Here is a 72089-nt window from a genome sequence, read left to right as displayed (position 1 = left end):
TCATGTGAGTCGATTCAAAAGCTTTTATTCGAGGCCCAGAACAGAACTGCTCAAGATAGTCTTAATTTCTAATATAGTGTTTCCAATTCTACCCTTGATATCAATAGTGAATATTTGCCCAATCTAGAGGACGAGGTTAGAATAAAAGACACTACTTTAGATGAGGTTCATGATGATTATGATGAAGATAATATTGATGAAGAATCATACATTTGTAGGCATAGTAATCCGGAACTAGTTACTCCATTTGAGCTTCATAATGATAATATTATTTCTGGTTCAGATCCCAATAATTTTAATGATTATTCACCTATTCAAAAGGATGTGGATCTGACTAGAGATACCACCGTTTTAGACGATGTAGTTCATGATCCTTTAGCCTACAGAGTATTGGACAATCCATTATTTGATGAACTTATTAATGGATCGGAGGAAGTAACTTTGATTAACACCTTAGTTAATGAGCCTTTATATGAAACTTTCTCTGATAATCCTTTATATGATTGTGATGATGGTTTATAGGAAAGAGTTTACCCTGAGAATACTGTTTTAGAATCTAGCGATTTAGAAACACTAGTCTTAGAAGATGATAAACTCGTAGAAATGAGTGAGGATGAACCCAACTTAGAAGAATCTATTGACCATTTCCAGGAATCTGATGACCTAGAAATTAGGGAAATTGTGACTAGTCTTCCTAGAGACACAGAAAACTCTAAGTTTGGGGGTGATTATCATTCTCCGTGTGCTTTAACTCTTAGAAAGTACCCTCCTGTAGGACTTGACATTTGTGCCTCAACCATATTACAAGATTATCTTCGTACACGTTTTCCCGAACCTAATGATGTCCAGAAAGAAGCTCAGTTGTTAGAAACCCATCCTCTGGTTGATGTGGTTAACCCAGGCTATGATACCAAGATTTACTTTGTTTTCCCACCAAAAACTTTTCAACCAATTGTGGGAACTTTTGATTTTAAGATGTGTCGGTTATTAAGTTTTGAGACTAAACCTAATCACTTTAGGATATTAGGGTCGACACATTTTCTTAAGGAAGACCACCTCTTTCATTGTGGTCAGCTGTGTGAGTCAAATCTGATTGACTTAGAGGATCCCCAGTTATTCAGGTTGTTGTTATGTGCTTATAAGTTCTTAGTTGAGTTTTTTCAGACTCTAATACCTGAACCGGATCTTAGCTTTGAGGAAATCCAACCGATGAAAACCTGTTATCTAGACCCAGTTATAGAACCTGAACCTGAGCCACAACTAGATGTAGTTGTCTTAAACAAGGGTATGTTCGGCATCTTTTTGGTCCGTTGCAGTTTCCTCTTCTTGTGGGTAATACTTTTTGATCCAGATGACCCACAGTTATTCCGACTACTTCTATATGATTCTATGAGGTGACTAATTCCTTCCGATGTCTGGCTGAAGACTTTAAACTTAGCACTTCTTGGGAGGTAACCCAATCTCATGCAACATGGTAATATCTTTCCTTAACTCTTTTTCTTCAAGTGGTAACAGTTTCTCCTTGTTCATGCTTTTAATTTTATCTTTAGAACATCGAGGACAATGTTAGATTTAAGTTTGGGGGTGGGGAAGAAACTTTTTGTTAGTTTTAAGTTGCAATAAATAAACTCCAGAGCCTAGAAATTTACGCCTATTAAGGATAGCACTAACCAATCTAAGTGGATGGAAACATTTTTGTTTTAGGAGCTGAGGAACCAATATGACTAGATGGAAACATCTATAGAGTCTATTCATAAAAGCACAGAGCTCAGGTGTTAGAATTAACATGATAGTTTCGCCATATCTCGTCGAGTCCTTTTCACTTTCTATTTTTAGTTTTCTTTTATTTCAAGTGATTTGGTGGGGCACACGATTCAAGTTGTTACCTTTGCTAGGGTGAAATAGATTGACTGAGTTACCTTTTCAAAAAAAAAAAAAAAAAAAAAAAATCAGACCAGTAGACCAATCGGAATAAATACTAACACTTGGATAGCAATATGTGTGTGTTCTCCCTGTTTCCGTCGCCTAAGCAAGCGTGGAATGCAGGACCCGTGGGAACTATCGTGTAATCTGCTGACAAGAAGCATGCGCTTGGATCAAAAAGATCTATTCATGCCGTTAAGTTAAAAAAAAAAATGGTTATTGTTATGTGTAGTCAACTGCTGGTTCCCTTGTATTTGCCAGTTTGTTGATCTAGATTTAAGTTATTGACCACTGGTTCCCTTGTATATGCCAGTTGTGTTGATATTAGTCAGACCGATATCTCAGTCCATTAGGATAGGTTCATCTTGGCAGAGGCCTTCAGACAGATATGGGAAACACCGTTCACTTTTCAACCATCTACATTTTTCTTTTTCCATCTTCTTAATCTTTTCATGTGATTAGTCTGACTCCGAGTATGATGTCCATTGTGAAACTATCTTAGTAGAGCTCTGTCACTTATATGAATTTTAGTATGCTTGAGTGCAAACTCGTGTACATCAATTGGAATTTCGCATCAGGGTTCTTCCTCTTAGAGTCAATATTTGTATGCCAACCAAGGAGGTTCTTTAGTGCTTTCCAAGGTTCTGCGTAGATAGATAGGGTCTGGAGTATTGGTTTTTGTGGGTACACCTCTGATAAACCCACCCGAGAATAACTCGGTCACTTTTCAAGAATAAATTTTGCTCGAGGACTAGCAAATAATAAGTTTGGGGGTATTTGATAGACACATTTTTGTGTCTAATTTGATCTCAATACTATATATTGTTGGCACTCGATTTTGTACTAATTTTGTTATTTTATGTATTTGTAGGTATTTTTTTGGAAATAAATATTTTTGAAAAATTCGGCTCGAAAAGTTGATTTTGTCACCCGGAGGACAAGTGTTATTCGGACTCTCGCTTTTGGATAAGGGGTAACCTAATTACTAAGGGGCACCCCCAGGTCACCCCCAAGGAAGCTTCTATTCACACCCCAGTTCTGGTTAGGGGAAGGACATCTTCTTCCCAAATTCAAAAACCAAAAATTGGCGGGAAAAAAATATATCAACTGGCAGATGTTTGTTGGAATTTTTGAACGTGTTCTAGGGCGATTCAATGGCTGATTTTTGGTAGGAAGTTGTGTTATGTCCTATCAAACACGTTTTGGGATTTTGGTTCGATCAAATTTGGCCATAATTAGCTGGACAATTCACGGAAGCAAAACAGGGAAACACGGGATTGGAGAAGATTTGAGCGTGTTCTGATCATGCATGAGGGCTCTAGCAACGTTGTGGGTCGTGTGTAAACACTTCTAGAGTGACCAGGATGGAAATCTATGCGTACCAGAGCAAGAATGGAAAGAAAATATTCCCAAGAATATTTTTCTTTACTGCCGAGTTAAAGAGAATTATATGGAGTGAATGAGCGAGATTCGATGGGTATGTTGGCTATAAATATGTTTCTATGGTTGCCTAGAAGGGTTGTCGAGAGTTTGGGGGCTTGAGGAGAACTGAGGAGCAAGAAATCACCATGAACAGCAAGCTTCCTGCTGCTGTTTTATGCTGCTGATGAAGATGAAGAACACGAAGAACAGACTCTCAGAAACCGTCGTTCTTCAACAGTGACAACGACAGCGGCCCGTGGGTCGTAGGTGTGGGTCTTAGGACCGTAGAGACAACAACAATTAGGTTTTATCGTTTATTCTGGACGCCTTTTGTGCGTCGCAGATTACAGTTTCACACCATTTTCTCTTCTTCTCTTTATTGTAAACACCAATTGAGCTTAATAAAATATTTTGGGAGGTTTTCACAATGATGAGCTAAACCCAACATTGGGACAATGGAGGAGGCGATTTTCGTCATTCTGGTAAATTTAATTTATTCTTTTTATGACTTTTGCATTGATTTAAAATTGAAAAATGATTTTGATTAATTAGTTATCATTTTATTTGATGCGGCATGCTTGCTTAAATGTTTGATGTCCCATGCTTACGATTTATAAATAATATTCTGAGAATCTATATTGGCAAAATAAGAGTCCTTACATTTTATGTTTTGAGCGATAATTGTTAAGGATAAATAAAATGTACCATATGCATGAGAATTGGCCAAGTACTTAGTCCCAGTAACTCTCTACCAATTTGTCAATATTTGTATATATATTTATTTTCTAAAAAAATTATCCTTCACAAGTCCGAGAGTTTGAACCTTATTACTACAACCCACGAAAAATCTTTAATCAAACAGGAACCAATTGATAAACCGGACTTATATTCCCGAAGAACGGCCTAGTATTATCAATCACCTCACAATAATCTTAATCGTATGGTAGCAAAACAAGATATTGTGGAATCACAAACGATGAGACGAAGATGTTTGTGACTACTTTTTATTTTGCCAATCGGAGAATCAATCTCGAGAAAATCTTATAAAAGATAGTACTCAATACGATAGAACAGGGAAAGATCAGAACACGCAACTACAGAGAAAATAGTTGGGCCTGGCTTCACAATACCAATGAAGTCTTTAAGTCGTTAACCTACAGGGTTTCGTGAAAAACCTAAGGTTAAAGGAGAATCGACTCTATCTTATACAACTAGTATCACACAGGAGGTGTGGGGATTAGGTTTCCCAGTTGCTAGAGTTCTCCTTTATATAGTTTTCAAATTAGGGTTTGCAACATAAGTTACCTTGGTAACAAAGCATTTAATATTCATCGTTGGATGAAAACCTGATTAGGTTCAAGCTAATATATTTCAACCGTTAGGTCGAACTTAGCTTGTTATACACAAATGAAATGTACCCTCATTTAGGTTTGAGTAACCATACCTAAACGTGTACACCATGTTGGCTCAACAGTAGTTAACCAAGGTTAGCTATATGAACACTTTCATATCAACCTTATTCATCTTAACCATAACTAGTTCAAATGACTCAAATGAAACTAGTTAAAGAGTTGTTCAGTTGCTATATTCTCATAGAAGTATACAAGAACAAAATTGAAGCAAAATCGGTTTGATTCACTCGAATTAATTCATGAACATTACAGCCACGGTTTGCAAAGAATGCATTCCTTAATATATAAATGTATTAGTTCATGAGCCAGCCGATTTTAGAACTTTAACCACTCAAGTATGCATAAGGGTGCGCATACCTAAGTAGCCGGTCTGAGTTTGGGTTCGCCAGTATGCGAACAGGTACGCATACTTAAATACACTTCTAAAACCCAGCAAAAAATCCCGGACCTATACCTTACGCAAGTACGCGTACCGGTATGTGTACTTGGTACACGGAATTTCACAACTACAAGTACGCATACGGGTATGCATACTTTAGTTCCGGTCATGGATCACATACATGCAAGGATGCACACTATGTTTATAATCCAATGATGGTTAAGTATTCTAAACTCTATTTCAATCATTGAAACTTTCTTAGAGGATGACAATATCCGTTTTCACACACTATTAGCATCAAAGCAATTTCAAGTTATTCAAATAATCATAACGAAACATTCTAAGTCTACACCAAATGATTGTATCACACAAACCATGTAAGATGTTACTCGGTGATTTTCACATGATCATATTTTGACTATCGTCAAGAATATAAGATGAACTTGGTTGAAGCGAAAGCTTACCAACACATATTTCGAGAAATATGTAAGCGAGTTAAACTCAGCTCGAAATCTCAAATGTGCGTAACCTACAACTATATAGTAATACGACTTTTATCTCAATATAGGAGATGGAGTAGAAATAGACTTTCCAAGTGATAGATGAGTTTCAGTCTCCACGTACCTTTTGTTGATGAAGTTCCACAAGCTCTCCTTAGTAGTTATTCGTCTTCAATTGATGAACGCCGTGAAGCCTAATGCTCAAATACACAATCTATCCTAGTCCAAGACATCACTATAAGTATACTAGAAATCAAGACTTATAGTTTTGATCACTAATATTGACAAACAATCTTGAGATAGAAACGCTTGCGAACAGTGCTCTAACATTTACGTTAACTCCGCATTACTTGATAGTGATCCTATAGAGTTTGGTTAAGTCCGAACATATTATCAAGTAACATACTTTGTTTTCGTATTGTCTCGATCTTGTATCCATAGTCAATCACACAAGTTATCTTGTTGTTGTATTTTCTCGATCTCGTATCCATAGACAATCACACGAAGTGTGAACCGATTAGTTGTATTATCTCGACTCTGTCCATTACAACATTCCTTTACCTGGTAACTAATAAGTAGCATTTGGGTAGAATTAGTTTTCCTAATTTAATTTGGAGAGATAAAAAATAAGTAGGATTAAACTAAAATAAATAATAAAATAAATATCTTTATTAATAGAAAAATAAAAGACAAATAAAAAGAAGTAAAAAAAATAATAGATATGATGTATCATAATCAATAGTGGTAGTATTAATATGGGCATTAGTGTATGGTTTATAAAGGAAAGCGGGAGAACAATAGGTGGTTACAAACATAAACTAGGGAGAAAGAGAAAGAGAACGAGATTTATTTACTTTTGGTAGATGATAGATTAGACAACAAAAGAAAACAAAAAAAAATAAAAAAACAAGCAGTCTGTAAAGTCTAGAAGACTCAATGAGACAAGACGAAAGAGAGATATGTATTTGAGAAGAAGTCCAACTGCCTCGGACTTTATGCTCCACGACATAAGAAGCGAGGTTATGAGCCATGGAATTGACTCTTCTAAAAGGAGAAGGAGATAGACTTAAGTTTCTTGAGAGAAAGATTTGTTGTATAAAATAAGTAGAGGATCAATATAATTGAGTTAGAATGTTAGATCCCTTTCTCTTTGAACGATTTGCTTGATTTCAATTTCGTATCATTTTGTATTGTTGGAGTTCACTAATTTATATATAAATTTATATCTAAAATTGATTATCGATCTTATTTTACAATTATATATCATTCTTAGGTATCCCTAATTAAAATTTTAGGATAATTCACCATATATTCGCCGTTAAATGTTTGTTTGAACTTGGATGTTGATTTCTGAAATTTCTGGACAGTTTCTCTTTGTTTGTTCTTGATTGTGTTTCGGCAATCTTGATGATGTTAGAATGATTTGAGGTACTAATAAAAGTATATTTATGTCTTTTCTTTCTTTATGATTTGGATTTTTTTGATTTCATATTAGTATGAATTTTTCACGAATATTTTGGCAATATGGTGCAATTTTTCCAGTTTTTAGGATGATATTGTAAATTCAATATATATTGTCTGAACCATTGGTTTGTCGTGAATTTTGGATATGTAGTACTTGATAGAGTCATATAAGTCGCTATAAATGTTTAGGAAGATCAGACCAATCTGTCACCCAAAAACATATGATGTAAGAAGTATGCAGTTTATAGAGCTTATTCTTATTTGCATAAATGCTGAATGAAAATCATCACTGCTTCTTTGTCGTGTGACTCTATATAATGGTTTGCTAGTACTGTGAGAATCAATTATAATTTAATAGATAATTTTGTTTGAATGGCGGGACAAGAACCGAGGAAACACGTGCAACTTTTTATAATGACTCCGATAAGAGGATTGGCAGAGCACGAACTGAGGAAACTCGTGCAACTTGTAGGAATGACCGCAATAAGAGAATTGAAATGGCTCGAACTAAGGAAACTCGTTCAACTTTGTTGGAGTGACCAGTAAGTGCTTTCTTCCACATGATTAGGTTTTATCACCTAAGGCTCATACGAGTATTATTTTAATAAATGATTAAACCATCATTTAATCATCCTTTCACCAACTGGTCTTCAAGAGACTTTGGTATTTGCTCACTCGAGCATCTGGGCTCTACATGGCCGGTCCATCATCCCATGTAGATGGTCCCTCCTTCACTCCGCGGTTGATTTTCAATAAATCATCAATTAGTCAGTAATTAATCAAAATTAGGGTTTTGAATCCAAGGCTCATAATTCTAAGCAGGTTCAAACACTGATAATTTTAAGTTGATCCCGTGATCAGCATTTTAATTATTATACTCTCCCAGTCGTCAGTATCTTAAATTAATATTTCATTTGGTCTCGTTACCAATAATTCATCAAACAAGCAACATTTTCTCAGATGATCAATATTTACTCAGACTAAGGAATATTGGTTCAACTACCAATATTCAACAATTCATCAAATAAACAATATTTGTGCACCTTAACTATCAACTACCTCTGTCTCAATAGACACGTTCAATTCATGAGTCCCAGAACGTTTGTTCGACTCAGCAATACAAAGACTCATCGTCTCATCAAGTCAGCAGACTAACTAAAATCACGAGACATCGATCGTGTCACATGGGGGATATCAACTAGGGTTTTGGTCTGGCGGTCTACAACACGTGTTCAAACACGATGAGAATGTGAGCAAGTCGTGCAAGCAGTTATAGTAGTTAGCAAAGTAGTGGGTAGAAAATCAACCAAGTCTCCGCACGATAAGCAACTGGTTTCAACACGATTTTCACTTCCCCACTCTTTGATTCTAGCAACTGTCACACTTTATGGGATCAAGGTGTCTACAATTCTTGCAATATAAATAAGTCTCTGAATCATGATTGAAACAACAAACAATCTCTCGTCCACAGACAACAACGGATTAAGAACTCAACCTCTGAGATCTCAACAGAGCAAAAGTCAATCAATCAGAACTTATCTTATTTCTTTACGCAAAATACACAACATACCTACAATCTTCGATCACCATTGATCTCACACATTTCTCAGCTTCCCTCCTACAGATCGACCCATCGTCTCTTGTGACCGAATTGACTCTGGAACGGCCACTGTCTTGGTTTAGGCCAAAGTCCTACAGATTGATCTCTCGAATTCAAAGCACTCCCTTTTTGAAGAGAATCTGTGTGAGGTTAGACATTTCGCTCGGTTCAAGGAGTTTCCTCCGCACGGTCGTCTCCTCAATTCCTTAAAAACCAGCAACTCGTTTTACCCCATCTACAAAGGGAAACTCCAAGCAACTTGGATCTTTGAATCCCGAAAATAGTTATTGGTGTGTCCTAGTTGTATCTAGAGTCTTCCTCTCCAAAAACCCTTTTAGGGTTTAGCGACTACAAAGAGTTCACATGGATTCGTGAATCCAGGTACAATTATCTTTCATCTTGATAACTCAAGTATCAAGATCTTGTTCGATTGTTGATTTATCACTTGAACAAAATAGATAGAAAATCACAAAGTTCTCTTCGTCTCAAACTTTGTGATTTCACAAGTTTTATACTTGTGAGGTGAATAATAATCTAGGCTACAGGGTTGCATAAGTCCGGATTTTTAGGTTAGCAAGACTTTGTTCATTGCTATCGATTTTCAAACCACCTTGATCAAAATATGTGTTGATCGTAAAGGAAATCACTTATATAGGCTTAATCTGTGGGATACCGATTTGGTTTAAAGTCTTCAGTTGAGTTAAAGCAATTATTAGTTGGTGTGTCGTCATCTAAGGAATCAATTGCGCGGAGTCCTGCTGGGATTCAAGAGGCGTAAGGAGCGCGACTGTACCTGAATCGGTGTGAAACTAAGTGCGGGATCAACTAAATTCCAGACTGAAGTTATTTGGTAGTAGACTAGTGTCTTAGCGGCTTAATACAGTTTGGTGTTCAATTTGGACTAGGTCCCGAGGTTTTTTTTCATTTGCAGTTTCCTCGTTAACAAAACTTATGGTGTCTGTGTTATTTCTTTTCCGCATTATATTGTTTATCTTTATAATTGAATTATCACAGGTTGTGCGTCGATCAATCAAGTAGATACATCCGACCTAGTTTGTTGGATACGACTTGATTGATTCTTGGACATTGGTCTTTGGTACCGTCCAAGTAATCTCTTTGTGATTTGGTTCACGGATTTGTTTCTGTAAATGTTATAATTACAAAAGAGAGATAGATATAATTGTAGATACTATTCCTTGATTGAGTTTAACTCTCAGAGTTATATTGAGTTTGTCCATACAGATTTCCTATGAAAAAAGTGATGGTGTATTTGGTACCCCTAGTATTTTCAATTGGTGTCAGAGCAGGCAAACACGTTAAAACCTGATAAGTCTTGTTTGGAAATCTCGTGTAATCTGTAGTCACGTAGAAAAATCTGCCGATTTTGATTACACCAAGTGTCTGGGACTTACCTCAAAGGATAACTCCTCGGTTCATTCTTCCGAATCCAGAGGAAAAGAACACATGTTGTCAATTTCTGATAATATGCTTCCCTTAATTAGCAATGGTTTAATATCAGAATCTGAATTGGAACTTACCAGAAGTTTTAAAAAAATCCACTGAGATCATTGACTTTCAAGCCTCTAAAATTAGAGATCTTGAGGAAAACTGTTATCAGTATTTTGATGAGCTTGATAAGTCCCTTGATAGGGAACGTGAAATCTCTGGTTATATTAAGACTTTCTCTGATGATATGCGAAAATGTGTTCAAGAAATTACTATTCGGGATGAAAAGATTAGTTTTCTTGAAGATACTGTCAGAGAAAGTACAATAAGAGAAGAACGTTTACTCAAATATCAAACTAGCTGCAGATCTCTTACTAGCTTAGGAACAGTATATGTCATTGAAAGAAGAAAACTCTGTTTTAAGAAGTAAGAATTCCTCACGGTCTGATGTTACTGTCCCTATGACATTACCCAACATTGAAAAAGTTACTTCCGAGAAGATGTCTGGTAAGAAACGCTTACGCTGCTTCCCATCATCTGCAGAAGCTATTAATAGAGATAACACAACAAAAGTTTATGTTCCACGAATCTGCTCGCACTGCGGAAAGAAAAATCATATTGTTGTAAATTGTTATTCTAGAAATAAACAGATTGTTGATCTTCAAAAACTGCTTAACTGTGCAATTAAAGAATTGAAAAATCTAACTGCAATAGATTTTAACTGTGCATAAAACCAGAAGACTTATGGAAGAAATAATCAGGGGTGACTCCTCATGAAAATTCTATAAACACAAAAACATTCATAATAAAGTGTCTAATAACACTCTGAATATCAGCTCTTCTACTGATAATGGAAGTAATTCTAGGAGATCTAAGTTCATAAAATGGAATGCAAGTGATTTTGACTCTCTAAAACGTATCTCGAGAGGTCTTCGTCTTGGTCCTCGGGGAAACCTTTCTTCAGAAAAACGTTCAGTTAAAGAGGAATTTTTGAACCTTCTTGTATCAAAGGAAATTAGATCAAAACCTCACAAAAAACGAAATAGAAGAAATGAAAGAAAACAAAGACAAGGTCACAAGAAAGTTAATCTAGATGTATCACCCTTTGATACTAGTGGTGAGACTTTGTCTCATTCTGTTGCTTAACCTCGACAGTTGAATCCTTGAAACTAACTTGAAAGTTACAAGGACTTTACTTATATCAAAGATTTATTAGATATCGAGATTACTCGAGTATGGCACTTGATTTACTGTTTCTAGTTGTATCTCTTCGGAAAAGGATTAAGTAATTGGCAGATTTGTTCAATTAGTCTATTCCTTCCACAACAGTATCCATCTATGTGCTCTAATTTGTGGTGTGTCTGGTACACTAAGTTTACTGAGCTGAGAATATATTATTATGAGAAGATGAAACTTGTCTTTGGTTAGCTGTCAACCCAGTAACCTCCTCTTGTTTAGGACCATAATCGGTAAACTAGGGTTATGAACCGGTTCACGTATCCTAACTTGAAGGAGATAAATCCTTAGGGTATCCTTATATAAGGAGGTAGAGTGTTCCCATTGTAAATAAACCTCTAGTTGAAAGAATAATTAGTTGAGTTCTAGTTTTCATCTCTGCAAAATAATGGAAAGCTCAAAAAGACCTCATGAGACCATCGTTCTTGATGAAGATGACTCGGAGGAAAAAAGTTCTTGCCATGAAAGAATGCTGAAAAGGATTGCTTTAAGGAAAGAACATAACTCCTGGATTGTTGATTCCTTTAAGGATATAACACACGCTCAAAATGACTCTAAGATTGAAATTACTAACCTCCAGTTGCAATTAAATTAGCTCATTGATGGTCAGTTCAAGATGATCGAAAAGCAAAAATTCATGATTAGAAACCAGAAAAACCTCATCTCAGAATATAGAAAACTTAGACTGCATATTCTTATTGTGAATCGGAAGGTTTGCGTTCTACGTCAGGAACACAACACATCAACCATTCAATGGGTGAAATATGTTGGTGAGTCATTCTTCGATGGAGTTGCAGAAAGGTATGAAGAATAGATGAAGTCTAAGATTTTGAAATACATGTTATTTTCTTTTATTTCTTTTGTTATCTAGGAAACTTCCTGTGAGAATTTATTCTTACTTTTAAGAAGGATAACTAGAGTTTGGTATAGCAAAAATTGTGATTCCACAAGCTATTTCCAATGATTTTCCGTCTTGCATGTTTTTCGATTTATTTATTTAAATTCTAGAGTTGTTGGAAGATGAAGTTGCAATATGTAATCATTATTGGTTTAATTATTGTAAAAGTCTTATGAAATATATGTACCTTTCCGATTTTCATGAATCGAGCTGATATTTTGTTGTGTTTCCACAACAAATTAACACACAGGGTCAAGGAATTGAAGAAATCTGGTTCAAGAACCATCCCAAGGAAGAAAAGATGAACTAAAAATTATTACTCATTAGAACTTAGTCGCCTTAGGTGGTTTTCCTTACACATTTATTGGTCGCAGCCCTAATCCATTCCGACTAACAAAAAGTAGACGTGTGTATTGATCCTAGCGGCTAATCTCTAACTATCACAAAGTACTAGTACACCACAAGAGAATTACTAGCGGCAGACTCCAGAATCGTAAATACATAACAGACATATGACAATGCCTCCCTGACGAAACAATCTTTGTCCTCAAGGATTGAAGTGTGGAAAGTAGGCAGTGATGTGAGCAGAATCCTCCCAAGTGGCTTCATCTGGAGTCGTGTTAGACCAATGGATCAAAAGCTGGTGTACTACATGAATTCCTCGAGTGATGATTCTCTTGTCCAGAACTGTAATGGGGGTAACCAAAACCTGACCATCAGTGTCGACCAAAGGAAGAGTTGGTGAAGGAATGTGAGCAGCTCTAATGCACTTTTTTAACTGAGAAACATGGAAAACGGGGTGGATGTGTGCTTCTGGTGGTAGTAGTAATTTGTAAGCCACTACTCCAATTCCCTCTATAATCTGAAAAGGGCCATAGTATTTAGCTGACAGTTTGAAGTTGCGCCGGAGAGAAACAGAGGTTTGTCTGTAGGGCTGTAATTTCAGATAAACCATATCACCCACTCAAAAAATCTGTCTGTTCTATGTTGGTCTGCAAAATACTTCATGCGCTCTTGAGCTTTGGATAATGCCTCTTTGAGAAAATGTAACATGTCAGCTCTTTGTTTTAAGTATTGCTTAACAGATGCCAAAGGAGATAGTGGAAGATGGAAAAGCCAAGTGTGGTGCTTCATAGCCATATAAAGCCTTGAAGGGAGACATATTCAAGCTAGTGTGGAAGTTATTATTATACCACCATTCAGCCAAATCCAACCATTGCACCCAATGTTTAGGCTGATTGCTAATCATACATCTGAGATAATTTTCAAGGCAAGCGTTAACCCTCTCAGTCTGCCCATCAGTCTGAGGGTGGTAAGATGTACTCAGCTTCAGTTGGGAGCCCAATTTTTTGAATAATTCTTGCCAGAAAGAGCTGGTGAAAATCTTATCTCTGTCTGAAACTATAGAAGCTGGCAATCCATGCAATCTGAATATGTTGTGTAGAAAAGCTTTTGCTACAGTGGAAGCAGTGAAAGGATGTTGAAGTGGAATGAAATGTATGTATTTGGTGAGCCTATCAACCACCACTAGAAAGACATCTATTCTCTCACTTTTTGGTAAGCCTTCAACGAAATCTAGACTGATATGCTGCCAGGCTTGTTCAGGTAAATGAAGACGTTGTATCAAACTAGCAGGTAATGTATGTTCCCCTTTTTGTCTTTGACAAACATCACAAGTAGAGACTAGAGAGAAGACAACTTGTTTCATTTTTGGCCAGAAAAATGTGTTCTAGCTCTAATATAAATAGCTTGCATACCAGAGTGACGACCCACAACTGATGCATGAATCGAATGGAGTATAGTTTCTCTTACCTTATTGCTTCTCCCAATATACAGTAATTTGTATCTGATGACTTCCTCCTTATAAGTATAGCGCTGAATAGATGAAGGAGAGATAAGTAACTGAGATATTAGTTGTTGAGCTTTATGGTCATCTGCATAGCTAGATATGACTTCCTGCATCCAAATTGGCTTATAAAGAGTAATAGTGTGGATTGTAGCTTCATGATGAGGCTTTCTTGAAAGAGCATCAACCACCTTGTTTTCCTCCCTTTTTGTATTGGATATCATAATCAAATCCAAGCAGCTTCATTAACCAATTCTGTTGCAAGCATGTATTTATTTTTTGTTCCAAAAAGTATTTCATACTCTCATGGTCAGTTTTAATAGTGAAATGGTGGCCTTGCAAATAGTGCCTCCATCTGGTAACAACTGAACCAACTGCGATGAGCTCCTTTTCATAGGTGGAGAGACCCATTGCTCTAGGGTCCAAGGGCTTGCTGAAAAAATCAATTGGTTGACCATCTTGCATGAGCACATCTCCAAGTCCTGTAGCACAAGCATTTGTCTCCAAGACAAATGGTTTAGAGAAATCTGGGAGAGCTAGTACTGGAGTTTTTGTCATAGCAGTCTTGAGTGTGTTGAAAGCCCGTGTAGCTGCCCCATTCCATAACAAGGAGTCTTATTTCAGTAAATCAGTAAGAGGCTTACTAATAATACCATAGTGTCTCAAAAACTTTCTGTAATACCTTGTGAGTCCTAAAAATCCCCTGAGTTCTTTGATAGTAGTTGGTGTTGGCCAAGTAGTCATTGCAGCAACTTTAGAAGGGTCAGCAACTACTCCTTGTGCAGTAATTTTTATATGCCCCAAATATTCCAATTCAGACTGAGTAGAATAGCATTTTGAGATTTTTGCATATAGCTGATGTTGTCTTAAAAGAGAAAAAGTAATCTTTAAATGTTGTGCATGAGTTTCCAGATCAGGGCTGTAGACTAAGATATCATCAAAGAAAACCAGAATAAACTTCCAAATATGAGGTTGAAAAATATCATTCATTAGGGCCTGAAAAGTTGCAGGTGCATTGGTGAGGCCAAATGGCATGACAGTGAATTCATAGTGACCCTGATGAGTTCTAAAAGCAGCTTTGTATATGTCTTCAAGAGTTACTCTGATCTGATGATAACCAGATCTTAAATCAATTTTTGTAAAGACACAAGAACCATGTAATTCATCCAGGAGCTCATCAATGATTGGTATAGGGAACTTATCTTTAGTGGTGATATTGTTGAGCTTTCTGTAGTCTACACAAAACCTCCAACTGTTGTCCTTCTTCTTGGCTAAGAGAATTGGAGAGGCAAATGTACTATCGCTTGGTTGAATAACTCCGGTATGTAACATCTCTTTCACCAATTTTTCTACATTTGAATTTTGAATATAAGGGCATTTGTAGGGTCTTTGGTTAATAGGGGTGGAATTTGGTTGTAGTGGAATTGAATGATCCAAAGACCTATGGGGTGATAATTGAGTAGGTTCTGAAAAAATATCTTGAAAATCTTGGAGTACCTCATCAATTATTGGGGGAACTGGTGTTGGAGTTTTGTCAGCAGAAACAGAGAATAATTGGCCTACAATGCCATGTGAATGGGTTTTGAAAAATTCTTGTACTCCCTTAGTGCTTACCTTTTTCAGTGAATAGTTCTTGTGAGCTCCAATCAATGTAATATGTTCTCCCTGATGAAATAAGGAGATACTCAATTTGGACAAGTTGAAAGTAATATCCCCAAAGCATCTGAGCCAGTCAGCACCAAGGACCATGTCACAGCCACCTAGTGCAAGTAACCTTAAATATCCCACAAATTGATAATCCCGCATCCTCCACTGTAAGGATTTACAAACACCAGAACTAACTGTTTGTTCTCCATTAGCTATTGTAACTAGCAAATTAGCAGTTGGTTGAATGCAACAACCCAAAGCTTTGGCCAGATCAGAATCAAGAAAATTGTGTGTGCTTTCAGATCAATAAGAATAGAGATTTTTTGATTATTAATAAATCCTGGAATTCTAATGGTTTCTCCAATGTGGTTACCTGTAAGAGCATTGAGAGAAATTTCCATATCACTGTCCACTGCTGGTGTGTCTTCAGTGTCAGTGACCTCCTCAACTGGTTCATGAGGCTCAACTTCAGCCTCTGTAGCTACCATGAGGAACAACAGCTGTTTTTTACAAAAATGACCCGGGTGATAAACTTCATCACAATTAAAGCAAAGGCCCTGAGATTTCCTTTTTTGCAGTTGTTTAGGAGTGAGTCTTCTAATTGTAAGTGGAGTGGTAGTGGAAGACTGAGGTGATGTTGGTAGTAAGGGGAATAAGGGTGGGTGGGTTACATTTTTAGGAGAAAGAGTTGAGGGGTTGTATGGTCTATGGTTTGGAAAAAATTTATTTGTTCCCCTCATAAGTTTCCGTTGGGTATTGAGAGTTTGCTCTTACATTCTAGCAAGTGAAAAAGCTTGCATTAGTGTGGTGGGATAGAACATACTGACAACATGCTTTATATCTTACTTTCAGTCCTCCAATAAAACTCATCACATAATAATATTCAGTAAGCATAGGAAATTGTCGAAACAAAAGAGCTTTTAAAATTTCGAATTGCTCAAAGTATTCATCAACAGTAGTAGTTTGAGACAACTTACGGAATATACCAAGAATATTTTCATTTGCAGGATTCTCAAATATGATACAAGATTGCTTAGCTAACTCAAACCATGAAGTGATATATCTGGTTGTTTGAAGATTTGTTAACCATCTATCAGCTTTCCCATCTAGGTGCATAGCCGTCATGGTAACTTTTTGGTGTTCATCTCTGATGTTGTTGAGTAGAAAGTATCCGTCACATTTTTGAATCCACCTTTTTGGGTTTTCTCCAGTAAATCTTGGAAAATCCAGTTTAGGCATACGAAGGGTGTTGATGGTTTCACGACCTACTTGTGGACCATTGTACATCATACCATTATGGTGGAAATGGTTTGAGTGAGAACTTTCTGTCTCTGGTTCTCGTTGCTCCTCCATCCTCTTTCCTGCATAACTGTCCATGTATTTGATGAAATCGTCTTTAGATAGCATAGCTCCTTTGATTTCTTTGTTTTGCGCAGCGAGTTCAAGGTATTGCGAGGAGAGATCTTCAATCTGTTTGGTGAATTTTCAGAGAATTTGTGAAGATCTTTATTTACTTCTTTTATGGTGGGATGATTAGCTCCACCCATGGTGAGGTTAGACAGCTCTGATGCCAATTGTTGTGTTTCCACTACAAATTAGCACACAAGGTCAAGGAATTGAAGAAATCTGGTTCAAGAACCAGCCCAAGGAAGAAGAAGATGAACTAAAAATTATTACTCATTAAAACTTAGCCGCCTCAGGTGGCCGCGGACCTAATCCATTTCCACTAACAAAAAGTAGACGCGTGTATTGATCCTAGCGGCTAATCTCTAAACTATCACAAAGTACTAGTACACCCCAAGAAAATTACTAGCGGCAGACTCCAGAATTGTAAATACATAACATACATATGACATATTTCATATATGCTCAGAAGTTAAATCTATTATGTTTTTTATAAACTGAAATTAGAACAAACTTTTTGATAATTTTCTAGCAGTACTGATCTATTTGTGATACACTTTTGTATTTCTACTGCTTGACACTCCGTAAGATTTTCTTATGTTGAGTTATACCGATCAAAATTATCTTGTTGTCCGTAACTGGCGTTGAGATTATTTTATCGAGTTTCCGGATACAAATCCCTGTGATTTTTTAATATCCGACAAAATCCTTTTATTTTTATAAAAAAAGGTCACTCATGTTGTTCTCTTGGGAATGACATCAAATGGGGGAGAGTTCTTAAATGAACTTGTGCTTAATTGCTATATCTTCGTGGGGAGTGTGGATGTGGAATTTAGAGGGGATGCTTGTATCTTTTTAATCTCCTAGATGAGCGCTAAGTATTATTATTATGTGATATCATCTAAATAAGTTGATATGAGGAGTTGTATTTTAACTATGTTATAATGTAGAATCTCAAATCTTCCTTAAAACTTGACATATGTTTTGGTTGTATTCATTACGATCCCCCGATTTTCGTACCTTTGCCAATTTTGTTGACAAAAATGGGGAGATTTATTTAGTAGTTTCATACTACATATGGTTTACAGATCATTGTGTAAGGGGGAGTGAATCAATAATCTATAGGTTTCACCTATTATATGCAAAAGATGTAAGTATTGATTAAGGGGGAGAAACATGTCACCGTAGTATTACTTCAGAGCTGAGATACAATTGAACTTTGGAGAAGACAATAATAATATGTTTCTGTATAACGACGATTGAGATTATATGTTTTCAAAAGATGTTATAGCCATGGATACTGATCTTCAACAACAGCGATGCTGAGTTGAACACGTTCAGAATCATTGCAACTTGAAGTTACGAAGAGTTCAAGGAGTAGAAGAAACCAAGGAAATCAAGGCATGATGGATCGAGAAGTTTTCAAAGCTTTACTTTATTATCCATATGTATTGATAGTTTTGTCACTAAAGTTGACAAAGGGTGAGATTATTAGAGAATTGCTCGGTAGAACTCACAAGTGTTGTTGTCTCAAGCTTGTTGTCAAATTTAGTTGTAAAAATTATATCTTGATTTCTAGTCTACAATTAGTTAAGTCTTGGACTAAGATAGAGGTAGTTGAGAAACAAACTAGTCGTCATTGCGTTCTACCTTTGAAGGCGAAGATCAACCGAAGCTTTTAGAGAACTTCATCAATAAAAGGTAAGTGAAGACTGAACCACCTATGTCTCAAGTTATATTCACTTTTTTATCCTTGAGACGTTGTCGCGAAACTAATTAGACTATCATGCATAAACAAGAATTTCGAGTCAAGTTTATCTTTATAATTAGATCTCGAAATATAATGACTAAGCTTAATGAACATTTTTTCATACTTGATGAATTTCGGTTAAGGAAAATTTATTGTTTGCAATCAAAATCATAATTCATGTTTTATCATTCGAAAATATCCTGGAACAGTGATACGTGTCATTGATGTTATTCGGGAATGTTTTGAATCGATTTAGATAAATATATAACTAGTACAGATTCGGATACAAGACAGTGTTATCAGTCTTACAAACTGGGAAAATGCTATAAGTCTGAACTTATATTACATGTACTCGTACACGTAGCAGAGTAGTTATATAATGCCGACTTGCAGATTTGTGGTATGCATACTCTTATGTACACTATGTAAAAATCTGTTCAACTCGTGAACCGGATTGGTATGCATACTCGTATGCAAACCATTACGGAACTGTGATTTTAGAACCGGTTTAGTTTACAAAGCGGTACACGTACTAAAATAGTTTTGTGTTCCTGAACTCGGTTTAGTACCCAAACCAGTACGCAAACCAAAATAGTTCTGTAGACTCCGGAACCGGTTGTAGTCTTAAGGTTTCCAAACTTGTACGCACACCTAAAATGTTTGTTAACTCCGAAACTTGGTTTGGTCAAATGTTTACAACCGGTACACATACTCTGACTGACCTGAGTTACGAACGACTATGGTATTTATACTTTGTTCATTTACTAACCATGTCGATTATCTTCAAGTGCGATTAAATTAGTTCTACGAGATAATTAACATTTGATTAATTCTCTAATAACATTAGACTTATTTGATCACATGATTGTGACTCAAGGTTAATGTCTTAAGTGTTCATGAAAATGAGTATTATGCTTTTAAGTTCAAATCGGCTAGTTTCGGCTAACCACCTTGAACATAGTCTTTATACATGGTTCGGTTACGGTCTCACCTAACCAGAATTTATATCTTGTTTGCGTAAATCAGATTCAAACATTCATCTAACAGTGGATATTTTTTGCTTGGTTCCAAAGTTATCTTAACTTAAACCTAAAGCAACCTATGCTTTGAATGTCTATAATAGGGGAACTCCAACCAACTGCGATCTTTAAAGGGGAACTCCAACCAACTGGGATCTTTGAATCCCGACACTACTTTTTGGTGTGTCCTAGTTATATCTAGAGTCTTCCTCTCCAGAAACCCTTTTAGATTTTAGCGGCTACAAAGACTTCACAGGGATTCGTGAATCTGGGTCCAGTTATCTTTTATCTTGATAACTCGAGTATCCTGATCTTTTTCGATTGTTGATTTATCACTTGAACAAGATATAAAGAAATCATAAAGTTCTCTTAGTCTCAAACTTTGTGATTCCGAAAGTTTTATACTTGTGAGGTGAATAATAATCTAGGCTACACTTCGGGTTGCATAAGTCCGCATTTGGAGGTTAGCAAGACTTTGTCTATTGCTATCGATTTCCAAACCACCTTGATCGAAATCCATTTTGATCGACTGACAAATTTGGTTTAAAGTCTTCAATTGAGTTGAAGAAACTCTTAGTTGGTGTGACGTCATCTAAGGGAATCAATTACGCGGAAAACCTGTTGGGATTCAAGAGGCGTAAGGAGCGCGACTGTACCTGAATCGGTGTGAGACTGAGTTCGGTATGAACTATACATTCCATACCGAAGTTAATTGGTAGTAGGGTAATGTATGTAGCGTCTTAATACAGTTTGGTTTTCAATCTGGACTAGGTCCCGGGTTTTTTTTCTGCATTTGTGGTTTCCTTGTTAACAAAACTTCTGGTGTCTGTGTTATTTCTTTTTCCACATTATATTGTTTATCTTTATAATTGAATACACAGGTTGTGCGTTGATCAATCAAGTAGATACATCCGACCTAGTTTGTTGGATACGACTTGATTGATTCTTGGAGAGTGGTCTTTGGCACTGTCCAAGTAATCTCTTTGTTATTAGGTTCATGGATTTGTTTCTGTAAACGTTCTAATCACAAAAGAGAGACATATAACTCTAGATATTATTCCTTGATTGAGTTTAACTCTCGGAGTTGTATTGAGTTTGTCCATACATATTGCCTATGAAAAAAGTGGTGGTGTATTTTGGTACCCCCAGTATTTTCATTTGAAAATGTGGGGGTCTAACAACCACACCCAACAATTCGTTTGGCAATCTGTGAGGACTTACTCCAATACACTTTCTAGAGAATCAACTATACGGTCATACTCAATATAGAATAAAGTATATCAAAGAGTTTAATATCTCCAACTCTTAATTCAATCCGCAATCAACAAATAGAAATCTGCGAGCCTGGTTGAATATAAGAGGAGTTACTTGAACGGTACCAAAGACCAATGTTCAAGTGTTAATCAATGTAAATAAACAACCAAAGGTTGGATATTCTAATTGATTGATCTTAACGCACAACCTGTGATATTTCAATTATATAACAACGTATAATGCAGAAAAGAAATAACACAGACACCAGAATTTTGTTAACGAGGAAACCGCAAATGCAGAAAAACCTCGGGACCTAGTCCAGATTGAACACCACACTGTATTAAGCCGCCAAAGACACTAGCCTACTACCAATTAACTTCGGACTGGACTGTAGTTGAACCCTAATCAATCTCACATTGATTCAAGGTACAGTTGCGCTCTTTAAGTCTCTGATCCCATCAGGATACTACACACTTGATTCCCTTAGCTAATCTCACCCACAACTAAGAGTTGCTACGAACCAAAGTCGAATACTTGATAGACAAATCTGTCTTACACAGAAAAGTTTATAGGATTGAATAAATCGGTCTCTCACAGAAATACCCAAGAGTTTTTGTTTCGTCTTTTGATAAATCAAGGTGAACAAGAACCAATTCATAAACCGGACTTATATTCCCGAAGAACAGCCTAGTATTATCAATCACCTCACAATAAACTTAATCGACTAGGGAAATATGTTATTGTGGAATCACAAACGATGAGACAAAATTTGTTTGTGATTACTTTTCTATCTTTCCTATCGGAGATATAAAATCTCGAGCCAATTATTTCAATTGTACTCAACACGATAGAAACATCAAGATCAGATCACGCAAGTACAAAGATAAAAGTTGGGTCTGGCTTCACAATCCCAATGAAGTCTTCAAGTCGTTAACCTACAAGGTCTCGAGAATAAACCTTAAGGTTAAAGGAGAATCGACTCTAGCTATGCAACTAGTAACACACAGGAGATGTGGGGATTAGGTTTCCCATTTGCTAGAGTTCTCCTTTATATAGTTTTCAATTGCAATCCAAGTTACCTTGGTAACAAAGCATTCAATATTCACCTTTATATGAAAAACCTGATTCAACTAAGCTAATATCTTTCAACCGTTAGATCGAACTTAGCTTGTTACACACAAATGAAATATACCCTCATTTAGGTTTATGTAACCGTACCTAAAAATGTACACCATGTTGGTTCACAAATAGTTAACCGAGGTTAGCCATATGATTACTCTCATATCAACCTTATTCTTCTTAACCATAACTAGTTCAAATGACTCAAATGAAACTAGTTAAGAGTTGTTCAATTGTTTAGAAAACAAAATTGAAATCAAATCGGTATGATTCACTTGAATCAATCATGAACATTATAGCCACGGTTTGTAAAGATTGCATTCCTTATGATTTAAATGTGTAAGTTCATGGAGTTGACCGATTTGACAAAGCAACCATCTTAAGTATGCGTACGGGTATGCGTACTTAAGCAACCGGTTTTTGAGTTTGTAAAGTTCCCAAACTCAGCAGAAATTTTCGGTTCAAAAACTTCCGCCAGTATGCGTACGGGTATGCATACTAAAGGTGACTAGTTAAGAGTTTTGCCAAAACCAAACTCAACAAAAATTCTCGGTTCGAGAATTTCCGCCAGTATGCGTACGGGTACGCATAATTAACCTGTCTCCTTCACCAATTTCGTATACACACATATGCATACTCTTGGCTTCCGGTTTATGGACTTATACACTAATGTGCGAACACACTATATATGCTTATATCCAAATATGGTTACATTATCAACTCTTTATTTCAATCATTGAAACATTCTTTTATAATGTCAATAGTCGTTTTCACACACTATTAGCATCAAAGAAATTTTCAAGATGTTGAAATAATCATTATTGAAACCTTCCAAGTCTTACACCAAATGATTGTATCACACAAACCATGTAAGATGTTACTCGGCAATTTTATCATGATATAAGATGAACTTGGTCGAAGCGAAAGCTTACCAACACATATTTCGAGAAATATGTAAGCGAGATATACTCAGCTCGAAATCTCAAATGTGTATAGAGAAAACTATATCGTAACACGACTTACGTCTCAATATAGAAGATAGTAGAAATAGACTTTCCAAGTGATAGATAAGTTCAAGTCTCCACATACCTTTTGTCGAAGATGTTCCACAAGCTCCCCTTAGTAGTTCTTCGTCTTCAAGAGATGAACATCGAGAGATTTAAGCTCAACTACACTATCTATGTCCTAGTCCGAGACATCTACAAATAGGCTAGAAATCAAGACTTATAGTTTTGATCACTAACATTGAAAAACATGCTTGAGATAGCAACGCATGCGAGTTCGACCGAGCAATGCTCTAACAATCTCCCCCTTTGTCAATTTTAGTGACAAAACTATCAATACATATGGTTACAAAAAAGATAAAAAATATAGCTTCTTGTCCACATGCTTGATATCCTTGGCATCTTCAACGCGACTCGAAATCTTCGTCACTTCCAAGTACTCCATGATCCTAATGGTTGTAAGTTCAGCATCACAGTTGTTGAAGATACGTAGCTATAACAATGAGAAAACAAAATGCTCTCAATCATTGTTATACAGTGTCATAGTATTATTATACAACATCAAAGTTCAATTGTATCACAACTTTGAAAATAACACTATGGTCATATGCATCACTCCCCCTTAGTCAATACATATCTCAACATGAAAACCACTTCCCCTTACATAATGATCCGTAAACCATATGTATTTGTAGTGTGAACAACACATTAATTCTCCCCATTTTTGCCAAAAAAAATGGCAAAGGTACGAAAATTAGTGGGATCCTAATGAAATTTCCACGGAGATACATCATGACCAAAAGGTTTATTAACACACCAATAAATTTAGATGCAATCATAAAGTAATGAAGATACAAGATAACCCTCAAAAATTCCACAGCCGCACTACCCACAAAGATTTGGAAATTAAGCACAAGTTCAAAAGAACTCTCCCCCATAAAATGTCATCCCCGAAGGAACAACAAAGGCGACCTTACTTTCACAAGAAAATAAGGATTTCTTTGGACAACCAAATCACATGAAAACATGAATTTGTATCCAAAAAATTCAATTGAAATAACCACAAGAGAACCCATAGTTAGCTCAATCGAAAAATGACAACCAAATTAATCACAAGAAAACCCATGATTAATTCGATTGGAATACACAACCAAATTAACCACAAAAAGCGATCAATTTAATTGGTCATGCTCCACATAAGCGAACTTACGGAGCAACAACTAAAATAACCAAAAGAGAATGATTAATTTAGTTGATCATGTTCGACATAGGGAACCTTACGGACAACTAAGTTAATCATAAGAATGAACAACTCAGTCGATTGTGCTCAACATAAGAAACCTTATGGAACAACACAGTACATGCACAAATATTGTGGATCAGAGATCGACCAAATACTGCGGAATAGACAAGGATTCATTCTATTTTCAGCACTATTTGCACAATGACATATAATAGACTTAATCATTATAAATAAATTTTTTATCCTTTCTTTTTATCAAAACATGACATAAAAGGCTTTAACTTTTCTAATGCCAAAAGTTCATTCTATCTTCCATCAATACATTCATATTGACATAGAGATAACTTTTGAACAAGTATGGGACAGTCACAGGTTCACGGACGTAAACAACATATCCCATAACAATTTGCAATATATAAAATCATAAAGATTAAAATTGCAAAAATCAACTTCCAAAAAATACTTTAGAATTTAAATAAATAAATATAAAAACAATGAAGATGAAAATCGTTGGATATAGCTATGTGTACTCACAATAATGACTATTCTAAACCCTAGTTATTCTTCTAAAAACCAAAAAGAAGATTTACTAGACATTAAAATCAAACCAAAACAAACTCTAAGAGTAATAACAAGTGATAATTAGAGTTTCGAAATGGAAGCTTCACTGGTACCAAGACCTTCAAACTTGTGACTAACTGTATCAACTGTATCTTCGGAGAAGATATCCTCATTAAGAAGATCCTTAACTTGTGACTTCATGAGAACGAGATCAGTATCGATCTTTTTCAACTCAGTTCGTAACAGGTTAAGATCCTTTACAGAGTTCTCGAGATTAAGTTGAGTCTTCCCAAGATCAGTGAGAAAACCATGAACCACTTCAGCAGAGACCATCACAGCATTCTCTCAATCTTGATGAGAAAACGCGTAATAGCATGAGGCACAAGATTCGAGTTCGTCCGTCTTAACAAGGGTTCTTTTCTTCTTCAAATCAAACTCCAAATAGACCGAATCATCAATGAATCGGCTGGTAAATTCCAAGAACTTGAAGTGGACCCCATCCTTAAAAGAGCACAACAAGAGTATGCATACTCTATAAAAGGTTTGGTATTTATTGGTTTTGCAAGAACCAGAAATTAGGGTTTTTCAAGTTTGGTAAGGGACAATGTGAAAGGCGTACATGCACGTACACAACTTGCCATTATACCAAAATGGACCTAGACGTGATCAAACAATCAAGAATGTCGTTTATTCACAAAGGTGTTTTCTACGTGAAAAGATTCACAGATAAAAGCTCAATAAATCTTATATTCTCATATGAGAAAAATTTAGAGCATATAAGTGTAGCAATTTTTACAAAAGAAATCTCAAGAAGAAATTCGTAGAACCTGACGCTTATTGAAACAAACAAATACTTATGCAAAACTTGTTTATGAATGATAATCTAGCTAAGGACGATAAGAAATCAGCATAGAGAATCAAGAAACAAATTCTTTAACATAAGTATACCTGAATACATCTGACTCAGTCAGGATTTTATCGAGAGTGAGGTTTCAACTTTGTGATTAATTAGCCCAAGTATGAGCCTTGATCTCATTAAATGAACATTGCTTATGGTTAAGCCTCTTTTTTCTGTTCTTTGGAGGAAAACCATTATGATGTGAAAAATAATTATCATAAAATTTTTTATCATCAAAATATGACGCAAAATGCTTATTCTTACCTGAAGAATCTGGCCCAGAGGGAATAGACAGCCTGTTGATAATTTCTTTATATCCTTTAATTATCTTTCTTAAGTTGTCTTCCATACCTCCATTTTTTCTTCCTTCTTCTGGTACCTTTTTCACATCATGAACAACATAATCTCCAATCTTAATTTGAAGAATATCCATGAGTTCTTCTTCATTGTCGAAACGGCTTAGGAAGACTGTTATGTGTTTGAACATTTGAGAAACACACTGAACTGACTTTCCTGGTGGGGGACACAGGGTGAGTACTAAAACCGATTGGTTTAGACATACGAATGCCAGTTACACCTTTGAGAATTAAATCTAAGGTGTGTTGAAGACGAATAATGGAATTGTCATTCAACCTAGAATTCTTCTTTTGTTTACACGGCCCTTTTGAATCACAAAAGAGACACACTTTCTGATCACCTGATTGATTAGCCAGAACAGTCTTAATACCATTGTTGGGAGAATTCTTCCTTCTGTGTGATGTGGGCTTTCCTTGATTAGGAGAAGATACAGGCACATCTTTTTTAACAGAAGGGTTTTTCGGTTTTGCTTCCGAACCTGATTCTCTTTTGGTTAAATCAGAAGCAGTTGGTATGGCGGACTCCTTTGAACACTATTGAATTGAGAGTTTACTTAAGAGATGTTCAATTTTTAAAGCATCCTTTTTGAGATTTACTTCTTGAAGTATCTTTAAACGAGAGTCGCGCTCACTTATCATACCAACAAGGACATTGACTTTGTGTTTCAACTGGTTGACATTATCATCCTGGATTCTAACAATTTTTAGAATCACTTCACTCTCTTTGTCTACATCCCTTTGAACTTCAGAGTCAGACTCGTCGGTAAGGTGGTCAAAGAAACACTTGTAAATGTATGTCTGTTTCCTTTGAACACAAGGTTCTTCTATATTCGAGATTTACAAATCTTTCTCTTTAATAGACTTTAAGGAAACAAAACTTTTATTTCTGGCGATGCGTTTGTCAGAGACAATATAGTCCATCCTCAGATCGCTACAAACATAGACTTGTAAGGTCTTTAATGTGTTTGTCTGCTCTGATACCAATTGAAAATGCGGGGGGTCTAACAACCACACCCAACAATTCGTTGGGCAATATGAGAGGAATTACTCCAATACACACCCAACAATTCTTTGCGGAAAAGAAATAACATAGACACAAGAATTTTGTTAACGAGGAAACCGCAAATACAGAAAAACCCTGGGACCTAGTCCAGATTGAACACCACATTGTATTAAGCCGCTACAAACACTATCCTACTACCAATTAACTTCGGACTGTATTGTAGTTGAACCCTAATCAATCTCACACTGATTCAAGGTACACTTGCGCTCCTTACGTCTCTGATACCAGAAGGATACTAGGCACTTGATTCCCTTAGCTGATCTAACCCACAACTAAGAGTTGCTTCGACCCAAAGTTGAAGACTTGATAGAAAAATCTGTCTCACACAGAAAATTCTATAGGATTGAATAAATCTGTCTGCCACAGAAATACCCAAGAGTTTCTTTTTCGTCTTTTGATAAATCAAGGTGAACATGAACCAATTGATAAACCTGACTTATATTCCCGAACAACAGCCTAGTATTATCAATCACCTCACAATAAACTTAATCGACTAGCGAAACAAATTATTGTGGAATCACAAACGATGAGACGAAGTTTGTTTGTGATTACTTTTCTATCTTGCCTATCGGAGATATAAATTCTCCGGCCAATTATTTCAATTGTACTCAACACGATAGAAACATCAAGATCAGATCATGCAACTATAAAGATAATAGTTAGGTCTGGCTTCACAATCCCAATAAAGTCTTCAAGTCGTTAACCTTCTAGGGTCTCGAGAAGAAACCTAAGGTTAAAGGAGAATCGACTCTAGTTATGCAACTAGTAACACATAGGAGGTGTGGGAATTAGGTTTCCCAGTTGCTAGAGTTGTCCTTTATATAGTTTTCAAATCAAGGTTTGCAATCCAAGTTACCTTGGTAACAAAGCATTCAATATTCACCGTTAGATGAAAAACCTGATTCAACCAAGCTAATATCTTTCAACCGTTAGATCAAACTTAGCTTGTTACACACAAATGAAATGTACCCTCATTTAGGTCTATGTAACCATACCTAAACGTGTACACCATGTTGGTTCACAAATAGTTAACCGAGGTTATCCATATGATTACTCTCATATCAACCTTATTCATCTTAACCATAACTAGTTCAAATGACTCAAATGAAACTAGTTAAGAGTTGTTCAATTGTTTAGAAAACACAATTGAAATCAAATCAGTTTGATTCACTTGAATCAATCATGAATATTATAGCCACTATTTGCAAAGATTGCATTACTTATGATTTAAATGTTTAAGTACATGGACTTGACCGATTTGACGAAGCAACCATCTTAAGTATGCGTACTTAAGCAACCGGTTTTTGAGTTTGTAAAATTCCCAAACTCAGCAGAAATTTTCGGTTCAAAAACTTCCGCCAGTATGCATATGGGTACGCATACTAAAGGTGACTAGTTAAGAGTTTCGCCAAAACCAAACTCAGCAGAAATTCTCGGTTCGAGAACTTCCACCAGTATGCGTACAGGTACGCATATTTAACCTGTCTCCTTCACAAATTTCATATACACACATATGCATACTCTTGGCTTCCGGTTTATGGACTTATACACTAATGTGCGAACATACTATATATATGCTTATATCCAAAGATGGTTACATCATCAACTCTTTATTTCAATCATTGAAACATTCTTCTATAATGTCAATAGCCGTTTTCACACACTATTAGCGTCAAAGCAATCTTCAAGATATTGAAATAATCATTATTGAAACCTTCCAAGTCTTACACCAAATGATTGTATCACACAAACCATGTAAGATGTTACTCGACAATTTTCTCATGATATAAGATGAACTTGGTCGAAGCGAAAGCTTGCCAACACATATTTCGAGAAATATGTAAGCGAGATATACTCAGCTCGAAATGTCAAATGTGTATAGAGAAAACTATATCGTAACACGACTTATGTCTCAATATAGGAGATAGTAGAAATAGACTTTCCAAGTGATAGATAAATTCAAGTCTCCACGTACCTTTTGTCGAAGAAGTTCCACAAGTTCCCCTTGGTAGATCTTCGTTTTCAAGAGATGAACGTCGAGAGATTTAAGCTCAATTACACTATCTGTGTCGTAGTCCGAGACATCTACAAATAGGCTAGAAATCAAGACTTATAGTTTTGATCACTAATATTGACAAACATGCTTGAGATAGCAACGCATGCGAGTTCGACCTAGAAATGCTCTAACATCATTTACTCACAAGTATTACCATTCCATCTATATGAGACTGTATCGTATGACTCGTGGTTTGCAAAGAAGAAGTTTCAAGTCAAGCTTGTCTTGTTAAACATCTCGAAATAACAACAGATTGGTCCTTAGAAATTGCTTCAAAAAAAAAGGTCCTTAGAATTCTTAGTTTGAAACAATTTATTGTTCAAAACTATGTTTGTGGATCATTTGGAAATTTCCCAAGCAATTATATTTATAACAATGACGATTTTCAATGTTTCAGAATATCAAAAGAGAGTTTTCAGAATTACTAAAAACTGAACTCAGAGTAGGTACACATACCCTGTACGCACACCTTGGCCATCTGAATTCACAAACTGGTTCATAGCTACGCGTACCCTTTCACATACCTACCCAATACAAATTAAGTGGATGCTCATGAACTATTTTCACAAATATGTTTAACATTGGTATTGCTCATGAACACCTCTAAGACATCTTTGATCACTAAAACACCTTGTGTATGTGCATCATGATTCAAGTCTTAAGTGTTTAAAAGTACAAAATTATAATTATTAATTCTTAAGTAATTTTAATAAACTATCATCAGTACACACGGTTCCGGTATCCTGTACCATAGTGTATATTCTTCTATGTAATATCAAGACAAAATTCTCGCATGCTTACATCCTAATAAGAGTTTCATCTAAACAGATAAAGTGTTTGCTTGAATCAGGAGGGTTTCAGTACCCAGGATATGATATAGGACATTCACCTTGTTCACTAAATTTCCTTTTTTTTTTTAGGTAGGGCTCCGCTACCAATCTCAAACTCTTCATCTATTTACTCTGAGTCCCACCTGAAACAGTCTTCTACCAAGGTATGAATATCTTTAAAAGGAATAGAGTTGTCAAAACCCTTTGCTACAAATTTTCCTTCCAAGGAAATACCGGTAATTTAGTGAGCATCATCCGGAGTGATAGTCATCTCGTCGAATTGGAGAAGAAAATTCATGGTTTTAAGCCAGGATCTTTTCATAAATATATAAACAATAACAACATCATAGTTCACTTGCACATACGCAATTCCAGGCCATAACCCCGAAGATTTTACCAAGGCTTTTACGAATTCGTGCTCTCCCTCCAACAACCAAAATTTCACATGTCGATGTTTCAGTTTAGATACTGCTTGCTTATGGTCCTAAAAAATATATTGTTACAATAAAGAATCCATAATTAAATTTAAATAACATATATAATATTAGAATTAGATTATTACCTGTACGACACAAACCGTTGCATCCCACGAAGTTTTCTAACCAAACAAGACCGATGATCTATCTATTGGATAACCCCAAGGTATCCCTTTTTTTTTCCAGTCAACAACACTATAACATCAATTATTTGTCTTTTTATAAGTGGGTGGATATACCTTCTTATCCCCAAGTTTGCTTTTATCCTTATCAAGAGTCGTCGGTGGACCAATACTTGTTTCGCCCCTTTCTTCTTCAATCTATTGAGTTGGTTGTTGAAAAACTACAATTGCACGTTAACTATTCTTTTATACTGTGGTTCTACCAATGAAAATTCCACTTGGGTTCCTTTTGTTTGCACCCAATGGTTTGTTGTGGCGAGGGGCGGCATTCGGGTCATTGTTCGGTGTAATTTGTCGTGTTCTCTTCTTATTCTTTTCCTTCCTTTCCTAAAAATGTTCAAAACTTTTTTATATAGATGCATGTAACAAAGTTCAATACATATCATACAACATTGTTCATATATTTATAAACAAGTCAGAGTAAGGGATATGGGGGTTGAGAGTCTCATTCAAAATGAAGGACTTGATCAAATTTGACCAAATTTAGTCCTACTAAGGGTAGAGAGAAACTCCCTTTCACCCCAAACTCAACCGAGCCCTCATTCAATCGATAGAGAGAGTGAAAGTGTTCACTACACGGCTCTTGGTTTGACATTTGAGAAAAACAGATGAAAGCGGGTTTTTTTCGTGCAAAATGAAAATGAGCACACAAGGCACCTAATTTGCCGTTTGAATTATTTTTTCCCCCTTAAATGGCTTTTGGTTAGCCGTTTTACTATTCTTGATCTTTAATTGGCTAACAATCTACCATATCTTATACTCCCTCAGTCCCACTAGATGACTTACTTAGATTAAATCTTTATCCCACTATTAGTTGATCTATTTCATAAAACAAAGGATATTTCTAAGATTATCCTTTTGATTGATTATCGGTAGTATAAGAAATATGTATAATTTGATATCCATATTTATATTCGTTATGCAGGTGTTTTAAAATGCTTTTCAATGATACAAAGTTTACGAAAATCTATGGTATATTTTGAGAGATAAATCAATTCTAAATTTGACAAATTATTATCCATAAGGGTATAATTCTTAAAAATACTTAACAAATACTCTCTTTCATTTCTTACCTTAAGAATTGTGCAAACTTGAACTAGATCATCTAATAGTGGGACGGAGGTAGTAACTTTCAAAATTTTAACAGTAGTAGACATAAGGTGTTTCAGAGGCATTTTTTCTTTACACGACTCTTGGTTAGGCGTATTAATTTTTTCCTAAAAATGAAGTACTTTGAACAACCAATTATACGACGAACAGAGTCTTTGTCCTCTATCCCATAATCGATTTCTCCCTCTTTAGGATAGACTCTCGCTCATTTAGAAAGGTATAGATTGTTTTACAGTCTATACCATAATCCTTGCTCTAAAAGTTGTAAGTTTTTTTTTACAAATTACAGTCGAGACACTGGAAATAAACCAACCATAGATAGATTTACGGCTTAAAAGTTTGAACTTCCTAGTCGTAGACAATAAATTACAGCTAGGACACAAGATTTACAGCTGGGAAAATTAACTATTTACGGTTGGGAAATGCCATACATAAACCAAAAACTTTGGGTTTTTTGGTTACTCAGAAAAACTTACCGATAAAGAGCATTACACGACCCAACTATAGTACAATTAGGAAAAAGAGATAAGGTTGGGAAACTAGCATTTACGGGTGGGAAAAACTAGCCTTAGGAATGGTAAAACATTAAGTTTTCATCCTACTCATAAAAGCATATGACTTGGAAAACCTAACCGTAAGTCTGTTTTAATGGGATTTCCAACTATAAACTGTACTTACGGTTGATATTTTATCCCAACAGTAATGCATATTGTTTACTCTTGGAAAATTTAGAATTTTCAACCGTAAACGGTTCCGTAATTTAGTTATTTAACCAATCACCAAAATAAAAGGTGGGTTTTTCAATTTTTACCCTATAGATGCCATTTAAGGAGTATTAGCTTCTGTTTCGACTTCTTCATTCACCAGTCATTTTTCACTTCTTCATTCACCAGTCATTTTTCAGTTCAACATCTTCTTTGTTTGATGTCATTGCATGTCTGAGTTTTTTTTTGATTTCGAGTGTTGCCTTTACCCAATATCCTTAGCCCTTGTTATCTTTTATACGAACAATTTTAATCGACGATGATATTTTTTTCGAGAATGTGACTATTAATCGTCGTTGAAACGAGTTGAAGAAGAAAAAAAGAGGGGTAGTAATGTAATAAGACTAATAAAAAAAAGGGCTTCTGATTTTTCGTAGGTTCCTAAGAGCATCTCCAACAGAGGGTGAATCTTCTTTCATTTTAGTGACACATAGGATTTAGACCCCCGTTGGGCATAAATCCATCTCCAACATTAGGGTTCTACAAATTAGGAGGGACCAATTACTAATTATGAAGGTGTTCAAGAAAGTGTTATCTCCACCTCCGACTCCACCTCCACGTCATATTTTTCACTAATTTTTTATTAAAATTCTCTATTGTTGGAGAAGATTTTTTAGATATAATTTCCTATATTTACTCTATGTATAGACCCCATAAATAAAAGGACTAAGGCTTAGTTTGGTATTGCTGCAGCTTTTGTAAAAGCAATTTTCTGCTGTGCGTTGCTGTGCTGTGAGAAAAAAGCAGTTAGACGTTTGGTAAAAAATTAATTAAAGTTAAAGCTTATTAAAAAATAAATCGAAGTATGTTTGGTAAAATATCAGATTCAACAATTCTTGTTGTAGAAAATGACAAAAATAGACATTTTTCTGAAAATAATTCTATTCAATTTTATTGGTTTAAGAAATTGTTATGGGTGAAAACTGATTCTGCTGTTTTTAGTAAATTTGGGGTGTGTGTGAATGAGAAACGAATCCAAACCCTAAACAATACACTGCACGGGAGTACTTTTAGATTAGAGAGATCAATCTGTAAAAATCTGGCCTAAACCAAGAAATGGTCGTTCTAGATTCAATTCGGTAACAAGGTGAAGGAGAAGGGTTGATCTTAGGGTGGGAAGCGAAGAAGGTGTTTGAGATTATGAAGGTGTTGGCTGTTTATGACTTGTATCAGAATGTCGAACTGGCTTGCATAATGTAAGCTATCAGTTCTGGGTGTTTTTCTGGATACTGTGTTGACAACACTTGTGTTGTTCGTGTTTTGTTAAAATAGGTTGAAGAACCTATTTATACAAGTCATTTGAGCGCAACCCTCATCCCGCAGGAAGTGGAGGAAGTTGAGTGATGGAGTAGTGGGGTTGTGTAGGTGATTGTCACACGATCACGCCTTTACCCATTTCCCTCATCATCGTTAACTGTCCATGCCTCCTGACACATTCTCGTAATGGGCGCGATGCACGCCGCACGCTGTAAACCGCCAGACCAATACCCCAGTAAGTATCCCCAGTTTGTGACATGTTTGATGTCTCGAATGAGTGGGTCGAGTCGTGGGACCCGCCGCAAGAAATAACATATGGTGCTATCAGGTTAAATAACTAAGTTATTTATGGAATTGATATTCATGAAATATCATGTATGCTCGATGCATGTAATGCATCGCTTTTAAGCAAGCAGCTCAAAACAATCGATATGTATGAAGCATCGTTGTTTTAAAGCTTGATTGAACAAGTCGCGGATTAAGCGTCTTAAAATGGAAGTACGTCCAACCATCTTCGAGTGATCATTTGGAGGCCGCATGGGCGGGCCACCATCTGGTCAATCACTCCATGTGGCAGAGTGGCGGACGGTAATCTTTGAGACGCTTCATTGATCGCCTAACTTTTAATCCAAGTCGTCCGACCAAGCTGGAAAAGTTGGACGGACGAGATATTTACGACGCATATTTGCTGTCGTTGATGGATTTTAGGGTTTTTTAGAGGTGCGCAACATCCCCTCTTTGGCTTGATCGAATCCAAGCATGGGGGATAATTTTGGAGGGACCGACCAAGCATGCGTGGAGACGTCCCGCCGGCGCGCATGTCTACACTTCTCGGTCCCAAAAAGATTCGATCTAAGCCACTCAATTTGACCGGCAAAGATGAGTGGTCGTGATCGATTTGCGACATACGTACATTGCCGCAAAGGTTTAAAAGCCGTGTGGCATGCCACCTTTGGGCGTGCGTTTCGAGGCGTCGGGCCTTAGTCTGCATAGGCCGGACGATCACACGCAAAGGTGGGCCCACGATGATCACATTGACATCCTTGGGACCTTTGAGTTTATATCTACACCTTCCGTTTAGGATGGTGAAGATGGATGGTCATGATCAAACTAAGACATATGTGCATTGCCACAAAGCCTAATTAGGGTTTCAAAGTTACGCATTCACCCTACTTTGGGTGAACGATTTTATGCGTTCCAAGCTTGCTTATGAGCAAGTCGATCGACCAACGATGGAGTTGGGTCAATGGTGAACACGTTAGCGTCTCGTTGGCTGCCTGAAATTGGATCTAGGCCGTCCGACTAGACTAGCGTAGATGGACGGCCGTGATTGATTTACGGCAGTTGCGTAATGCCGCTTATTCAAAAAGAACGCGCGATCACCCTACTACGGGAAAACGGTTTGGCGCGCTCCTGGATTGTCGTGTGTAGTTCGACCGGCCAGAGATGAAGGTGAGCCGTTGGTGATCACGTGGGTACCCGTTTGATCGTTCAAGGGAAGATCTAATCCGTCCAACTAGGCTGGCAATGTTGGAAGGTCGTGAGGCATTTTGAGACTCTTCTTAACAATCTCAGCTCGTTCGAGCTATTTTTGCGCGATCTCCCATGTTTGGGATCGGCGTACAAAGCAGTTTGTGGCTGAGGGAATGGGACTCGATCGTCTAGGGCACTAGAGGGCCCGCTGGTGGTCACTGCAGTGATTGCCTAATTTTGTTAGGAGTAAACTATGCTTGTTAAATCGTGCGACCAAGTTGCGTGGCCGTGATTGTTTTTTGAGACTGATATTGACAGTCTAGATTTTATTTAAGAATAAATACGTGTTCCATCACGCTAACTTTAATTAAAAGTGTGTGAACGCGTTGATATCTTTCTCAGAGAGATGTAGCCTGTATGTGTATTTTTGTGCAGATCCAAATACTAGCACTTCGGGAGATTCATGCTACTCTGCCGAGAGTGAGCATTGATCGTCATGTCATGTCAGTATTGAGAGTTCGGCCTAGAACATAGCATAGAAAAATACCAGGCGCACAATGCATTAAATGGGTAATGCTACTAGGAAAATTCATAGAATATTCGGGATTGTTGCACCATTCTGAATGAATTCCATACATATTGAATTGCTCAATGAGTGAAGAGGTTTTTTGCACTCATCATTTCTTAAATGGCTTTATACCTTTGCAGGGCGTCAGCACATTAAATACAGGGTTTTACAATTTTAGCCCTATTCGAAAAACCACCATCAATAGAAATAAATTATTTTTTTACTATTAAATATAAATATAAATATAATATCAAATCTACTGACTGTCAATATTATTATGATTGTTAAATATATTTATATGCACATATATTTATAATTTTCATATAAAAAGTCAAACTAAAATAAAGTGATTATTTAATATTTGTTTTTATTTTTATTATCGACTAATTAAATGAAATGGTATATAAAACGGAAAATGGGTCATTTGTCCAAATATATTTAAAACATAGTTCAAATGGAAGAGGAAAAATTAGTATGGGTGAAATGGAGAATTGTTTTTAGCAAGGATGAAACTGGATTCATCCTGGCTTAAACTTAAAAAATAGTGAGGATGAAACTGGATGCATCATGCGTAAATTAAAAAATAAGAAAAAATATTCGAAATGACAGAAGATGAAACTGTTTACATCCTGGCTATTTTTACATTTTTGTCCATTTAAACAGTATCAAAATCTAAGTGTCCTTTTCACCCAGGAATTAGTGGTTTTGGTCTTTTTAACCAATTTTGCGTATATAAAATAGTTTGAAAATAAAATATAATAATATATAAAGAATAAAATTTAAGAAATAAAAAATTGATTGCATATAAATTTAAGGGTAACATTTGTCATTTATAAAATAATAAAGTAGGGATAAAAAAGATAAATCAAACATTAAATTTAGGTGGGACCAAAGCTTATGATTTTGTAGCTTTTAAAAGCTTCTCCACCCCGGCTTTTAAAACTTGAGGAATTTGGGAAATGCTTTGGCTAAAAAGCGCTTTTATTCTTTTTTACCAAACACTAATTTCAAAAATTATTGACATATATAGATTTTGAAAGTGTTTTTAAAAAAATAAAAGCATTACCAAACTCAACCTAAATAAAAAAGCAACATAGGATTTTTTGCCCCTCATGCTTTTAAGTTCCCGTCCATATTTTGGACAATTTAATCGGCTCCCATGCTAAATTATAATGACCGAAAAAACTAAAACGTTCTTTTGAGTTAAGAAAACGTAAAATAAAACACAAACATAGAAAGGTCAGCGAAGAAGACTCGGGAAGAACCGAAGAGGAGAAACACAGAGAGAGAGAGAGAGCAACAAACATTCGATAATTCAAATCAGAAAACGATGGTAAGTTTATTTTGATTTATGCTATTTAATTTTGATTTTCAATTTCAAATCGATTAATATTGATGGCTTAAATTCCTGTTAGGTCGCTAGAGATCTGCTCATTTTCATGATTTACCCCCCTCTTTTTATATGGATCTCTTAACTCAGTTTTCGAATAGCGTAGTATTTGTTCATATCTGATTGTATGTTGTAATTTCATGGGAATTGATTCATTCATACTGCGAGTCACCAAAACCCTCAGAACCGAAGACCCCAAAACCCAGATGATCGATTATGACCTTCTAAACTTGATGTGTTTATATGTTGAATAATCGGAATTTTAACTTGCAACTAGTAATGTGTTTATGAATTTGATGGATTTTATTCGTAGCAGTCAACACTTTATAGAGGGGTGTCTATGAGGAAAGATAAACCTAGAGGTCGTCAACATGGGTTGTCACAACAAAAGAGGCAGGAGATAAGGGAAGCATTTGAGCTATTTGATACAGATGGGTCTGGTATGTATGATTGATCCCTATCCTCTAATGGATTTTCTGTTAATTTGAATCGGTAAACTGATCATTGTTTTGTTCGACCCACCAAAGGTACTATTGATGCCAAGGAGCTTAACGTTGCCATGAGGTATGTTTTCCTTGCTCTCTATTTATTAACGAAGTAATACTCTTTCAATTTGACGGATAATGCTGATACAAATGCTTAAATGATTGATTTACAGAGCGTTGGGATTCGAAATGACAGAAGAGGTATCCCTCAATCGCTTGTCATCCTCCTCATACAACCCCCCCCCCCCCACCCCCCACCCCCAATGCTGGTCTATCCTTGGATTATATGGTCTTTTCACCATCCTGTAGTTGCCATTGGTTGACTCCAATCCAACCATACTTGGGTGTTGCTTGTTTTTGGTTAAGAAATTATTCTGTTAATCTTACTGATGCTGGTTTTGCTGATTTTACTGAAGTCGCTATAAAACTTCAGTTCTCATTTTAAGTTGTAATATTATTCTGTTCCAGCAAATCACTCAAATGATAGCGGATGTAGACAAGGATGGGAGTGGTGCCATTGATTTCGATGAATTTGTTCATATGATGACTGACAAGATGGGTGAAAGGGATACAAAGGAGGAGCTCATGAAAGCTTTCCGGATCATTGACCAAGATGAGAATGTGCGTCCATTTCTCTTGATGTTACCTGGTTACCTTTTGTTTGAAGCTAACTCTCCTATCATCTGAATTCAGGGAAAAATATCTGCTTCAGACATTCAAAGAATTGCAAAGGATTTGGGTGAAAGCTTCACTGACAGGGAGATTCAGCAGATGATTGACGAAGCAGACAAAGATGGTGAGTCATCCACCTAGCATTTCTAATCTGTTTCCTTATATTGTCTACTTCTGCATTGTTGAGGGGGAAGGGCTCAGCGATTTTTCGCATATTTTTGTTTTTTTTGGGTGGATCAAGTGCCCATTTAGTTGGATTTGTTGAGATAGGTATCCTTCTCATGCATTCTTCCTTCAGATGATCATATCCTTAAATAAGTTCTATGTTCACCGCCTCGTATTGCATCTTAAACTAGGCCATGTCTTTTACCTTGAACCACCCACGGGGTTAGTAACCCAGCTTTAGGGTCAAAAAAATCAGACAAGAAATGACACTCTATAATAAGTCTCAAGGACTCCATCCTCTTGAAAAAATCTTTGAAATCCTTGCTAAAACTACCAGGATCGATCACTAGACCTCATTCAGATGATTGCCTGCTAACTGATCAGCAGCCTGATTTGTTCTCTATACACATGTAATATATATAAATCGTTCGCCAGATGTAAAAAGTGTAAAATATTTCCACATTGGACTAGGTCCTTTTGTTGAGACTTGAGAGATTGCATACTGCTGTACAGTTTGTACAAACATGCACCTTAGAATAGCCTTTAGATTTAGCTAGCTTCAGACCTAATTCCATCCTTTGCAATTCATGGATCATGTTACAGGGTAAGTCTTCTTTTCCAAGTCATATCCTTTCATGTGTTGAAATAAGCTGTCTGCTGGAGCTCATAATGATCAATTCAAACAGTAGATTATTAACCTTGTCCGTGTTGTGAATGTTCAAGAAACACTGTTTGGTCTCTCTCATGAATGCAGCAGCAGTATTAGGTTTTATTCTTTCGTTGCTACATCATAATAAGTGTTTTCAAGCTCCTAAAACATTTGGCTGAAATTTTTAGGTGATCACGAAGTCAATTCGGAGGAGTTTATCAGGATGATGGGGAAGACCAATTATGGGCGTTAACATGTTGGTTTCCTCTTAAAAAGGACTACTGTAACCTTAACTTACTTGGATTTAGTTATGTTTAATTGAAATCTCTTTTGTACTGTAATTATACGATCCGGAATTAGTGTTTGATATAAATGTATGTAATGGCCTCCAAATTTGTTTAAATTTCTGTGTCATTTTTACAAACTTTATAATGGTCTCTGAAGTCTTATGCTTGGTTTTGGTCTTTATAATGGTCTCTGAACTGCTATCCTCCCACTCCTAGACAGTCTTATGCTTGGTTTTGGTCTTCTCTTGTCGGAGAGCGCGTAGCACAAGAGAAAAAAGAGTTGCATCTTGTTCTTTTACTTGTAAAACCCGTCAGATTGAGTTCCATGCCGTGCTCCTGGATTTGTCCAAAATAATGTTCAAATTGAACTAGCCGTTCAAAATTTGCTAGCAAACTGCGGGTCCTTCTCGAAGGTTTGTATCCAAACATCCTTCTCGAAGGCCTGCATCTTACACATTAGAAGATGACTTTTCCAACCTCTCTAGTCCCTACCAATTGCATTGAAGAGTCTAGAAGACATGCCGTTGAACCTTCCGAGTTATTGAAAAGGAAGAAAGAAAAAAAAAAAAAAAGGAGCTTTCGTGAGTTCAGTCTTCTCGAAGTTAGCTCTAGAGAGCAAACTGCAAGACTCTTCTCACCCAGCCCTAGGAGGTCGGAGCTACCGTATAGCTGTGTTTTATTACAATTCGGAATCAAGAGTCCTAACTGGGAGAAATTCGCATATTCGCAAGCTACCTTCGAAAGAGCCCGTTAAAAAATAATAATTCTTTCACAGACCGTCAGTATATGTTACCCGTCTGTAAAGAAAGCACTAAAACGCACTTGAAGAAGCGTAATCAAGACATACTTAAACATTAAGACATGAGTCGTCACATGAGATCATGAGACTTGCAGTAGTATTTAGGGATTGATTGTGCTCGTTGAGAGCAACTGCAGTGGTGCGACCAAAATCAAAGACCAAAGACTAAAAAAAAAGATCAAATTTGGGTTTAGTTCGTCGTGTGGCGTAGAGGAAGAAGAGTAAGTTTGGTCGCGCGTTGATATAAAGTTCGCCTGGACATCGAGCGTTGGTAAAGTTTACGCCTGGAATCAGGCGTCGGTAAAGATAACGCCTGAAATGGGGCGTTTGTAAAGATTACGCCTGAAATCAGGCGTTAATAAAGATTACGTCCCACTGAATTCAAACAAAAATAAAAAAAAAGAAAAGAAAAAAAAATGGGGCGGAGGTATAAAGCCCGCCCCATGTGATGTATCTCATTTTGGTCCAAAGTATATCAACGCCTGGTCTTCAACTCAAAGAATATCAACGCCCAACTAAGGGGCGTTAACTTTATGTACGCCCCATCCAGGCGGACATTATACCAACGCTCCATCCAGACGTAAGGTATACCAACGCCCTGCATCAGGCATTAACTTTACGAACGCGCGGCTACTAGCGGACATTATACCTACGCCCGTTGGGTAGGCGGACATTATATAAACGCCCGACTATATTTGGATTTGGTCTTGATCCCCGACCAAATTTGGTCTGGATTTTAGTCTTTGATCAAATTTTGATCGATGGTCCGTCCCACTACGCCTATCCACTGGACACTATATTTGGGTTTAGTCGTCCATTGTGGACACTCTGAGCGCGTGGTTGGTTGTTGCAGAAACAAATAAAATAACGAAACAAACCATTCCCATTCTTTAATACATACACAACAAATAAGATCCTCTCCGTCTCTCTCCTCTTCTTCCCCCCATCATCCATTCCTCGTTTCTCACTCTCGCGAATCTCACCACCCATTAACAAAAACAAACACAGGAACAAGAAATCTTTCTTTCTTTCTTTCTTTCTTTTCTCTCTCTCTTTTTCTCTGTTGCTGTATAACGGAAAAAGCGTGGGGAGGTGAATGCAGTTTAGGTCAACAAGATCTCTTCTGATTTCATGATTGAATGATGATGATTTTGTCTATTGTCTATTGATTAGATGAAATTTGTTATTATTATAGCTCTCCTGGATTGATTTTCTTCCTAATGGACTCGATCTGGAGTCGTGATGGCGTACCTGAAGTTAAACATTTCTCCATTGCTATCTTTTTCGCCATCTTCTTTATTGCTGCTCATTTCTTCCTAGATGCATTCCTTTTCCAAGTAATTAACCTAACCTTGGTCTCAATTTTCAGTTTCTTTCCTTGATTTTGCAATGTTTTAGTGAATCTTGAAATCTGTGACTTTCCCATGTTCAATTTGAGCCATCAGGAGGATTTTGTTTATTGATGTTTTAGTGCTTCTTGAATCTTGAAATTTGTGCCCTTCTGTGTGGTTGGTTCTGACACTATGATGTGGCTTACTCTCAGAATGTTGATCTGGTTTTTATTTTTCAACAGAAATTTGCAAAATGGTTATTAAGTGATGGAATTGTTCCATTAAAGATGACAAAGTCTATAAAGAGAAAAGTTGCAAAATGTTCAGAGTCTATGTGGAAGCTAACATATTATGGTACTGTTCAAGCTTGTCTTCTTACTGTTATCTACCACGAACCATGGTCCAGGGATATAAATCAATACTTCAAAGGCTGGCCTAATCAAGAGCTCAAGTGAGTTTTCCGTTGTCTTTTGATTTCTATAGGAATTAATCCTTATTTTTGAACCCCTTGTTACAAGTTATTAACTAGACTAGATAACAACTATCTTTAATATTTTCAAAACTAGAGTATTTGGGTTTGGGTTTGTTCAGGAGTAAGAAGAGACGTCTTCTAGATGGAAACTGTGTGTCATGTAGGCTGTACTTGCTGTCGCTGATGATGAGTAATGTTGCTTACATAGGAATGCTGCAGATATCTGGTAGAAAATACACGTTTAGTGGAATTAGGTATTGTGTTGCTGTCGTCAGGGTAATTTGCTCAGATGTTTTCAACTCCATAAGGCTGATGCTTTAGGAGTATTTGTTCTGCATGTTTATACTTTGGGACTCTAACGCGAGTTTCTTGTCATTTTTGTGAATTCCGTATTACCGGCAATTAAATGAATGGCAACCTAGTGTACTTTCCAGCCATTGGTTTTACTTTTACTAGGTTATATGCTTTGTTGGAATTTGTTTGGAAAATTGACAATCTGTATGTGACTATGTGCCTAAGCTAATAAGAAATATTAGACAAAATTGAGAAATAGCAAAATCGTATAAGCAATTCTGTATCCTTCCCTTTATCTGTGTAACCACTAACCATTTAATACTGAAAGTTACTCTGACCATCAGGAGTTGATGCTTCAACTTAATCAAGTTTTGCACTCATCTGGCATGTTTTTCTATGCACCGATTTAATGTTGACATATGCTTACTTGGATTAATTGTGTTCTCTGCAGGCTTCCTTTTACGCTTTTGTACATGTGCCAATGTGGATTTTACCTATACAGTATCGCCGCACTCCTGACATGGGAAACTCGCCGGAAAGATTTCTCCATAATGATGTCTCATCATATTGTGACTGTGTTTCTAATTGGGTTCTCATACTTTACAAGGTATATTAAATTTGTCAAGTCCATAACCGTGGACTTAACTCATATTTTATTATAATAACCATAGATTTACAACAATTATGTTCTACAACCGACAGTCCGACACCATATTTTTACTCATGCATGCTACTCTCAACTTTGCTGTGTCATTTAGATGTGCCATGTAGTATTTGTTATTGGTATTGGGAATTATGTGCCATAATGTACTCTGGTGAATTGAAAAGTAACATGCTATTTACTTGTGTTGTAGTTTCTTCCGGATCGGTTTGATTGTTGTTGCCCTGCATGACGCATGTGATGTATTCATGGAAGCTGCTAAAGTCTTTAAATATTCTGAAAACGAATTTGCAGCTAGCGTCATATTTGGTTTCTTTGCAGTCTCATGGGTCATTCTGCGGCTGGTATTTTTTCCATTTTGGGTGATCAGATGTTCCAGGTTGGTCCCTGCCACAATGTGCTTTGATCTTTTTGGGTCCAAATTGTATTATATCTCTTATGCTTACCTTCTTTCTCTATTGGCATCTCCCCAGCTACAATCTCATTGAGGTCTTGAAGCTGTCAGAGGCTTATCATACATTCTTGTACTATTTCTTCAATACAATGCTATTGACTCTACTTAATTTCCACATATACTGGTGGATTCTCATATATTCGATGATCAGGAGACAGTTGAAAAATAGGGGAAAAGTTGGAGAAGATATTCGATCAGGTAAATACGTTCTAAACTTTTGCACTTTGCGCCACTGTTCTCTTATGCATATTATCGAAGTTTTCCTTTATTTTATCAATCCACTGAAGAATCTGCTTCCTAGCATATGGTAAGTCGGGATTACAGTTTCTTATAATTGTATTCATTCTAAATACAGATTCAGACGATGACTAGTAAGGTGATGATAATTTGAAAGATGGAATTGATGTTTCCTAGTGGATGTTTACATCATTCTCCTGTTCATGGCACCAATCTGGATCGAATTTTGCTTGACCTAGTGAAAATCACGTGGGGGTTCGTAGATAATTCTAAATTTTTCATTTGATATCCTTTTGCTAGTCCAGAAAATGTAACTGACCATAGGGCCATCCAGTATATTCATGCTCGATCACCATCTTCATTCATTGTATACTAGATATGTTGTATAAATTTTTATCTCATCATTTTTTCTCCTCTGGTTTCTGTTAATTTTTCTTCTGCTTCATTGAGTGGTATCAACTTCTTCAAAGAAATGAATGAGAAATCAACTTGAGTCAGATTTTCATTTTAGTACAGTCTTCTTCAGAGGTGTTTGTTCTGGAAAACTTTACAACTGCCATGTACTAGGGCGCTAGATAATGAGTGATAATTTCATATCCTATTTCACCATCCACTATAGACCACACATTTTCGTGGGTCTTTAGGTCTTTTGAAAGGATGCGTAGGTTCTTTTCACACGACGCTGCAGTGCCATTGATTGCAGCTTCTTTTTTCTTTTTTTCCTCCCTGCCGTGTTAAGTGTATTATAGAAACGTGTTTTGAGGCAGACCAAAATGTTTTGAGGCATACTTTCGGATGAAAGTTATAGCCGAACCTAGGAAAAACATAGGTTCGTCTGATAACTTGAGTATGCCTCAAAAATATTTGGTCCGCCTCAAAACAGGTTTCGTATTATATATAAAAAGAATGATTTTTTGGGGACCATGGTGGTTCGGCTGATAACTTGGGTATGCCTCAAAAATATTTTGGTCCGCCTCAAAACAGGTTCGTATTATATATAAGAAGAACGATTTTCTGGGGACCATGGTTTTTTTGTGGGACCATTGTTTTATTTTGGGTAAGACATTAGAAGTAAATCTAGGTCATCCCTTATCTAGATATTTATATTAATACCTAAATTACCCTCCTAATTAATTTTGGGAATGATTAGTTAGTATTAATAATAGTTAGTGTAATGATTAAGTTAAAGATAATTAGTGACATTAAAAAATCAGATGGTTTTTTTTTAAAAAGAAGTAGAATTATTGAAAGAGTAAAGTTAAAGAAGATGAAGAAGGAAAACATGGAAAACGATGGATTTTACCAACCACAATCAGAGGAAGAGTATTTGGGTACCCAGGTATGCTTCAAACTTAGTTAATATTGGTTGAATTGCTCCAAATTTTCAAAAGAATGTAAATTTTTGGAGTAGATTTGGGCTTGTTCGGTTACCTTATGTGAAGAACAGGTTACCGAACTCATATGAAAGTGTAGTTCGGTTACTTTTTCCAAACACGCAGGTTACCGAACTCGCGCTTTAATGGAGGTTTTTAGTCGTTCGGTTAAGAGACATGTTACCGAACTTTGTTTACAGGATTTACAGAGTCATGTTCGGTTGGTTCGCAAACTTTAACGTAACAACATATCTAACCGAACTCCACATGTATGCAATTAGTGAAGAGTTCGGTTTGTCAAAATTTTTTGCGAACAAACCGAACATAGTGGGACAAGTTCGGTTAAATCATAACTCAACATAGTGGGAAAAATAACACAGTTCGGTTACATTTTTTTTTTTTTTTGTATTATGGGTAGAGTTCGATTACTAATTAGTTTTAGAATTTTTTGCGAACCAACCGAACAAAGTAGGAAAAGTTCGGTTGAATGAGAACTCAACATAGTGGGAAAAATAACACAGTTCGGTTACATTGGATTTTTTTTTCTTTTTGTAATATGGGTAGAGTTCGGTTACTAGATAGTTTTAGAAACTTTTGCGAACCAACCGAACTCGCAGTTTGGTAACCTAATTTTAAATCCTATTGAACCGCACTGTTCTTCGTGTTCTTCCTTTCAGGAAGTTCGGTTAAGAAACTAGGATTTTTGTGAAACGCGTCCTAACCGAACAAAGCACTGTAACTTCCATATGAACCTTATTTTGATGATATCTATTCAATTAAAAGTAATGGGGAAGAAGTGAATAACATGAGAAAAGAATAATTTTCAATCGAACGAGGAACGTCAAGGAAAGAGAGAAGAAGAAGAGAATATTTTTTTTTCAAAACTAAAAAATTTCGATTCCCCTCCTATTTTTGTTTTTGAGTTTGATTTTGATAATAGATTCATTTAGATTAGATGTATATGATTAGATTTATATAGTTATTAGGTTAGTTTTAATTTAAATTAAAATAAAAAATAAATGTGTATTTACCTAACTTTAGAACACCCCTTATAAGTATTGTTGACTGAGAGGCCTAACAGCTTTGCGTTCAACGTTTATCTCCTCGTTCATGCTGCTTGCTTTTCTTGAAAAGTTCTCGGTGGCTTATCGGAAATGATTCATATCCCGCGAGTTGGATCCCACAAACCATCCATAATGATAGGAATATGAGAGAGAAAGGGATGGGACCCATACTTTAACACCCGCAAACCGCCGAACCATAGATGTCTTGTTTTCCCTTGTCGGGACACACCGCCGGACCGGTCTTTGAAAATTCTTCCCTTTCACCATTAAAAAGAAAGATTCGAGAAGAAATCAAAATAAACACTCACACTAAATGCACTTAGTTAAGATCAGGAATTGTAAAATTAAAGTTTTCCCACATTGTTGGCCATGTACCACGTGACATTCATATCCAAAAAGTGCCAGGTAGGCCGGTAAGGATGATTCTTGCCTGAAACCACTATTCCAGTCCCATAATCAGCTCCTCCACAGTAATGTGAAAAATGGATGTTGCGTATATTTCGGTAACAATTATAGGGATCAGTTCGAATATCCACAGTTGAATTGTTAGATGATTATCATTCCTCTTGTCCTTATCGTATTACCCATTCAATTCAAAAAGATACTATCATCAAAATTGAATGCAAAATCTTTTTCTTCTTTGTTTTCTCAGTATAAAATACCCACCGGATTGCTAGAATAGAATACACTTGAAAAACCAGGTTTGCTTTCTTCTTAATCTCATCGTCATTACCTTATCACTTCTGCTCAAATATTGTTTCAGGTATATCTCACTATCTCAACCTCCCAGTCTTTATTTTAACAATTTTTTAATATAGTTTGCTTTCTGTCAGTTCTTGCTGCTATCAAATTATTAACAATTTTTATAAATTTGGTACCAAAAGGGATTCAATTGGGAGTCCTCTAGTAAGGAAGGAGGGTGGTATAACTTCCTCAAAAACTCTGCACCTAGTGATCTAGCTAGTGCTGGAATCACACATATTTGGCTTCCACCTTCTTCACAATCTGTAGCTAGTGCTTTTTCACTGAAGTAGATTCATTTTTTTACTGATGGCTTTTGGCGATAGCTACAATGTTACTAACTTCGTGTTATACGAAGATATTATCATGTAGAATAGGGAGAACATGGCGAACTGTTTCATTTGAGGTTGATAGGTTTACAGATTTGAAATCTAAGTACATATCGTTTGCTGACATAAATTTTGCAATAAACTTTCCTTTTGAAGGGTATATGCCTGGACGTTTGTATGATCTTAACTCAAAATATGGAAGTGTGGACGAATTGAAGTCATTAATAAGGGCTTTCAAAGATAAAGGAATTAAGTCAGTTGCAGACATAGTTATAAATCATAGAACTGCAGCGAAGCAAGATGGTCGAGGAATATGGTGTATCTTTGAAGGTGGCACTTCAGATGATAGACTCGACTGGGGACCTTCTTACATTTGCAAAGATGACACCGAGTACTCTGATGGTTCTGGCAATCCTGACACAGGTGAGCCCTTTACTCCTGCACCAGACATTGATCATACTAACCCAAGAGTCCAAAGAGAACTGTCAGATTGGATGAATTGGCTCAAGACAGACATCGGTTTCTCTGGATGGAGATTCGACTTTGTCAAAGGGTATTCTCCAGATTATATGAAGTTATATATGGAGAATACCAAGCCAGCCTTTGCTGTCGGAGAATTCTATGATGGAAACAAGGATTTGATAATAAAATGGCTTCAAGCAGTAGGAAAGAGTAATATCACTGCCTTCGACTTCCCTACTAAATTCATCCTTCAAAACGCGGTACAAGGGAATTTGTCAAAACTAAAGGATTCCTATGGAAAACCGCCAGGATTGATCGGGTCATTGCCAGGAAAAAGTGTAACATTTATGGACAATCATGACACAGGGTCTGCTCAGAAACAAAACCCATTCCCATCCGACAAAGTCATCCAGGGTTATGCTTATATACTCACACATCCGGGGATACCATCCATAGTAAGTTCGATTTGCGTTCGTTTTTCTCTGGTTAGATACACTAAGTTCAGCTAGTTATGCATTAGATTTTCCTGAATTTCAAGTAATTGGGGTTGTGTGGTTAGCAACTCTAAATGTGGTTTTGTTTGTGCAGTTCTATGACCATTTCTATGACTGGGGCATTAAAGAGGAAGTAATTAAGCTAACTGCAGTAAGGTTCAGGAATGGAATCAAACCAACTAGCTCAGTGCGCATTATTGCTGCAGAAGCTGATCTCTATTTAGCTGAAATTGATGAGAAAATTATTACCAAGATTGGCCCAAAGCTGGACTTGGGTTCCCTTGTCCCACCAAACTTCAAGGTTGTTGCCCATGGTAAAGACTATGCCGTGTTTGAGAAAACACAGTAAAGAATGAGCCGCGCACATGGGTACTCGTTGACACTGTACTAACTAGACATCTTTGATGTTACTAAATAGTGTATCGAACAAGAAGTTCGAATGAGAAAACTAAGTGAGTCACTAGAGAATAGTACTTTAGTTAACTGTAACTGGTAACTTATTATATGAAACTTAATCAACTATTTTATGGTATATGAAAGTATTAGTTTCTGTTTCTTTCTCTAATAATGTTAAGACTTTTCAGAGCATTATTCTTATTTCTATATAGGTTTTGCTTTAGAACAAAAGCGTGCGTCCCTTTTCTGAAAAAAAAATAAGAAAAAATCCCGCTCTAATTTTGAAATTTTCCCGCCCTCATTTTAAAGTATCACGCTATCATTCTGAGTATCAACTACGTCGCATCTTAGCGGAGCCGAGAGCGAGTAAAGTCGAGAGCTTCGTATGAAGAACTAAGGTAATATTGTGAATCTATCTGTTTATGTGATTGCTGAGAGAGATTAGAATCTCTAATTTAGTTTATGATTTTGTTTTTTAATTTGGAGTTGAAGTTCAATTTTGAAATTGAGGTTTTTAACCATAATTTAGGGTTTATGTCAAATTGAGATTTCTTAAGGTATTAACGATTGAAGAGGAGTAGGAAATGTCAAAGTATTATGATATGGATGACATAATCATGGAGGATGAGGTATTTTTTTCATCTTAGAGCTTTTCTGTTCTAGATATCTCACAGTGAGTCTAATTTTGTTTATCTTTCTTGTAGCTTGTCTCTGTTGTATTCAAAGTGGGTGCAAATGGAGTTGGACTTCTTGATCCCGGCGCTGAAGCAAACAATGTCTGTGTATCCCTCTGATTTCCTGAGCATAATCTTGACTAGAGCCCTTAATGTCATGACCAGATTTTGAGAGGGGTTTCTTGTGTACCAATGCAGATTGCACAATATGCCAAAGTGGAGCTTCCTTTATGGCGTTCTCAAGAGTTACACTTGAGACAAGCAGTATCAATTAATCTTCCTGCCTGCTTCAATCAAAAGTAACCATCTGAACCCCCTTGTTTAATTTCTTTTCCTGTTCATGTACAAAGAAACAATTTTTTTTGCTTGTTGTAGTAGTTGAATACACGAAATAAAGTTCATAATTTCAATATGTGTTTGAACATGTAATGTGCACGGTGACAAGACTATTCCTAGGGCACTCAACTTTGACCGGCTAACCTTGTCTAGGATTTTAAATGTGACCTTATCGGAATCCCTCAGATTAAATGCCCAATGAATGATTATTTCTGCTGTAATCCTTCTGCGATGGACCTATTACATTGGGTATTATATCGCCTTTGACAGGAGAGTAGCTTCCAGTACCATAATGCAAGGTTCTTGAATTGTGTTCAAGAGATGTGATAAGCTTTTTCATCTGGTATTTCATTACAGAACTAGAAAGCAAGTACAGGCTGATGTTGCATATGTGGATTTGAAAAAGCGGTGCCCCTAATTCTATGAGTTTGGATGCAAGGTTGCACCCGTGTGAGTATATCTCTGTCCACCTATCCATAACATCAAGGGAATCTTGAACTGCCTACTTTTCGCATTCTCTTTAGTCCCCAATTTGGTATTTTTCTTGAATGGTTTATTATAAACCATTACACGCCATCTCTGCTCTTAAGCAAAGTATATGGGTTAAATGTTTGATTTGGTATTAAGTTAGTGAAGCTACAAAAGGTGAAAATTTAATTGGAAAGTCTAGACTTTTGAGCAATATGTGTACTTTTTAATTAAATATGATTGGCGATAGAACCATTGGGTCGTTTCTCCTGTACGCTTTTAAAGGCAGGTACAAGGAAGTTCTGAGCAAGGCGCATAGTGCAGCATTTTCTGTAGCTCCCAAGTCCTTGCCACTTCTAACGAAAGAAGAAACTCACTGTAAGATTTTGTGACTATAACAATCTTCAACCTTTTACCTTCAATATACCCCGCAGAACCTCACACTAACGACAGTTATCCTTCTCTTTTAGTATATGATGCAGCTCAGTCTTCAATGACCGCGTACAAGAAATGGTGGGTTGGTGGGCCCAGGTTCGAGAGAGCCGCAATTTTGAAGAAGAGAAAATCGAATAGGTAGATTCAAGCTCTGACTGTATGATTGATCTTTGCCCATAGGAAAACCAAAGCTGCACAGGTCTGATCTAGTAGGGACCAAAGAACCCTGAAGAAAGAGATGGCTTTTGTGTTCGCCAGATCAATGTAATGTAGCTTTTACCTTGTAGTCAAGTTAAGTAAAATTGGGAAACCATTTCAATGCCATGAGTTTACCTCCCTCCTGGAAGCTGGACAATTTGACTGTTCCACTTTTTTTTTTCCAAGTTCTATAAGAAAGAAGATAGACTGAACTAAAATTCACATTGATGGTCCAAAATGAATATGTTAGAATTTACCCTGCAGTTTTGTCTGCTTTCCAGATATGAATTTCCCTTTTCCTTCATCAGTTTTCAGTATAATTCTGTCTTATTCTGAATGCTCTATGTATGTACACATGTAGTGGGTTGCTTCATATATTAAACACCATCCGTGCACGGTTACTTCTTTGAGTGACTTGCTTATAGTATAAGTAAGGTGTTAACGATGCTTTAAGATAAATATCACTCAGGTGCAAGGACTTGTCTTTCTTCTAGCAGCCTCTGATTGAAAGGGATGTGTTGATACTTATCACACGACAATGCTATTGATTTCACCTTTTCCTTTTTCTGCCGTGTTAGACCAAGAACAAAAAGCATACAAATAGACTGAGACCTAAGTACTACCCATTGACTGATTGACTTGGAAATAGAAACTGGCCAACTTTTATCGTTGACTTGAGAGTCATAACAGCTTTGCGTCTAACGTTTAAGATCTCATTCATGCTGTTTTTCTTGGAAACTTTCACCAAAATTTAAAGCCAAGGAAAATCTTTTTCTTCAGTATAAATATCCATTGGTCTGTTAGAACAGAATACATCTAAAAAAACTAGTGTTCTTTTCTGCAAAGATGAGTCTGCTTAATCTTATTGTCATTACCTTATCACTGTTACCCACCTTAACATGCGCTCAGATATTATTTCAGGTATCACTATCTCGACCTTTTCGTCTTTATTACATTTCATTTGTTAGTTCTTGCTATTATCAAAAAGTTATTAACAATTTTTATAATTTTGATACCAAAGGGATTCAACTGGGAATCATCTAAAAAGGAAGGAGGGTGGTACAACTTCCTTAAGAACTCTGCACCTAGTGATCTAGCTAGTGCTGGAATTACCCATGTTTGGCTTCCACCATCTTCACAATCTGTGGCACCCGAAGGTAATGTCGCTCTGTACTTTAAACGTAATTGACACAACGGATGGCGAAGTGTCGGTGGGATTTGCTGTGCATATCTCATAGTTTTACCTGAAGTAGGTCCAAATTTTTACTACGATGTTACCAACATCTTGTTATATCAAGATATTATCATGTAGAGTAGGGAGAATTTGGCGAACCGTTTGGTTTGTCATTTGAGGTTGATATAATATCTACGTAAAGCTTGCTAACATAATTTCTGTAATAAATTTATTTCTTTTTGAAGGGTATATGCCTGGACGTCTGTATGATCTCAACTCAAAATATGGAAGTGTGGATGAATTGAAGTCATTAATAAACGCTTTCAAAGATAATGGAATCCAATCAGTTGCAGATATAGTTATAATTCATAGAACTGCAGAGAAAAAAGATGTTCGTGAAATATGGTGCATCTTTGAAGGAGGAACTTCAGATGATAGACTCGACTGGGGGCCTTCATACATTTGCAAAGATGGCACGAAGTACTCTGATGGCACAGGCAATCCTGATACAGGTGAAGACTTTGGTGGTGCCCCAGACATTGATCATACTAACCCAAGAGTCCAAAGAGAACTGTCGGATTGGATGAATGCCCAAGACAGACATTGGTTTCTCCAGATGGAGATTCGACTTCGTCAAAGGGTATTCTCCAGATTATACAAAGTTATACATGGCGAATACCAAGCCAGCCTTTGCTGTCGGAGAATTCTATGATGGAAACAAGGATTTGATAATAAAATGGCTTCAAGCAGCAGGAGAGAGTGATATCACTGCCTTCGACTTCCCTATTAAATTCATCCTACAAAATGCGGTGCAAGGGGATTTTTATAAACTAAAGGACTCCAATGGAGGACCACCAGGATTAATCGGGTCATTGCCAGGAAAGAGTGTAACGTTCATCGACAATCATGACACAGGGTCTACTCAGAAACAAAACCCATTCCCATCCGACAAAGTCATTCAGGGTTATGCTTACATACTCACACATCCGGGGATACCATCCATAGTAAGTTCGATTTGCATTCGTTTTTCTCTGGTTAGATACACTAAGTTCAGCTAGTTATGCACTAGATTATCCTGAATTTCTAGTAATTGTGTTGTGTGGTTAGCAACTCGATTGCTTGATATTTGTTTGTACAGGAATAATAATGCAACAAACACTGTTTCCAAGCTAAATATGGTTTGTTTGTGCAGTTTTATGACCACTTCTATGACTGGGGCATAAAAGAGGAGATAACTAAGCTAACTGCAGCAAGATCCAGGAACGGAATCAGACCAACTAGCTCAGTGCGCATTATTGATGCAGATGCTGATCTCTATTTAGCTGAAATTGATGAGAAAATTTGTTGGATTAACTTCAACATAGAAGTCACTAACAAGTTGGTCAGGACAAAATTAGGAAATTGATGTAATCCTAAAGGAATTAGAAGTCATCTAGTTCTAAGAAAAGGAAAGACATGTAATAAGGTAATAGGACTAGGAAAAGAAATTCATAGTTCTATATATATATGATCACCAAAGTTGTGGTTGATCATATGAGCAAGATTGGAGCTTGTGTTTAGTTTTGAGAGATTTTCTAAACATCAATAAAGAGAGTTGTCTTTATATAAGCTAAATTTCATCTTGCAGTTGGCATTAAAATTATTACCAAAATCGGCCCAAAGATGGACTTGGGTAACCTTGTCCCGCCAAACTATAAGGTTGTTGCCGATGGCAAAGACTATGCCGTGTTTGAGAAAACACAATAAAGAATGGGGAGCCAACATGATACTCATCAATACGTATACAAACTAAACATCGTCGATGTCACTTAATAATATGTGTCAAATAAAAAGTTGGAAAAGTTCTGGATGGAACTAATATAACTATTTTATGATTTATGAAAGTATGGATTTCTTTATTCATGTTAAGATTATCAGAGCATTAAAACAGGAAAAGTCTGTATGGACTATGGAACTATAAGCTATGAACTTTTATTGATCAAGGATTATTCTTATGATTCACGGATCACAAATGAAATGAACTATGTTCTGTGGTTTTTTTAGCGGAAAACTCTAGAACTTGGACAATTAACATGGGCCAGATATAAGACAATCAATCCAGACCTTTAATCATTCCTATCTTCGCTCCATTATCAATTCCAATGCTAGAGTCATTCCCCATTTCACCATTAAGATTGTGACACGTCATGTCCCAAATCTGAACAAACCCCTGTTGCCCCAGCTGTAGCAAGGTTGTTTTTTAGCCTATAATGTTCAGGAAGCCCCAAAAGATACCACTAAATTACACTGCCAAAATAATTGAAGTGGACCCGGTGTTTGCTGACCTCAACTGCTAACAGGAATGATACAACGGAAAGTGCTACATGGACCTGAATTTTTTACACCCCTATGTGGCAGTGACATCCACCATTGCTTGTCTTTACACCTTACCCCACCTGGAAAAACGTGGGACCTTTTTTAAAGAATGAACCAATACAAATTAACGCATAAGCGGGGTTAAATTTTGGTGTCAAAATCTTGGGGCTACTTAGCATTTTCGTGATACGACAGAGAAAAACTAGAATACGTCGGTGAGAAAGTGTATGGAAGAAATTTAATGGATTATGCTTTCCAATTTGGTTGGAGTGAGAATCGAAAACCATGAATTATGGAAATTATGGACTATTGGTAACCAAATCTGGACAACTGTGACCTACCAAATTTTCCAACTTTTATTGGGCGACTGTCACCTAATCGCTAACAACCGTTAGCCGCTTTTTTTAATAAAACAGGACATAAAAGGTCAAATTGTGGACACTTAATTAAAGTCGAAAATAACTTAGGCACTTTATTACTGAGGTTTTCATACATGGATATTTTCTTAAAAATCCCAAAATAAAAACTGTTTAATCTCACTTAGGATACATCTCACACAACTCTCTCACGCATGTACATACCCACATACAATCTACTTATTCTTACGTTTTTTTTAATGTATTTCTTCGAATATTTCCTTTAATTTATCTCGTCCTTGTATTTTAATCTAAGGAAATCCATTGCAGAATCTATTTTTTTAGCATATTTTAAGTTGTGATTACAGTTTCTTATTAAAGAATTTATTCTAATTACAGATTCAGAAGATGACTAGTACTTACAGGTGAAAATTGAGAATATTCCACGGGTTCACTAATTGAGTTGAGGATCTATCATGTAACTTTCAAATTTAAAGAATATGTCGTAGAAATTCAAAAATATGTTCATTATTCAATTTTTCAAGTTAACCGGTCAAAATCCTGTAGCTAATTTATCGATACACCCTTGTAGTTTAGACACGTGATTACATGTGCGACCAACCATATCTTTCTTCTTGGAGAGAAATATAGGATCACACTACAGAGAGGTAAGATTTCAGAAATATGAAGATGATTTTTGAGTGAATAAAAATAAGATTCGAGTATAGCGGAGGAATCAAAACAAAGAAAAAATAATTTTCTTAGAAGAAATTTATGGTTTTTTTATTTAAAGATTTCTTTTATTGTAATTGGGAAGACAAGTCGGGTGCAAGTGCGTTGCATTTAATATTATACTTTGTAATCCAAAACTGAACTCATTGTTTTTACTATGTACTTGTGAATGAATCAAAGTTTTTTTTTTTTTTGGGTCAATCTACAATTTTTTGATTTATTCATATCAAAGTCGTGATTACATTATCGCTTGCAAGAATAACAAAAACATCAAAATACAAGATAATCAAAATCCTAATACAAATAAAGATATCAATTACATGTAAAACACGAAGAGAAAGAGCCTTAAACTGCAACGGTATCTAAATTCTGTATATGTAGTAGAGAAGAATGATAGTATTATCCGGAATCAATTCCGACCATTTAATCTGTTTTTCTTCTTCTTCAATAACAAACGCTCCTAAAAGAAACGAGTAATCTTCCCATAATCTTGCAAATCCAAACGTAGAAGGATGCCCTAAATACCTTTGATTAAATATGAATTCAAAGAAATACCATGTTGAATCATCGATGTTCTTGAATCGAGAATAACACGCCACGAACCAGCGATCAAGATTTGAATAAATCACCCTTAAAGCGAAGAGAAAATCGCCCAAATGGTGAAGAAAATTCGCTCCAAACAACGAGAAATATGTCGAAAGACATGAAAAAACAATATAAAAATCAGTTTTATTCAAAAAACTACTACTAAAACTTAAAAAGAAAAGAACTCTTGCTAAGATATGGTCCCAAAAGGACCAAATCTGAGCAAGATATTAATGAAGGCTAGGGTTTTTTTTTTGAGAGAGAAAAGGAAAGAGAGAAAAGGAAAGGAGAGAAGAGAGAGAGAGAGAGATACCACTTTTTAAATCAAAAGGTTTGAACACCATCTAAACAATAAATAAAAATATAACAATTTACCTTTAAAGTATGCCAAACTTTTAGAAGAGGCATAAATATATTAGAAAGAAAAAATTTGACCTTATTATCAATACTCATTACATTGATGATTTAAAAGGCTTTCCAAATATATATTTTTTTCGAAAATCCGACGTATGACTCAAAAGATATGAAGTTCTTAAATTCATCTTTATAAATTGATATTTTTTACAAATAAATGGTTTTTAAGAAAGTTTCAATTAAGTTTTTATAAATGTTAGTGCTTAGCGTTTCAGTTCCTCTTAATTTTTGTTTCGGTCCATATTTGATTTGGTTAACTAAAATTACCTATAAATATAAATATTTGCACTTCAATTCATATTCCGTTTGGTTAATTACATAAAGATCATTTTGTCGTTTAAATTAATTACAACAAGACCCTTTTGTCGTTTGCTTAACCAAATTCAGTTTGGTGAACCAAAAGATGTTTAGCGCTTTTCATTTTAACTTGTGTGCCTTAGAAAGGGGGAGAGATGAAACGGCGTTTCGAGAGAAAGGGAAAACCTAAAGTATGATTAGGAAGAAAGTAGTGATTTTTTATTTTAGTGGAGGGAAACAAACATATCCCTCCATCACAATATGATTTAGATGCAAATAAAGGGGATGCCTACCAAAATGTAGTCGAACTGTTTGTTTTCTTTGGCTATTACTCTTGGTGGTCTCCTTCTTTCTTGTAATTTCTCTTTTGTGATAGAAAAATTTTACCCCCACGAATTCCAAATAAAGAATTTCATTTTAAAATATCAACCACATATATCATGAATCAATCAACAATGTATTTATTTAACCTCATCATCATCATACAACCACCATTTTAAGTTGAAGACTTCATGTTTTTATTATAATCTTTACCTGTTTTATAGTTGCACTTTGAAGTAGCATGAATTCATTCATTAAGAAAAGGATACGGAACAAACAAAGTATATAAAATCCCTTACACACTCGGTATTTTACAGACAATCATTAGATGAGAAGCACATGTAAGGATACTAGAGTAACTACAACAAAAATACAGTTGTAGACGGCTGTAATAGTGTTAGAGCATAGCTCGGTTGAACTCATCAAGCGTTGTTATGTCAATTTTAGTTTTCATATTTTAGTATCAAAAGTCATCGAGAGTCGCTTTATTAAATACTAGAGTCAACTTCATTTAGGTTAGACTAGAAAGTCTAGGAATGTTGAGACATACATGTATTACTCCGAATACCTGAAGAATGTGAAGAAGTAGCGAACTATAATGACGACATCATCCTTACGCTTGAGGTTAGTAATATTAACTGTTTCATTCCTAACGTATCTTTCAAGTCGTTCTATATTGAAAACATAAATGCGAAGCTGTATATACTGTACATATTGTATAATACTCTAGTGATGTGACATGATCATAGTATTAAAGAATTAGACTACAAATTATAATTCTTATATTTTGAAATTTGTAGATATGACATCGACATAATCTTGTATATATTGTTACGTTATGATTATGTGAATGGGTTATGGTAAAGATTTCATCATAGGAAACAATGTTTTACATTTGTTTAAATGAAGTACAGTCATGAACTTGTTCGTGAATCGAAAGGGAAATCATTAGGCTTATTGGCTTAATTATTCATTACAAATCTTTGGATGACCAATATATGTGAGATGATAGAATGGATCTTAACTTAGGTTATGTATCTTGGTATAACTAATCACAATGCCTTACTTATGATTTGGTATGAGTAGTTTTTATTAATTAATGTAACCAATCCTAAGTAATCACCATGTGATGGTATGATCGATCCTTGTAATTGGTGTGACCGATCCTAGTAATTGGTGTGACCGATCACGAGTGTTGTGTGACCGATCCTTGTAATTGGTAACCAGTCATGGTAACAGGTGTAATTGATCCTAGTAACTAGTGTGACCGACTACATATAATACCATATGTAGATGGAATCGATCCTTGTAACTGGTGTGACCGATCACAAGTGTTTACATATGTAGGTATAACCAATCCTAGTGATTGGTAGAACCGATTGAACCCATGAATGTGATTTGGTATTTGATCAATCACATAACATTCTTGGGATACAAGTGAACCAATTTTAAACGTGTTTGGAAGTGTGGTATAAACGATTCCAAGAATGCAAATCCATGTAAATATGAAATAAGGATTTACAGTGAAAAGATGTCAACATACTTTGAACACGAGCATATTCTTATCATTTATTGTTCAAATATATTCCTTAATACTCAAGGTGATCCTGTACCGAAATAAATTAAGAATATTTTAATTAAGGTTTTTGATTTTATATACATTAATTACCAGCAATTAATATGTAGCTCTAGAAAATAAAAATTAGTAATGTGCATTTACTAGTTGAATATTTTCTGTTGAGAGATTTCGGAAATATTGGACAACCATTTATTAGAATTATGAAAACCGAATTTTGCCATTCATTGCATATCTTGAGAATATTTTCGGTTTTGGAAATTCCTTGGTGTCCAGACATCCTTGGTTTATAGATACCTAAGTTTGCATTTCTAGCAAACTATCCTAAGAGCCAGGCAAACTCTCTTTCTTGTTGTTTATGGTGGAGCCATCTATTCGGATATGAAAGTATCCCAATTAGGTGAAATCTCTTACGACCGCTCGTTTAAGGTCTTCTGTGTGATCAAGAATCTCTGCAAGTATTGTTGGTGGGAAACTAGAAAATTGCAGTATTATTAGTTTTCGATTGATTTGATTGACTAACAGTTGTTGAAACTTTCACTGCACCTAGTTTGTTTATTCTTGAGAATCTTCTCTTCTGATGTAAGAGTCACTAAAACTAGATCGGCGTATCGACGAGATCTTTAGAACTGTTTCACTAGTGGAAAAAAGTCGTTTTAAGGCAGTTGAAAAGTTTCGTATAACTTGTTAATAAGACACTTTGGAAATGCAGCTGAAAGTGTCATAGATTCAGTATCTTTTTTTGGAACGACACTTTCAACCTGACTCAGAATTACGATACTTTCGAGTTGTCGCTAGGTACCACACCTTCATCGCGTCGTAGATTTAGTTTATAATATTAAAAAAAAACGAATCAGACCTGGATGACTAGAATGTGAGGGTACCCAAATATACCTCAAGCTGAAACTTTTCCTACCTATAAGTACTTTCTCCGAAAGTGATTGTCTATGGACTGAGTCGAGACAATGCAACTAATCGGTTCACACTTCGTGTGATCGTCTATGGATACAAGATCGAGACAATACAACAACGAAGTATGTTTACTTGATAAAAAGTTTCAGACTTAACCAAACACAATAGGGTTGCTTATCAAGTAAATAGGAATTAACGTTTATGTAATTTAATTTAAATTATAATAAAGACAATTATAATTGCGGAAAATAAAAGTAAATGACATAGTAAGATTTTTTAACGAGGAAAACCGCAAATGCAGAAAAACCCCGGGACCTTGTCCAGAATTGAATACTCTCAGGATTAAGCCGCTACACAAAATTACACCTAACTTCGTATAGTTGAGACCAAGCAACTAAACCTATTGTTCACCTAGTTCCGTCTGTATTCCCATGCCTCCAACTTATAAATAAGTCACGTACTTGAAATAATTCAGTAAAGAAACAACAAATATGTTTGGTATCAACTCTCTTCAACCAAGTGATATGAGTCGGACAAAGGCTCTTCTGTTTATCTTAACATAAACTCCTTCGTCAGGTTTTTAGATCTATCTTATGTTCAATCACCGAAGTAATTGTTAGAATTTTGCAATAAATACTTTTGATCACCAAGAATTGTATTGATGTCGATCTACACAACTAATCAATCCAATCTACCACAAGGATAGACCGATTATAATTGGATCCTCTTATACCGAAACAAGTATTGTGCACACCAAAGATTATGAACCCAAAATCAGAAATCTTCAATATCTTCTTTGTCTTCAAATCTTCTTAGATCTTCAATAAAGACCTGCGCACAACAACTTGAATCTCTTGTGATCAATCACGCACAGAATGGAGTCTGTTAACAATGGATTATCACAAGATCGTCTTTAACACTAAAAACAGTCTAAAGATCCCTGTCAAAATTTCGATCTAGTTTGAGTGAATCTTATATCATAAGAGAAGATTCTCAGGCATAAACAAACTTGGTGCAATCAAAGTTCAACTACCGTTAGTCAACCAAATCAATCGAAAACACAAGATAAACCGCAATTACCTAGTTTCCCACCAATGGTAAGCGTAGAGCTTCTCAATCCCAAAGAAGACTTTAAATTGAGCGGTCGTAAGATATTTCGCCTAGTTAGGTTACTCTCCTCTCCGAATAGGAGGCTACACCAGTAACAACACAACCGAGGAAGTTTGCTGTCACGAAGGATTAGTTTGTTAGAATTGCAAACTTCAAGTATTTATAGACAAGGAATTTTGGACACCAAGGAATTTCCAAAACCGAAAATATTCTCAAAGATATTCAATATATTCCAAATTCGGTTTCCATAATTCCTGGAAATGCTCTGTCCAAAATTATGACCGAAAATCTCTTTGGAAAATCTCAACTAGTAAATGCACATTACTAATTCTCATTTTCCTAAAATAAAATTAATAACCTTAATTAAAAGATTCTTAACTTATTTATATTTCGATCCTGTGATATTCTTCTTGTAGCTATTAAGGAATAACTTTGAACAATAAAAGATAAACATTACTATACATGTTCAAAGTATGCCGAAATCCTTACTTTGTAAGTCATCTTTCATACTTACTACCTTGAAAACGATTTGCCACAGTTCCAAACAAGTTTAGAATTGGTTCATCTGACTTTCAAGAACTATGCGATTGATTAAGAAACACTCAATCACAAATCATGAGTTTAACGGTTCTACCAAAACAAGTTTCAGTTCTACCTCCATGTGAGTACTGTGCATAGTCACACTAGCTTTCCAATATTCGGTTGACTAGGTACTAGGATCGGTTCCCCACATATATATGGTATCTAACTTATATGTGTTCCACATGTCCATAGGATCGGTTCCCCTTTGCCTAAAAACGTGTTGCACATGTCTATAGGATCGGTTCCCCTTTCTGCTAAAAACTTGTTGCACCTCGTACAAGGATCGATTCCCCTTTGTGATGTGTTGCACCTCTTCATAGGATCGGTTCCCCTTTACCCAGATTCGGTTCAACAAATCACAAACTCGATCATACCATCTCAGGTGATTACTTAAGATCGGTTTCACTAATAAAAGTCATACCAATACATATGTCAAGCCTTTGTGAATAGTTTTACCAAGAACAAAAACAAGTCGTGAGCGGTTATACTAAATCACACATATTGGATGTTCACAAGATATGCAATGAATAACAATCCCAATAACCCCTGGCGATTTCCTTTTTGATTCATAAACAAGTTTATGAACTTACTTCCTTAAAACACATGTAAAACATTGTTTCCTAGGATGAAATCCTCACCTCATACCCATACATAATCACAATAGAATTTAAACGATTATGTCGATGTCTTATCTACAAAGTTTAATGGTTAAGCAATAAAATTCATATTGTATTCCTTAATACTATGTCTATCTAGAGTTCAAACATGCTTCGCAGTTTCGTTTTCAATATGCACGACTTGAAAGATACGTTAGGGAATGAAACAATTCAAGTCAAATATCACCAACCTCAAGTGGAAGGATGATGTTGTCGTTGTAGCTTCTTACTTCTTCACTTCTTCAAGTCTTCGTAATACTTGTAATGTCTCATATCCTAATACTTTCAAGCTAACCTATACGAAGTTGACTCTAGTACATAATCAAGCGACTCTTAAATGAGTTTTGATTCACTAAAATATGACAACCAAACTTGACATACCAACGCTTGGTGGGTTCAACCGAGCTATGCTCTAACACTGACTGACTGCAGTCATTCAGACTAGGCTGAATTAATTCTGATTCACACTCAAATTAGACTGAAATTCAAATCACAATTGAAATTAAAATGAAATTCAAACAATAGAACTTGGTTCATCTATACAAAATGACAATTCCATTACATTAAATTGTATCATGAATTTAGTTCAAAATCATACAGAAAAGGATTCAAGTCCTAAAAAGTAAGTTAAAAGGTTTCTTAACGAAAAGTACTACTAGTCCTAAAGATTTCAACCTCAATTTAAGTGATTATGAACTGGTCACCAGCTTTCTTGAGAGCAGAAACACAACCCTTTCCAACATATTCGTATCCAGCAACAACAACAATCATGACATCAGTGGCCCTCATGCGACCACTGGAAGAGAATGACGACATCCATAAAGGTTATCAAACTACAGTCAGGACAAGAGTAAAATGTCAGACCTTATAAGCTAGGTTACATGATTAGTCAAAATATAATGTACACATAGGTGGTCTAATCAAACCATCATCAATACAACAACAACATCACCAATTACATGGTAACTTCATTGCTTAACATGGATATGAACAAATACCCATAGGCAGTGAAAACCTAATAGCTTAAATCTCAAGTGACAGCAATAAAATGTACAAAAAGTTTTCAGGTCACCTTCATGACACCCATTGCAGAGCCAATCATGACACCACATTTAGCTAAATCTAACTCATTCAGGACACCTTATGCCATCACATCATCTGGCAAGGATTCTAACTCATTCAGGACACCTTCTTCCATCACAACATCTGCCAAGGATATTTTTCCCACAGTAAGAATGTAAAGCGCCAAATATTGTGCCTAGCCACATCGTACAAATGAAAAAAAAAATAATTAGCGCTAAAAACCATAATGTGGTGATATGTAGGAGATGGAGAAGTTATAGTCCTACAAATCTAAAGACTTAAAGGCCTAGACAAAAAAAGCTCTCACGTTGAACGGTGAGGAAACCCTCGCTTCCTATTGGCCGAAATAGGTATTTTTTGAGTTATGTGAAACGAGCGTTTTGATGAGGATACTTGTCAACCTATGATTGGTTTCAAAAGAGTAAGAAAAAGAAAAAGAAAAAGAAAAGGAAACTAAATTAAGTTTGGAACCCAAGCCGTGAGAAATTGAAATTCCTTCCTTACGTGACATAAACCAAATCTAGCTTGGGAAATTTCATGCATCTCAATTTGGAATCAAAAGACTGACTATGTTAGGAAATAAAATCTAGCGGAAAACAGAAATCTAATTATGTATATAAAGGCTCCAATACAACACCAAGTTTTACATACCACAACTACGATCACGATCAGAAACAATGGTAGCGAATTCAAACATCGCAACCAGACAAAAACAAACCAATCAGTTTAAAAAAGAAATATATAGGATTGCAAGGAGCTTGAGACTCTCGCTATTACTCAACAAGTTCTTCTATGTCACGTTAAGATCTATCAGACTTCAGCACAACAATATTTACAAAGAAAAAAATTCTTCTCTAATCCAACAAAGAAGATTAGAGATTGAGATAAACTGAAGAGAAGGGTGAGACAAAAAGAAAAGGGTAAAACAAAAAAATACATTGGCAACAGTGCCCTGCACAAAAGGTTTGTATCTTTTCCGTTGCTCTGTATAGTTTCCATACTGACATATAATTCCTGGGTGCAATAATTAAGTTAGGTAAAACAGTGCGATAGTCACAAAACTTTAAATCCTATTATTACCTATAGGTACACTGATCATTACTTATTACGGATTTTTGGATAAAAATTTCTTAGTTCTCTGTTCTCTGAGAGCGATATATATATATATATATACTGTTTGATATCTCCCTAGCTTCTTATCTTATGCATCGCAGGAATTGATGATGGGTTCTCTCTTCATCACCAGCCGTGTTTCTTTGTTGTGGTATTGTTTATCATCTAGCCATTAGTATTGTTTTTTTGAATTGTCGCAAAGATTGAAATTAATGGTGGGTAAGCTTTTAATACGTCTTAATTCGAGTTTGTCATTCGAGTTTTTCTGTTTTTCTGAAGCCCCACGCTCACCAAATCAAAAATACATCAGCACAGGACGGGAAAAAGAAGTTAAAAAGAAATTGCACATGTTCTCCATCTATTTAATGTATTTTCCCAACCACACCAAATCAACATCGTCATGGGACGGAGCGAAGCCCCACACACATCAAATAAAAAATGCATTGTCACGGGGCAAGGCAAAACCCCACTAGAGACAAAAACCCTGAGCACACCAAATAAAAACGAAAATAATATTCCCGATCCGTAGCACGGGAACAAAATCTAGTGCATCTTAGAAACCATATCACCTAACGAGCAAAGTAACTGTCAAGCCAATCTGTAATTGCCGCATCAATGAACATGCTTATCGTAGCTGTTGCAAGTACATGCAGTAGCCATGGTACTTTTCCAAATGCAGCAACTAGCAAAGAAGATCTTTCCGTAAGTGCTAGATCATGTTCACCCTTTTAGGAGCACCTGCAAATTGATCAAAAGACTATCTCAGACAACTTTCATGGAATTTCCATCTTCTTCTAAATTCAAAATTAACTATTGATAATAGAATACTACCTAATCTTAAACTCAATCGTTATATATCTGAGTTTAGTGCTGACTGTGATTATACGCTGCCAAGAAATCCACCGATTGGTGTACTTGCAGCACCAACTATACATCTGTCCCAATTAATAAAACAAGAAAGTAAATCACGGTTATTATGCTCATTCAATCAAATAAGATATTACAAGCTTCTAAACGAAAAGAAACCCTGCAAATCTTAGATCTTAATGAATATGCCTACATATCAATTTATAAAGAGAAGAAAGAAAGGAAGACTATATACTATGACTACAAGGCAAAGTCATGCTTCAAATCCACATTCTGTACTTTGTGGAAATGGACGCCAGAAACAGTAAGACTATATCTCCTTTTACACTCCATTAAGACATCTAACCACATTATAGACGGAACCGCCAAAGTCTCCTATACACCTGCTAGAATAACCACCGATTCCACCAAGGGCGTCTCACGTCATACATCTCCAGGTTTGGAAAATGCCCAGAAACCTTCAACAAGATCATTTATAATTAAAACAACATGACCTTATGAGCAAATATTCTGAGACAAGATAACATAATGATACTGAACATAATCCCCAACACATCGAATATGCTAGGTGACGTCCCGAATGTCACCATAACAAGAAAATAAGCTCACCCACTTTAAAAGACCAGAACATTATAAGAAAAGTAGAACAGACACCCTTATGGATTGACGAATTACTGCCTCGAAGTCTGGATATATATATATTAATGGAACTGAAAGTTTTTCTGTTCGGACTATAAGAGAACTGGAAAAAATATACAAAGTAATTGCAAGAGATTAATATCAAAATACCAATAACTTTGACATAAAGATAGAGGATTTACATTCTCCCTCAATAGGATAAAGTCCAGATAGTTCAAATGCACGAACCAACTTAAAAACATTGCAAGAGATTAATATCAAAATACCAATAACTTTGACATAAAGATGGAGGATTTACATTCTCCCTCAATAGGATAAAGTCCAAATAGTTCAAATGCACGAACCAACTTACAAACATGAATTACTAAACCAAAAACATGAACCAACTAGGATTAACAAACAACGGTATGAGTTATCAAAATAAATGTAAGTCCTTGAAGAATGCAAGTTTGTAAAACAATGAACCAGTCGGATTGACAACCCACGTCACTGAATTCGAATAAAACTCAGAAATAATACATCAAAGGTGCAAGTAGAAAATGAAACCCTACTTTCAGAAAAGATGACTAACACACCCATACCTTTATGCATTTACAAACTACGAAATTATATGACATTACGACCAAAATGGAAACTCTGACAAGTTCAAGATCAAGTAAGTTACCTGCCTGTTTTTGGTAAATGAACTGGAGTAGAGAATGAGGATCCAAGGGCATTCAAGTGGTGTTGTGCAAACTCCTTTATGTGCGTCATTGATCACAAGATATTCAAGTGGTGTTGTGCAGGTTATTGAAAATTAAAGAAGATTTGAAAGCGGAGAAGATTTCTTATTGGTTTTCGTATCTTGTGGATTTGTGTGCAAAACCCTTGATCGTCTGGGATCCAACTAGAATCAGATTTATTTGATTGATTAGTTGCATGAGATCAACATTCTCAATATTTCTATTTGAGATTTATTTTGATTGAGTGCGAATCTATACTTGACTATTTCAGTAGTTAAAGTTAGATTGATCTAACCAAACAGAGGAGTTTATTAGATTAAACATAAGAACCTTTGTCAACAACTCATCTATATCTTGTAGCAAGATTGGTTAGAGTGGTTACCAAAAAAATTCTTCCTTTTCTGTTTGGAATACGATCCAAAGGACTTGCTATTCACGTGCCTGATTCTAGAAGTCGAAGGCGCAAGGATACTAAGGGAACTAAGTAGCTAGGGGTAGTCTGCTTGGTATCAACTACACGAAGTTGGTTTATATTCTTAATTCCAAGAGTATTTAAAACTGGACTAGGTCCCGGAGTTTTTCTGCATTTGCGGTTTCCTCGTTAACAAAACCTTTCTATGTCTTTTACTTTGATTTCTGCACTATAATTCTTTATGATAATAAAGAAAAATACACATATACATTAACTTCGTTATACTTGATAGTGATCCTACAGAGTTTAGTTATTACTGAACCTATTATCAAGTAGCACACTTTGATTGTCGTATCATCTCGATCTTGTATCAATATTCAATCACACAAGTTATGTTGTTGTTGTATTGTCCCGATCTCGTATCCATATACGATCATACAAAGTGTGAATACAAAATCTGCTGTGTTATCTCGACTTTGTACATAGACGATCACACTTGGAAATAGGACTTATAGCTAGGTTTAAACAAAAAGATTGTGGTGTATTCGGGTACTCTCGTCTTTTCAAATAGAATATGACTTTGAGTGTAAACAGAGCGTTAAGGAAAAGAAGATTAATTCTGCGCTGTGTTATTACCCTCCCGCAAAATACAGCAGAGACAAACTCTTCGGTTTGTGCTTCAGAAACTCAAATCTAGATGTAGCCAGTCCCTTAGTGAAGATTTCAACAACTTTTTTAAAATAAATAGATATACGATCTGTAGGTATTTAGACTGTACTAACTCTCTGATAAAATCAAAATCCAGGGAAAGATGTTTCATTCTTCTTTGAAACACCGAATTTGAAGCAAGAGCAATAAAACTTTTTTTGCCACAGGAAATAGTAGATGATGAAAGAAGGTGAAAAAGCGGGGGTCTAACAACCACACCCAGCATTTCGTTCGAAAATCTGTATGGACTAACTCCAATATAATTACGTAAGAATCAACTAGACAATCAAACTCTATCAAGGGAATATATCCAAGAGTTATATCTCAAATTTTCAATACAATCTGCAATCGAGCATATAGAAATATGTGAGCCCGATTGATATGATAAATAACTTGAACAGTATCAAAAACCAATGTTCAATTTTCAATTAACAACTGAAGGTTGGATTTACCAATTGATTGAACTACGCACAACTTGTGGTATTTCAATATTCCCGAAGAACAACCTATAAATATCAATCACCTCACAATAACTTAACTATATGGTCGTAGAACAAGTTATTGTGGAATCACAAAGAATGATACAAAGAGCTTTGTGATTACTTTTGATATCTTACATATCGGAGATAAATCTTGAGAAAATATTAGAGAAGATAGACTCAATACGATAGAACAAGTAAGATCAGAACACACAACTACAGAGAAAATAGTTGGGTCTGGCTTCAGAATCCCAATGAAGTCTTCAAGTCGTTAACCTATAATGGTTTTAAGAAAAACCTAGGTTAAAGGAGAATTGACTCTAGTCGCAACTAGTATCACACAACAGGTGTGGGGATTAGGTTTTCCAGTTGCTAGAGTTCTCCCTTATATAATCCTCAAATCAGGGTTTGATATCTTTGAAACAAAGCAATCAATATTCAACATTAGATGAAAACCTGATTTAAGATTCAAGTTAAGTTTGCTTAAAAACCAAATCAATATCTCTCAACTGTTAGATGGTTTTAGCTTGTAACACACAAAATGAAATATACCTTCATTTAGATGTGGGTAACCGTACCTGAACGTGTATATTGAGTTGGATCAACAATAGTTAACCGAAGTTAGCCATATGAACACTTTTGTATTAACCACATTCATCTAACACTTCTAGATATAATGATAATCAAATGAATCTAATTGTATTACTCATAGAGTTGTTCAATTTTTTATATTCTCATAGAAGTATACAAGACACAATTGAAGCAAAATCGGATTTGATTCATGACTGTACAAAATACTTATTCAAAAATCAATTCATGAACATTAAGCCATGGTTTGCAAAGATTACAATCCTTAATTTATAAATATACTTGTTCATGAGTATGAAATCATACTTATCTTATTTTAGAACTTTTACCACCTAGTTTGCAAACGGGTACGCAAACTTAAGTTCTGGACTTTGGTCTTGTCTGACAGTTCGCAAACGGGTACGCATACTGTCGTCCCGGACCTAACTCAGGTGGAACCGTTCTCACACTGGTATGCAACCTTGGTTATCGGACTTTAACAATTAAAACCATTTGCATACTGCTATGCAAACTTGGTTTCCGAATCTGAATCATACCAACACAGTTTGTACATTAAGTACGCATACTGTGATGTTTTCCAGAGATGGGTTTTAGTTCTAAACTCCCATTTCAATCATTTAAACATTCTTAGAAGACGACAATGACTATCTCACACAAACCATTAGTTTATAATCAATTTTCAAGTGATCGAATGATCAATACGAAACATTCTGAGTCGACATCAAATGACTTTCTCATACAAATCATGTAAGATGGTTCAAGGCAATTTTCACATGATCATCTTTTGACTTATTATTTAGTTTCAAAAAAATAAATTTTTTCCAACTAAACTTGTCAAGAATAATGATGAACGTAGTTAAAGCAAAAAAGTTTTCCAACATATATTTCGAGAAAGATATAAGTGAGTTAAACTCACTCAAAATATCAAATGTGTATAATGTAAAAGTCTATATAGCTATACGACTTAGTCTCAATAGGAGATAGAATAGAATAGACTTTTGAGTGATAGATAAGTTTTATTCCCCACATACCTTTTGTTTATGAAGTTCCTCCAAGCTCTCCCCAGTAAATCTTCGTCTTCGATTGATGAGCGCCGTGAAGTCTAAATCTCAACTACACATTCTATCCTAATCCGAGACATAGCTATAAGTAGACTATAAATCAAGACTTATAGTTTTGATCACCTAAACTTGACAAACAAGCTTGAGATAGAAACACTTGAGAGTTCGACCGAGCAATGCTCTAAAGGAAAATATGCAAATCTTTAAGAAGCTGACATAGCCAAACAACTTCTGCAGCTATAGATGCTAATGACTTATATTTTGCTTCAGTGCTAGACCTTGACAATGTATCTTGTTTCTTTGCAGACCAACTAACATGATTTGAACCAAAAAATACACAATATCAACTAGTGGATCTCCAATCATCTGGATTGCCATCCTAATATGCATATGAGTACCCTTGCAAAGCATCAAAACCTTTGGTAAACAAAAGTCAATGATCAAATGTACCTTTCACATATTTTAATATTCTTTTTACAGCAACCAGCTGAGAAATTGTTGGACAATTCATGGAATGACAAACTTGATTGACTGCAAAGTATATCTCAGGTCTAGTCCAAGTCAGGTACTGAAGTGAGCCAACAATGGACCTATACTCTTTATGATTAGACAATACTTCACCATCACTTGCACTTAACTTGAAAGAAATAGGAAATGGTGTTAAACAAGGTTTTATCCATGTTTACACTAGTCTTGTCAAGCAAGTCCAAAGAATATTTTATTTTTTTTTGAGAAAAAAAGAAGCCTTCTTTATTCCTCTTAACTTCCAATCCTACGAAGTAATGTAGACTACCTAAATCCTTGATAGGAAATTGAGTGCATAAGGGAGCAATGAAAAATTCATAGTGAGAAGAGTTATTACATGTGATGATAATATCATCTACATACATTGTTAATTGTGAACCAATTTTCTGAACAAATAAATAATAACCTGCAAGAGACGGGACAAAGTCAATAGAGACCAAATCATCAGATAATCTCTCAGATGAGGCCCTTGGTGCCTGCTTCATCCCATAAAAGATTTTTTTTCAATTTACAAACATAGTCTCGATGATCCTTATCTTGAAAACCAGGTGGCAAAAATTACTAATGTCAAGTTGTTTTATATATCAAAGTTTACTGCAAGATATAGTACTAACTTGATTGTTGTAGGTTTAACAACAGGGCTAAAGGTGTCTGTGTAGTCAAGACGCTCTAACTAATGAAATCTTTTGACACAAATCTAATTTTATATCTTTTTATAGTACCATATGCATTGTATTTAAATTTGAACACCCATTTACAACCAATTAGGTTTTCAGAAGGATTTGGCGGAACATAAGTCCAAGTGTTTGCATCTTTGAGAGTTGTATGTTCATTTTTCATATCCCGTTGCCAAATTCTATTTTAACAGCTTGAGAATAAAAAGTTGGTGTTGGAAATGCTAACTGAGAGAGATGAGTTGATAATAGAGCATACTTAGTTGCTAAAGATACCTTTGGTTTGAAAACATCAGCTCTAGGCACTAGTTTGTATTTGATGAGTAGAAGTGATTACAGGGGAATTCCAGTCATTAACAGGCTATGTACAAGAGCTAATATTAGAAGAATGAGCAGCTATAATATCTGAAATAGGATATGCATAAGTAGAAACTGAAATAATAGTTGTAGAAGTATTAACTGAAGTAGTTTATGTAGGATTTGAACTAGTGGTTGATGTAGAACTGGACTTATCCAACATGGCAGGAGTAAGTGGAAAGTCTAGGAATTCAGTATCTGAATGGGAGTCAATCTTCAGATGAAAATATGGAAAATTTCTTCATGAAAAATTACATGTCTTGAAACAAAGACCTTACCATTTGTAGGATTTAAACATCTATATCCTTTGTTTTGAGAGTTATATCCCAGAAAATCGCACTTGACACTTCTTGAATAAAGTTTACTAGAAGTATATGGCTTTAGCCATGGAAAACATATAAGTATCCAAGAGATTTAAGAATGAAATAATATGGAACCTTATGGAACAAACATTCATAAGGTGACTCAAATGATAATGATCTTGTAGACAATCTGTTAATAATATAGTTTGTTGTTGAAATGGCATCAAACCAGAATTCAAATGGTAGAGAAAATTGTATTAAGAAGGTTTTTGTAATCTCAAGTAAGTGTTTATGCTTGGATTCTGCAACACCATTCTGCTCAGATATATGTGCACAAGTTATATCATGATTAATACTAGTATCTATAAGTATTTCTTTCAGACTGTTGTTAACAAGTTCACTCACCACCATCTGTTATTATAACTTTAATTTTCAAATTTGGGAAATTTTCTATGTAAGCTTT

General features: G+C 35.8%; 3 protein-coding genes and 2 pseudogenes across 6 annotated transcripts; all 5 read left to right on the top strand.

Moving 5' to 3' along the window:
- Positions 1 to 37345: 37345 nt before the first annotated feature.
- LOC113289508 (caltractin-like) lies at positions 37346 to 39950 on the top strand. 2 transcript variants are annotated; one of them, XM_026538775.1, is made up of 7 exons: positions 37346 to 37493; positions 37867 to 37990; positions 38078 to 38114; positions 38209 to 38236; positions 38504 to 38656; positions 38729 to 38831; positions 39710 to 39950. In XM_026538775.1, the coding sequence occupies exons 1-7, from the start codon at positions 37491 to 37493 to the stop codon at positions 39772 to 39774; spliced, it is 513 nt and encodes a 170-aa protein (XP_026394560.1). In that variant the 5' UTR covers positions 37346 to 37490; the 3' UTR covers positions 39775 to 39950. The 2 variants fall into 2 exon arrangements, with proteins under 2 accessions (XP_026394560.1, XP_026394559.1); XM_026538774.1 differs by having other exon boundaries at positions 37376 to 37493; positions 37864 to 37990.
- Positions 39951 to 41516: 1566 nt separating this feature from the next.
- On the top strand, positions 41517 to 44566 carry LOC113289506 (LAG1 longevity assurance homolog 2-like). 2 transcript variants are annotated; one of them, XM_026538773.1, is made up of 7 exons: positions 41517 to 41699; positions 41803 to 41944; positions 42181 to 42389; positions 43156 to 43311; positions 43559 to 43744; positions 43839 to 44017; positions 44175 to 44566. In XM_026538773.1, the coding sequence occupies exons 2-7, from the start codon at positions 41828 to 41830 to the stop codon at positions 44189 to 44191; spliced, it is 864 nt and encodes a 287-aa protein (XP_026394558.1). In that variant the 5' UTR covers positions 41517 to 41699; positions 41803 to 41827; the 3' UTR covers positions 44192 to 44566. The 2 variants fall into 2 exon arrangements, with proteins under 2 accessions (XP_026394558.1, XP_026394557.1); XM_026538772.1 differs by having other exon boundaries at positions 41517 to 41714.
- A 2278-nt stretch (positions 44567 to 46844) lies between these two features.
- LOC113289505 (alpha-amylase-like) lies at positions 46845 to 49053 on the top strand. Of its 2 annotated transcripts, XM_026538770.1 has the most exons (3): positions 46848 to 47256; positions 47720 to 48480; positions 48614 to 49053. In XM_026538770.1, the coding sequence occupies exons 2-3, from the start codon at positions 47725 to 47727 to the stop codon at positions 48866 to 48868; spliced, it is 1011 nt and encodes a 336-aa protein (XP_026394555.1). In that variant the 5' UTR covers positions 46848 to 47256; positions 47720 to 47724; the 3' UTR covers positions 48869 to 49053. The 2 variants fall into 2 exon arrangements, with proteins under 2 accessions (XP_026394554.1, XP_026394555.1); XM_026538769.1 differs by having other exon boundaries at positions 46845 to 48480.
- Positions 49054 to 49167: 114 nt separating this feature from the next.
- On the top strand, positions 49168 to 50976 carry LOC113289507 (annotated as a pseudogene).
- An 876-nt stretch (positions 50977 to 51852) lies between these two features.
- Positions 51853 to 53650, top strand: LOC113289504 (annotated as a pseudogene).
- The last annotated feature ends 18439 nt before the right edge of the window (positions 53651 to 72089 follow it).

This window comes from Papaver somniferum, chromosome 6 (genome assembly GCF_003573695.1).
Source record: "Papaver somniferum cultivar HN1 chromosome 6, ASM357369v1, whole genome shotgun sequence".
NCBI classification, from domain to species: domain Eukaryota; kingdom Viridiplantae; phylum Streptophyta; class Magnoliopsida; order Ranunculales; family Papaveraceae; genus Papaver; species Papaver somniferum.
The sequence above is the reverse complement of the archived record's forward strand: the minus strand, read 5'-3'. Positions and strand labels throughout refer to the sequence as shown.

Bases quoted from the DNA above. Each gene is read 5' to 3' on its own strand.
- LOC113289508 (XM_026538774.1), top strand. The intron at 37,991-38,077 runs GTATGTATGATT...GACCCACCAAAG, and splicing joins ATTTGATACAGATGGGTCTG to GTACTATTGATGCCAAGGAG. The intron at 38,657-38,728 runs GTGCGTCCATTT...ATCTGAATTCAG, and splicing joins TCATTGACCAAGATGAGAAT to GGAAAAATATCTGCTTCAGA.
- LOC113289506 (XM_026538772.1), top strand. The intron at 41,945-42,180 runs GTAATTAACCTA...ATTTTTCAACAG, and splicing joins TAGATGCATTCCTTTTCCAA to AAATTTGCAAAATGGTTATT. The intron at 43,745-43,838 runs GTTGGTCCCTGC...GCATCTCCCCAG, and splicing joins TGGGTGATCAGATGTTCCAG to CTACAATCTCATTGAGGTCT.
- LOC113289505 (XM_026538769.1), top strand. From the start codon at position 47,566: ATGTTACTAACTTCGTGTTATACGAAGATATTATCATGTAGAATAGGG. The intron at 48,481-48,613 runs GTAAGTTCGATT...TTGTTTGTGCAG, and splicing joins ATCCGGGGATACCATCCATA to TTCTATGACCATTTCTATGA.